Source organism: Triticum dicoccoides, chromosome 6A (assembly GCF_002162155.2).
Source record: "Triticum dicoccoides isolate Atlit2015 ecotype Zavitan chromosome 6A, WEW_v2.0, whole genome shotgun sequence".
In the NCBI taxonomy this organism is placed as follows: domain Eukaryota; kingdom Viridiplantae; phylum Streptophyta; class Magnoliopsida; order Poales; family Poaceae; genus Triticum; species Triticum dicoccoides.
Window position 1 is genome coordinate 582,145,719 of NC_041390.1, and position 72,089 is coordinate 582,217,807.

Here is a 72,089-nt window from a genome sequence, read left to right on the forward strand (position 1 = left end):
TTCTATGCCATGTCTGATGGTGCTGGTTGTGTCTGTTTTTATTACTGTTGAACTAAGTCCGGTCTGGGATGTGGCACTCTGGGGTACTGAATTGAGCTTTATTTTGGAGAGTGTGGCATTATGTGCCACACTTTTATTACTTCTCTACACAATGGTTATCCATGAATCGTGTCACAATGCGTAGTTGGAAAGTTTTATGCTGGAATGTTCGTGGTCTGAATTCAGATGCTAGGCAGCGTTCTGTCAGGGAGAAAGTGATAGAGAGTCAGTGCTCAGTGCTTTGTTTGCAGGAAACTAAGTTATCCTCTTGCTCGCGCTCTATCATGAAAAGCATTTGTCCTCAAGGGTTTGATCAATTTGTGGAGTCTCCCTCTAGCGGAGCATCTGGGGGCCTATTAACAGCGTGGCGATCTGATATGTTCCGTGGCACCCTTCTCACAGTTAAACCATACGCTATTGTTATGCATTTTACCTCGGTCCATAATAATGAACAATGGTTTCTGGTTAATGTGTATGGTCCATGCCAGGGTGAGTTGCGAGATGAGTTTGTATCCTGGATTTACAATTTGGACATTGATCTGAATGAGATGTGGATGTTAATGGGGGACTTCAACTTCATCCATTCCATTGATAATAGAAATCTCCCTGGGGGTGATATTAATGATATGTTCATTTTCAATGAAATAATTGGCCATTTGGGATTGTTAGAACTTCCTCTAAAAGGACGTAAATTCACATAGTCTAACATGCAAGACAGGCCACTTCTGGAACAGTTGGACTGGGTTTTTACTTCTGCAAGTTGGATTAACATATATCCCATGACCCAACTGACCCCTTTGGCAAAGACTGCGTCTGATCATGTTCCGTGTCTGGTGGCCATCAGTACAGCAATTCCCAAAGCACATATCTTCAGGTTTGAAAACTTTTGGATTCATCAGGCTGGCTTTATGGAATGTGTGCAGGAGGTGTGGGCTCGCCCCAGTCGCAAGACCCATATTTCGGCAATAATTGTGGACAAACTGAAAGCTTTGAGGTTTGCTCTCAAGAAATGGCAGAAAGGTTTATCTCACATCAAGAGGTTGATTGAGAAGTGTAACTGGGTAATTCTTTGGTTGGACAATCTTGAAGATAAGAGATCTTTATCCAGGCCTGAGTTTAATTTCAGAAAAATAATTAAAATGCATCATGAACACCTGCTTCACATGCAATACTTGTACTGGAGGAAAAGATGTACAATTAGGTATATCAAAGTGGGAGAGGAAAACTCCAAATTCTTTCAGGCCATGGCAACTGAAAGATTTAGAAAAAACTCTGTGGCAAGCTTGTTGCTATCGGATGGAACAGTAACATCTAACCATGAGGAAATGGCCAGAGAATTCCTGACAACCTTCAAAAGCAGAATGGGGACAGTTAAGTCAATTTCTTTGGATGCAACCATATTGTCTCTAATACCCAGGGTCCAGGGTTTGGAGGTGCTCACAAAACCTTTTGAATTAAAAGAAATTGAGCAGGTTATCAAGGACTTGCCTATTGATAAGGCCCCTGGACCTGATGGCTTTAACGGGCTCTTTTTAAAAAAGTGTTGGCATATAATTTCTGCTGATTTTATACAGCTGGTTACGGAGTTTCATGCTGGAACAGTGCAATTAGAAAATTTGAATGATGCATTCATTACCCTGGTCCCAAAGAAACAGACACCTGAGAGTGTGGGAGATTTTAGACCAATCTCTCTAACCTCTGTTGGCCTAAAGTTCCTTACAAAGCTTGCTGCTAACAGATTCCAACTAGAGATCATCAAATGTGTGCATAAAAACCAATATGGTTTCATCAAATCAAGAACAATCCAGGACTGTCTTGCTTGGACTTTTGAGTATATCCATTAGTGCAATCAGTCTAAAAGGCCCATCCTTTTGCTTAAATTGGACTTTGAAAAGGCTTTTGACTCTATCCAGCATGAGGCAATCATAAAGATCTTAATTGCAAAAGGTTTTGATGAAAGGTGGATTGTTTGGATTAAGCAGTTGTTGTCTTCTGGCACTTCTTCTATACTTCTGAATGGCGTCCCTGGTAATCATTTCAAATGCAAATGTGGAGTCAAGCAAGGAGACCCAATATCTCCCTTACTATTTGTTATTGCGGCTGATCTTTTACAGACTTTAGTGAACAATCTTCTCCAACAAGGTTTAATAAGCAGGCCCCTGCTTACCCATGATCCAGATTTCCCAGTGGTCCAATATGCAGATGACACACTGCTATTCCTAAATGCTGATATTAGTCAATTGAGGGCTCCGAAATCAGTTTTGCATTCCTTCTCACAGGCAACTGGACTGCAGATCAATTTCCATAAATCCTCCATGTATCCTATCAATGTAGATGAGCAGGATGCTTCTGACCTGGCTGCCTTTTTTGATTGCAAATTAGGCACTATGCCTTTTACATATCTGGGACTGCCAGTGGGGACCACTAGGCCTAAAATAGTTGACCTCCTTCCTCTTGTGGATTGTATGGAGAGAAGATTGACAGCAAGTTCATGGTTCTTGCCTCAAGGGAGCAGACTGCAATTAGTCAATTCTGTCATCTCTTCCTTGCCTATCTTTTTCCTTTGTAGTTTGTCCATTCCTCAGGGTATTTTAAAGAAATTGGAAAGAATCCAAAGGCAGTGTTTATGGAGGAAATATGGTCAGGAAAAGGGTCTCTCACTGGCGGCTTGGCAACTTGTTTGTAGACCTAAGTCAAAGGGGGGGCTTGGGATTATAAACCTTGGACTGCAGAATGATGCTCTCTTATTGAAACACCTCAACAAATTTTATAATAAGATGAATGTGCCCTGGGTGCAATTAGTTTGGGATTCTTACTACTTTGAAAGGATTCCACATGATACTGTTCTCTGTGGCTCCTTTTGGTGGAAAGATGTATGTAAGTTGATGGATAATTTCAGAGCCGTTACGTCGATTGATGTTCATAGTGGAGATACAGTGCAGTTCTGGTCAGACTACTGGCAAATTGGGAACAGTTCGGTTCCTCTACAAGAGCGATTTCCTAGGCTATTTTCTTTTTGTCTCCACAAAAACCTCTCAGTCAAGGAAGTTTTTCAAGCTAGTTCTTTTCAGGAGCTTTTCTACTTGCCTATGACTGAACAAGCCTTCCAAGAACTGCAGCAGCTCTCCTCATTAATGGGGTCTTTCCATTTGGATAATCAATCTCATGACCACTGGGGATGGAGGCATGGCAAGAAATCAGAGTATACAGCAAAAAAGTTTTATGATTTTGTCTATCAGCCAATAGTATCAAACCCCATCCTGGGATGGATATGGAAAAGTTGCTGCACCATGTCGATCAAGATGTTTGCTTGGCTTGTCATCATGGACAGGATTAACACCAAGGACATGATTCAAAGGAGACATTGGAGAATTAATGAAGGGCCAGAATGTGTTCTTTGTCTGACTGGAGCTCTGGAGGACAGAAATCACCTGTTCTTCCAGTGCAATTTTAGTGCTCGAATCTGGAACTACCTACAAATTGAATGGAAAAATGCTGACGATATGGTGGAAATTGCTCATCATGCAAGGAAGGATTTCAACAAACCTTTTTTGGGGGAGGTGGTTTTCTTGGCCTGGTGGAATATTTGGAAGATCGGGAATGATAGAACTTTCAGGAACATTCAACCCTCTTTCAGGGCATGGAGGAATAGCTTCATTCATGATATCACTCTGCTCTCCCACCGAATAAAACGGAAATTTAGAGACGCCCTTCTTAAGTGGATTGATTTTCTTCCTCCTTGAGGGGAGTTCCTGTTTGTCCCTTCTTTGTATTTTTTAGGTATAGTGCTCCCCTACCCTGTTTAGTTTTTCTTCCTCTTTCTTTCTTTCTTTCTTCTTTTATTTCTTTCCTCATCTTGAGGAAACCCTGTATGTGTTTGCTTTCTTTTTAATAAAATGCTGTGGGGTGTAAGCCCTGCAGTCTTCATGGTCAAAAAAAACGTCTACAAAAAGAAGGTTGTGTAGTAGACATCAAGCTCTTTTCTGGCGCCGTCGCCGGGGAGGTTAGTGCTTGAAGGTATATCTTTAGATCTTGCAATCGAGTCTTTTAGTTTCTTGTTTTATCACTAGTTTAGTTTATAAAAGAAAATTACAAAAAAATGGAATTGAGTTTGCCTCATACGCTTCATCTTTTTAATATCTTTCGTGAGTATGATGGAAAGGAAAATTGTGCCAAAGTGTTAGAATAAGAATGCATTAAAATGTTTGGCACTAAATCTTTGAATGATGAGCATGATTGCAATGTTGTTAGTACGAATTCCTTGAATATCCATGATGCTAATGATATGCAAATCCACAAGATTGGGGAAGCTATGTTTGATGAAGATGATATTTTTTGTCCCCCAAGTTTTGATGAGAAAATTTATTATGATGAAAGCATGCCTCCTATTTATGATGATTATATTGATGAAAGTGGAATTGGAGAGGTCATGACTTTATTTTGTGATGAATCCACTATTTCGGAAGAGGTTCCAATTGATTATGAGAACAAAGTTGCTATCGATGATGATTATTGTGATGACTTGTATGCTATAAAGAATAATGATATCCATGAAACTTGTCATCATGATTTTAGTTTTCAATTGGATTATGCCTCACATGATAATTATTTTGTTGAGTTTACTCCCACTATTCCGAGCGAGAAGAATTTTGCTTATGTGGAGAGTAATAAAATTTCTATGCTTGTAGATCATGAAAAGAATGCTTTATGTGATGGTTATATTGTTGAATTCATTCATGATGCTACTGAAAATTATTATGAGGTAGGAATATATGCTTGTATGAATTGCAATAATATCAAGTTTCCTCTCTATGTGTTAAAAATCTTGAAGATTTGCTTGTTTTACCTTCCTATGCAAGTTGATTATTGTTCCCACAAGTTGTTTGCTCACAAAATCCCTATGCATAGGAAGTGGGTTAGACTTAAATGTGCTAGTCATATTCTTCATGATGCTCTCTTTATGTTTCAATTCTTATCCTTTATGTGAGACATTGAAATCATCATGCCTAGCTAGGGGCGTTAAACGATAGCGCTTGTTGGGAGGCAACCCAATTTTATTTTTGTTCCTTGCTTTTTGTTCCTGTTTAGTAATAAATAATTTATCTAGCCTATGTTATGATTGATTTTCTATGTTTTAATTAGTGGTTGTGCCAAGTAAAACCGTTGGGAAGACTTGGGGAAAGTCTTGTTGATCTTGCTGTAAAAAACAGAAACTTTAGCACTCACGAGAATTTCTGCCATTTTTACTGAAGAGTACTATTTAGTTAATTCTTTTTGCAGATGATTAATATATAAATTCCTCACGTCCAGATATTAATTTGATAATTTTATGAGTTCTAGAAGTATACATTTGATCCAGATTACTACAGACTGTTCTGTTTTTGACAGATTCTGTTTTCGATGTGTTGTTTGCTTATTTTGATGAATCTATGAGTAGTATTGGAGGGTATGAACCATAGATAAGTTGTCATACAGTAGATATTACACCAATATGAATTTATAATGAGTTCACAAGAGTACCTAAGTGGTGATTTATTTTCTTATACTAACGGAGCTTACGAGTTTTCTGTTAAGTTTTGTGTTGTGAAGTTTTCAAGTTTTGAGTAAAGATTCGATGGACTATGGAATAAGGAGTGGCAAGAGCCTAAGCTTGGGGATGCTCAAGGCACCCCAAGGTAATATTCAAGGACAACCAAGAGCCTAAGCTTGGGGATGCCCCGGAAGGCATCCCCTCTTTCGTCTTCATTCATCGGTAACTTTACTTGGAGCTATATTTTTATTCACCACACGATATGTGTTTTGCTTGGAGCATCAATTTATTTTATTTTGTTTTGCTTGCTGTTTGAATAAAATACCAAGATCTGAAATTATTAAATGTTAGAGAGTCTTCACATAGTTGCATAATTATTCTACTACTCATTCATCTTCACTTATATCTTTCGGAGTAGTTGGTCATTTGCTCTAGTGCTTCACTTATATCTTTTTAGAGCACGGTGGCGGTTTTATTTTGAAGAAATAGATGAACTCTCATGCTTAACTTATATTATTTTGAGAGTCTTTTAGAACAGCATGGTAATTTGCTTTGGTTATGAATTTAGTCCTAATATGATGGGCATCCAAGAGGGGTATAATAAAAACTTTCATATAGAGTGCATTGAATACTAAGAGAACTTTGATACTTCATAATTGTTTTGAGATATGGAGATGGTGATATTAGAGTCATGCTAGTTGAGTAATTGTGAATTTGAGAAATACTTGTGTTGAACTTTGCAAGTCTCGTAGCATGCACGTATGGTGACCGTTGTGTAACAAATTTGAAACATGACGTGTTATTTGATTGTCTTCCTTATGAGTGGCGGTCGGGGACGAGCGATGGTCTTTTCCTACCAATCTATCCCCCTAGGATTATGCGCGTAATACTTGGTTTTTGATGACTTGTAGATTTTTGCAATAAGTATGTGAGTTCTTTATGACTAATGTTGAGTCCATGGATTATACACACTCTTACCCTTCCATCATTAAGAGCCTCTTTGGTACCGTGCATTGCCCTTTCTCACATTGAGAGTTGGTGCAAACTTCGCCGGTGCATCCAAACCCCGTGATATGATACGCTCTTTCACACATAAACCTCCTTATATCTTCCTCAAAACAGCCACCATACCTACCTATTATGGCATTTCCATAGCCATTCTAAGATATATTGCCATGCAACTTTCCACCGTTCCGTTTATCATGACACGTTCATCATTGTCATATTTCTTTGCATGATCATGTAGTTGACATAGTATTTGTGGCAAAGCCACCGTTCATAATTTTTCATACATGTCACTCTTGATTCATCGCAATCCCGGTACACCGCCGGAGGCATTCATATAGAGTCATGTCTTGTTCTAGTATCGAGTTGTAATCTTTGAGTTGTAAATAAATAGAAGTGTGATGATCATCATTAATAGAGCATTGTCCCCCCCAAAAAAAGAGAAGAGAAAGGCCAAATAAAAAAAGGGGACGCCCCCCCCCCAAAAAAAGAGAAAATAAAAAGGGGCAATGCTACTATCCTTTTTCCACACTTGTGCTTCAAAGTAGCACCATGATCTTTATGATAGAGAATCTCTTGTTTTGTCACTTCCATTTACTAGTGGGAATTTTTCATTATAGAACTTGGCTTGTATATTCCAACAATGGGCCTCCTCAAGTGCCCTAGGTCTTCGTGAGCAACCAAGTTGGATGCACACCCAATTAGTTTCTTTTGTTGAGCTTTCATACATTTATAGCTCTAGTGCATCCGTTGCATGGCAATCCCTACACCTTGCATTGACATCAATTGATGGGCATCTCCCTAGCCCATTGATTAGCCGCGTCGATGTGAGACTTTCTCCTTTTTGTCTTCTCCACATAACCCCCTCATTATATTCTATTCCACCCATAGTGCTATATCCATGGCTCACGCTCATGTATTGCGTGAAGGTTGAAAAAGTTTGAGATTACTAAAGTATGAGACAATTGCTTGGCTTGTCATCGGGGTTGTGCATGATGAGAGCATTCTTGTGTGACGAAAATAGAGCATGACTAGACTATATGATTTTGTAGGGATAGCTTTCTTTGGCTATGTTATTTTGAGCAGACATGATTACTTTGTTAGTATGCTTGAAGTATTATTATTTTTATGTCAATATTAAACTTTTGTCTTGAATCTTATGGATCTTAATATTCTTGCCACAATAAATAGAATTACATGGATAAAAATGTTAGGTAGCATTCCACATCAAAAATTCTGTTTTTATCATTTACCTACTCAAGGACTAGTAGGAATTAAGCTTGGGGATGCTGATACCTCTCCAACGTATCTATAATTTTTGATTGTTCCATGCTGTTATATTATCTGTTTTGGATGTTTATGGGCTTTATTATGCACTTTTATATTATTTTTGGGACTAACCTATTAACCCAGAGCCCAGTGCCAGTTTTTGTTTTTTCCTTGGTTTAGAGTATCGCAGAAAAGGAAAATCAAACGGAGTCCAATTGAGCTGAAACTTCACGGAACTTATTTTTGGACTAGGAGAAGCCCATGGAGTATCGGAGTTGGATCAGGAGAGTCCCGGGCTTCCCACGAGGGTGGTGGCGCGCACACCCCCCTGGGCGCGCCCCCTGCCTCGTGGACAGCTCGGAGGTCCACCGACGTACTTCTTCCTCCCATATATACCCATATACCCTAAAAACTTCGGGGAACAGAATAGATCAGGAGTTCCGCCACCAGAAGCCTCTGTAGCCACTGAAAACCAATCTAGACCCGTTTCGGCACCCTGCCGGAGGGGGCAAACCTCTTCAGTGGCCATCTTCATCATCCCTGTGCTTTCCATGACGAGGAGGGAGTAGTTCTCCCTCAGGGCTGAGGGTATGTACCAGTAGCTATGTGTTTGATCTCTCTCTCTCTCTTGTGTTCTTGAGGTGGTACGATCTTGATGTATCGTGAGCTTTGCTATTATAGTTGGATCTTATGATGTTCCTCCCCCTCTACTCTCTTGTAATGGATTGAGTTTTCCCTTTGAAGTTATCTTATCAGATTGAGTCTTTAAGGATTTGAGAACACTTGATCTATGTCTTGCGTGGGATACCCGTGGTGACAATGGGGTATTCTATTGATCCACTTGATGTATGTTTTGGTGGTCAACTTGCGGGTTCCGTGACCTTGGGAATCTATGCATCGGGGTTGGCACACGTTTTCGTCTTGACTCTCCGGTAGAAACTTTGGGGCACTCTTTGAGGTTCTATGTGTTGGTTGAATAGATGAATCTGAGATTGTGTGATGCATATCGTATAATCATACACACGGATACTTGGGGTGACATTGGAGTATCTATGTGACATTAGGGTTTTGGTTGATTTGTGTCTTAAGGTGTTATTCTAGTATGAACTCTAGGGCTATTTGTGACACTTATAGGAATAGCCCAACGGATTGATTGGAAAGAATAACTTTGAGGTGGTTTCGTACCCTACCATAATCTCTTCGTTTGTTCTCCTCTATTAGTGGCTTTGGAGTGACTCTTTGTTGCATGTTGAGGGATAGTTATGTGATCCAATTATGTTATTATTGTTGAGAGGACTTGCACTAGTGAAAGTATGAACCCTAGGCCTTGTTTCAACGCATTGCAATACCGTTTACGCTCACTTTTATCATTAGTTACCTTGCTATTTTTATATTTTCAGATTACAAAAACTATTATCTACTATCCATATTGCACTTGTATCACCATCTCTTCGCCGAACTAGTGCACCTATACAATTTACCATTGTATTGGGTGTGTTGGGGACACAAGAGACTCTTTGTTATTTGGTTGCAGGGTTGTTTGAGAGAGACCATCTTCATCCTACGCCTCCTACAGATTGATAAACCTTAGGTCATCCACTTGAGGGAAATTTGCTACTATCCTACAAACCTCTGCACTTGGAGGCCCAACAACGTCTACAAGAAGAAGGTTGTGTAGTAGACATCAGGTACACATATTAACTCTCTTCTTTCTTCTTTTCTAGCCCTCCGGATCGAGCCAAACTTCGATAACAAGACGAGGCCCGAGTAAAAAGTTATGCCAGGATGAAAGGATCACGATCACAGCAATCGCGAATGATTGCCAACCATTGAACCCAACCGGACCAAGGAAGCATTTTCTGCTCAGTACAGGGTTCTTGTTAGGGACATGATCCCGATCACCATCCACCAATGGCATAAGCCTAAGAATGAAGACCCTGAAGTGTGTTATGTCAACGATAGGCAGAAAGATGATCTTTGGACCGCGCTGAAGGCAAATTTCACCCTACTGAAGAGGAGGATTCGGAGAAGCTAGTTATAGTGACATTGGTCAAGGCTCGTGCTCTTAAGGAGATGGAAGATCTATTCAGGAGGTGGAAGAATGAGTTGAAATCTAAGTTTGTTGACAAAGACAAGACTCCAGAATTCACCGGCCGATTTGAGAAGATAAGAGATCACTAGCCCGCATTTGTGGCTCACAAGACATCGGAGAAGAGTAAGAAGATGTTAGCGACAAACAAGATAAATGCTGCAAAGAAGGAGCTTCATCATCGCACGGGGTCAGGTGGCTACCTCAAAGCCTGGCCGTTGTGGGACAAGGCTGAGAATGACCTGCTTGATAAAGGGGTCGAACAAGAGACATTGCACTGGCCAGACCGTTCAAGGACTTGTTTCTTCGGGGTTGGGGGAACCTTGGACCCTAAAACAGGGAAGTGCATTTGGACAAACCAGCAACTGGAAATACCCATCAAGAAGCTTCAGGAGTATATCGCCACAGCGCAGCAAGGGATGTTCATTCCCGACAGAGAGAACGACGAGCTCACACAGGCCCTCGGGAATCCTGAGCACCCTGGACGAACATGAGGCATGCCAGGCTCCGTTTCATGGAAGGTTGGGTTTCCCGGTGCAAGCGGTTACAAAACCCGAGAGAGGAGGAGGAAAGTGGAGCAGAGCGAACTACATAAGCTGAATGCAAGGGTATGAAAGCTAGAGGAACAAGCAGCTGACAGCCAGCGACCTGTCGGAGATACCCCAGAAGCTACCCCGCCATCTCAGCAGAGAAGCAGCGTTGCTTCCACCGATCTCCTTCAGCAGCCTGACTTCACGGCTGCTGCTAGCTACCCCATGGATGCTATCATGGAGACTCAAGATTGCCACCTTATGACGCAATGGCAAAACTTCAAAGTCAAGGCAGCCGTCGGCTCTATTGCACCTCCTGAACCCGGCGCAACTTTTCACTGCCTTCCGATTCCATAAGGATATGTTTTTGTGATGGTGGATGAAATAATGGAGGGATTTGAGGAGCTCAAGCTTGACGACCCTACCGGTGAAGGGGAGACTCAGCTGGGTCTTGCTCTGAGGACTCCATGTCTATGGTGGAGGACCTTATCAACCTTCCTAACTTGACGCCTCCGCCTCCTCCTCCTCCTACGACGAGTCAGGGCACTCCACCTCCTCCTCGGCCTCCTCCTCCGGTGAGTGATCAGGGCACTCCGCCTCCTTCTCTGGTTGCTCCAACGCGTGGCGGCACCGCGTCCTTCTCCTCCTCCTCCGACGTGTCTGAGCAGCCCGCCTCCTCCTCCGCCTCGTCAGCAACAGTGGAAGACAGCCGCCGCCGCTCCGGCTGCTCCGGCATGTTGTAGCACTCCGCCTCCTTCTCTGCCTCGTAAGCAATGAAGGAAGACAGCCGCCGCTGTTTCGGCTGCTCCGGCATCTAGCAGTATAGCCAGAGGCGGGAGGCAATATAGATTCGATATATCTGTCAAGCCTGTAGAGAAGTTACCATACGAGATGACCGAGAAGGAAAACACAGAGATCTGTCAAGCCCAAGTGAGGGACTTCTTTGAAACGCAAGGCATCCACCTCCGGAGGAGAAGATAGATCCCGTGAAAGTTCAGCGCACTGTCGGATGATGAGCGCGTTATTGAAAGGTCATATATCAAAGCAAAGCGGTCGGGAAGTACTTGCAGTGATTGAAGGTTAGCAGAACGAAGAAGTGGGAAAAAAATTCCCCAGTTCGGCAAACAAGCGAACCAATCGTGCCCCCCGCTCAAGGTGTCTAGCAATATCGTCGCTAATCATCCGAGGATGCTGCCCGGTACCAATCTTGGAGATTACCTGCCCAACGATGCACATTGTGATACAATGGAGGTGGACAATTTCAAATACCAGTACGGGAAGCCTCTCATCAAACCTGGTCATCCTCCTCTAACAACGATGATGCGAATATTCCATGAGTGGTACATGAATACATGCAGCGAGTCTGGGAAGGATACTTTGATGCTGAGAGTTAAAGAGGAGCGCGACCTCGTTGGAATTGATCTATTGTCTGTTCCATTTGAGGAGTTCTTCCAGTTTTTCAATCAAAAGGCCCTCTATGAAATAATCGTCACTTGCTACTGTCTGTAAGTACTACTTATGTAATTAAGTCTCTATATATAGCTCAGCTCTTTCATTCTATGTATATATAATTATCCTCACTATATTATGCAGATTGAAGATCGTCGAATGCAGAAAGGCAGAAATCTATGATATTGGGTTCATTAACACAAATCTCATAGATGAATGGATGGTTAAATATGATGCTAAACAAACCGAGGCCAACTTGCTACCATCGTTGGTTCAAAATCAAAACAAAGATGAAATACTCTTTCCTTACAACTTCAAGTCAGTGTTACTCTCTTGTGCATATTCGGTTTCCATTATTACTCGAGGTTATAGTAATGTAATTGATGGGTTATGCATGTGTGCGCAACTTCCACTATATTCTCCTAGAGATTAAGCTTGAGCAGGGACTAGTAACCATCTTAGACTCGAGACGAAAAAATCCCGAGGAGTATGCGGACATGACTAAAATGCTCGAGAAGTAAGTTCAATCGATCATTATCGCACCATATCCGCAACTTTGTTCATTTCCTGATATCAAGTAATTGTTTTCTTTGTCTCATAGTGTTTGGAAAGTATTCACCGCACAAGCTTCGGGAATGCCGGGGGAGCTGCGATTTACACACCCGAAAGTAAGTACTACTGTCCCGTGCATTTCCCATTGATTCTAGCTACTTTCATCAATATCATTTAGAATCCTTCATTATCAGTTTGATTGACCTCTATTTCTCGTAAAGTGCTAGTGGCAGGAACCCGGGAATAATTATTGTGGATACTATGTTTGCGAGTTCATCTACAATGCGACTTGCAAAAATAAGCGGGGCTACTCTAAAAGACAATTTGAAGTGCGTAAGCAATAATATTCACAATTTCATTTTATTACACCATCATTTGTATTGACTTTCATTCATATATATGTATTGACCCCCTTCTTCAAATTAGACGTGGGAGATGCGGAATGAACTCCTACCACAAGATCGCATACGAGCAATTCAAGAGGAATTGGCGGGATTCTTTCTTGACCACGTCATTAATAAAGCCGGAGAATACCATGTGGAGCTTGAGTTCAGATGTTAGGGGATAGTAAGAGATCTTATATTGTATATATGTAGCCAATAGCATCAGATAGATATACGAAAACTTGTTGTTCGACCAATCTCTCGGAGAAGGAGAGGTCGATCACTTCTCTCTGTATATGTTCATGACGATCTTCTGTACTTAATGGTTTCCTTCATTTGCTTACTAACTAGCGTGTCGAGTCCTCTCTATACGTATAGTACGTAGCATCGACCAAGCACGAAGATAAGAGAGGACACTTCTCTCTATTAGCTAGCTAACAGAACATATGAAACCCCTAAATTAACCCTACAAAACCCCCAAAACCCCCAAACCCCATCCCCCTTCCGAAAAAACAAAACCCCAGCCCCTGAACAGCTAACGCGTGGATGCCTTTTGGTCTCGGTTGGTGATACCAACCGGGACAAAAGTCCCTCTGTTGGGGAACGTAGTAATTTCAAAAAAATTCCTACGCACACGCAAGATCGTGGTGATGCATCGCAACGAGAGGGGAGAGTATCGTCTACGTACCCTCGTAGACCATAAGCGTAAGCGTTATGACAACGTGGTTGATGTAGTCGTGCGTCTTCATGATCGATCGATCTAGTACCGAAGATACGGCACCTCCGCGATCTACACACGTTCAGCTCAGTGACGTCCCGTGAACTCACGATCTAGTAGAGCTTCGAGGGAGAGTTTCATCAGCACGACGGCGTGATGACGGTGATGATGTTGCTACCGGAATAGGGCTTCACCTAAGCACCGCTACGATATTACCGAGGTCGATTATAGTGGAGGGTACCAGTTTTCCGTTTCAACAATTTTTTAAAATCACAAAATTCCAAAGGGAAAATAGAGTTTTTGGGCGTTTTAGACGTTTTTTGGACGTTTTTAGCGTTTAGTGCTAGGGTTTAGATTTCAGCGTTTAGGGTTAGGTTTTATGGTCTAAACCCTTAGTTTTTACTGTTTAGCATAGAGTTTCCGACGTTTTAAGTCCCGGGTTTAGGGTTTAGGACAATTTTTGAAATGACAAATTGTAAAAGGAAAAAAAGATATGCTCTAATTTATGTTTTTTTGAATTTTGGTTAAATCTTGTCAAACCGGTCAAACAACTGATTCAAGAAATATAGAGTGTTACTAAATAATTACGCAATAATATTAGTGTTACTAAACAAGTATCTCAGTTTTTTTTGAATTTTGTTCAAATCTGGTCAAACTGTGGTCAAACTATGGTGAAACTACTTATTCAAGAAATATTAGTGTTACTACATAATTATTCAAGAATATTAGTGTTACTAAATAATTATTTCAATTTTTTGAATTTTGGTCAAATCTGGTCAAACTATGGTCAAACTTATTCAAGAAATATTAGCGTTACTAAATAATTACTGTTTTTTTAGAATAATAGTTTCAAACTCAAGTAGACTAAGGCATAGCCTAGTGGTGGGAAGGGGCTGATGCCTTCCCACCCACCCAGGTTCAAGGCATGGTACTTGCAATTTGGGTTTGTTGCACCAATTATACTGTAGGGGGTTTCCTTAGAGTCTTTCTATCAAAAAAATAGTTTCAAACTCAAACGGTGAAATGTGTGACTTCATGCTCAAGCTAAACTCCTGAGGGTTAATAGGATTGACATCTTACTATTGTCAGGAAAACAACAAGTGCAGACTCGGAAACGAAGGAGAATAGAACCTGAAAGTTAAGCGTGCTCGGGCTGGAGTAGTGAGAGGGATGGGTGACCGGCCGGGAAGTTAGATGATTTGGAATGAGTGATCCACACTTGAGCAGTTAAGAGAGGTGATTAGAGACTAAATCATCAAATAATTTAGAAAAATTAAAAATCAAAAAAAAATCCAAAATTTTCAAAAAATATAAAAAAAACCTTTAGTACCGGTTGGTCCCCCATACCAGGGCGCGAGCTCACGCCATGTGGTGGCACTTTAGCGCCGGTTCGTGCCGAACCGGTACTAAAGGGGGGGGCCTTTAGTGCCCACACCCTAGTGCCGGTTCCATAACTGGCACTAAAGGCCCTTACGAACCGGTGCTATTGCCCGGTTCTGCACTAGTGTAAAGGTATTGGGCTTTAGTACCGACCCTATAGTCCCGGTTCCCGAACTAGGAAAAATGGGCCTTATGAACCGGGACAAATGGGCCTTTTTCTACTAGTGCATATTAGACCTGCCCAATAAATATTTCAGAAATTCATAACAAATCCTAGAGGCTAACTTGAACCATTCACGCATGTCAAGAGGTGTGGAATGAGTGATCCACACTTGAGCAGTTAAGAGAGGTGATTAGAGACTAAATCATCAAATAATTCAGAAAAATTAAAAATTAAAAAAAAATCAATTTTTTTTCCAAAATTGTCAAAAAATATAAAAAAAAACTTTAGTACCGGTTGGTCCCCCATACCAGGGCGCGAGCTCACGCCATGTGGTGGCACTTTAGCGTCGGTTCGTGCCGAACCGGTACTAAAGGGGGGGGCCTTTAGTGCCCACACCCTAGTGCCGGTTCCATAACTGGCACTAAAGGCCCTTACGAACCGGTGCTATTGCCCGGTTCTGCACTAGTGTAAAGGTATTGGGCTTTAGTACCGACCCTATAGTCCCGGTTCCCGAACTAGGAAAAATGGGCCTTATGAACCGGGACAAATGGGCCTTTTTCTACTAGTGCATATTAGACCTGCCCAATAAATATTTCAGAAATTCATAATAAATCCTAGAGGCTAACTTGAACCATTCACGCATGTCAAGAGGTGGGACTAAAGTTTAGACCCACATTCCTAGTTGAGAAAGAGTTACACCTCCTCATAAGGTGAGCTCCTTCTGCACTTGTATGAGCATGATAAAAAGAGAGGTTCTCACGCGCTCCTCCTCTGCCGCCCGCCTCGCCTCATCACGACACACTGCGTCGCGCCACGGGCTGCGGGAACGTCTAGAGCATGCATGAAGCAGAAGTGTTTTGCTGTTGTACTTAGTGGAGATTGGTTGCGAGGTTTGTTCGGCTTTGGCTGCTACGTCTCCGTCTCCTGTCTCTTTGTTTCATTTCCCATCGCAGCCTATTTGCCTCCTCTTTTTGTGCTTATAAAATAGAGGTATCTCCTCTCCATAGACACATAGAAACAGAGCACCACTTGCCTCCTGCTACCAAGTTCCAGAGCATTGCGCTACTAGGTTCTTCCCCATCCCGGCTTACGGCTGCACCGCCGATAGGGACGGTAGGCCTCCCGGACCACGCGACATCGAGTCATGTATGGGTGAAGGGAAATAAGGTGTTTGGGGAGCGCTCTGTGCGACTACTGGCTTCTCCACCCCAGATGTCGCTACAGACGTCGAAGACACTTTCCCCAATGACGACTTCTTTTAGGACATCGGCAACCTCTTCAGTAACAAGGGAGAAAGGATCACGAATGGCGCCGGCCTTGCTCCTGTCTAGGACGTGTTCACTTCTCCTCTATTTAATATGTTTTTTTCCTGATTTTAGTTCAATTTCTTGTTATAGCAATTGGACTAGATATGCCATGTTCAAATTCACTACTACATATGTTATTTTCTCACTCTCTGATAGACTACATGTCTAGTTTAATCTTTACTATTATGGTCATGTTTTATCTACTATTTTTATGGGTTAAATCATATGTTAAACTGCTCATATTTCGAACACGCCCCATGTACATGTATGGGTGTAACAAACACATCCTATGTGGTCAGTCTTCCTTCATCAAAATGTTCCATGGCAATCCAATGAGATTGATGCCTCTAATACCTATGTTTATCAGAAATTATAAGTTTATTCAATTATTGGCATCAGTATACATCATTGCATTGCATGAGCTGAGAAACTTTGTGGCTCTCATTTTAATATGGAACCGAACTGTCTACAGCAGCACTGAAGATGATGCTGGTTGGTTTCGCATTCCAATTGATAAGGTGGGCGAAAGCCTCTTTCTAAGCAGTCACTCTGGCACGACTCATGAGTACAACCCGCTAAATCTCTACATGAGCGTCGTTGAAGTACAATGCAATACATCACATAATAAAAAAATAGTAATACAATCCATAAAACAAAAATATTTGTTAATAGATTAATTAATTTCAATATTTGGAAACATCATGTAAAATATAAATAATGTTGCTTACTTGCTTGCCAGGACGGCAACGTTGAGAACATGAAGACAACGACCAATAAAGTAACAACTATGTTGTACATGATCATCCTTGTGTTTCTCTTGATGAGTTCCATGAGGAAAAATGTGACTTATGTTCGATCTTTGTTTTTCATTTCCAAGCTCCTTTACAGGTGTTTATATAGACGCACAATAAAATCTTAGATATCAGTTGGTTAATTTCATGCATTTATGTACCTCCCCTTATTAGTATCAGCATATTTTGCTAGTTTTACATAAATACCAAAGATTTTATTTCACAAAAAATATATGTTTCATCATTATGGCATTTAATGTTGAAGATAGCATATTGAGCCAAAATAAAATCTTTAGGTATCGGCACTGCATTTATGTCTCCATTATAAAATAGTACCCATACCGATCTTGTTGGCTATTTTGTATCATCCACACTTATGTAACTATATCTTACATTTATTTTACATTATTGTTTGTGTGGTATATAGTTTTAGTATATACAAAGGCTTGCACAATCAAATCTTATGCATTGATGAATCTTGCATATAACTGATCTCAAAAATAAATATTGCTGGAGTACTCCATACTCATGAATATTAGTTATCAATATTGCACTTTTTCTGCTAAATTAATGTTGATGTATCTTATTGAATCTTAATAAATATCATTTAATCATTTGTATATGTTATGATTATTGATATTTTTTGCGGCATTTATTGACCTCTATTATATGGTGGCATGCAAAATTATTGATATTGCTTCTTTTCGCTTCATTTGTATTATACATTGCTATAAATTTTGCATTTATATTCAATCAACAATTAATAAATGCTTGGACAAACGTAAGCTTGTACTTACTGACGAGTATGTAGCCCGTTAGTAGCAACACCATTGTAGTAAACATTTCAGAGTTTTTCTCGTTATGCTTATAACCGGCTATAATAATTGATCTTTGATGTTTCATGCTTCAGGGCATTTATACAAATGTCTCCCATTTTATTGAACAAATGGAAGGGCACAACAACCAAGATCTTTCTTGTGGGTCTTGCATAATTGTAAACTGATTACATGGTTTCATGCTTATGCACATCTTATTATTCCTTAGTTAACGTAGGATTTGCAGTACTTTATGCTTGAGTTGATGTATGTCATCTGAAGCAGAATGGAGCCTGAACCAAATTGTATGACTCATTTTCACTAGGTGCACATACTGCTGCTCTTCTATATGGAATGTGATACTGGGGTATTAATACTTAGTGTTGCTATCTCAGATATTGCTAAAAAAAGTCTCCGGTTTTGTAACTTGGTACACTCGAGTGGTGCAATACTTTTCAATTATTTGCACCTTTCATTTAAAAACATTGTAACCCGTTGACGCTGAAAAGTGGCAAGATGATAAAGAGTACCTTGAACTATGTCAAGATTAATTCAGACTTATTATTGAAGTCACTATGGGATGGATCTCTTCCAGAAGATCAAAATGGATATGAAGATGGTCTAAAACAGAGCCCCGATGCAAAAGTTGTGACAAGTTCAAAGATTGGATATAGTATCGAGCCTACTATCTCGGTAGGCGAACCGGGACTAAAGGAATTAGGCTTTAGTACCGACCCTATAGTCCCGGTTCCCGAACCGGGACAAATGGGCGTTATGAACCGGGACAAACGGGCCTTTTTCTACTAGTGCATACTGGACCTACCCAATAAATATTTTAGAAATTCATAATAATCCTAGAGGCTAGCTTGGACCATTCACGCATGTCAAGAGGTGGGACTAAAATTTAGTCCCACATTGCTAGTTGAGAGAGAGTTACACCTCCACATAAGGTGAGCTCTTTCCCCACTTGTATGAGCATGATAAAAAGAGAGATTCTCACACGCTCCTCCCCTGCCGCCCGCCTTGCCTCATCACGACACACTGCGTCGCGCCACGGGCTGTGGGAATGCCTAGAGCATGCATGAAGCTGAGGTGTTTTGCTGATGTAGTTAGTGGAGATTGGTTACAAGGTTTGTTCGGCATTGGCTGCTACGTCTCCGTTTCCTGTCTCTTTGTTTCATTTCCTGTCACAGCCTATTTGCCTCCTCTTTCTGTGCTTATAAAATAGAGGTATCTCCTCTCCATAGACACACAGAAACAGAGCACCACTTGCCTCCTACTACCATGTTCCAGAGCACTACGCTACCAGGTTCTTCCCCATCCCGGCTTATGGCGTGCATCGCCGATAGGGACAGTAGGCCTCCGGAACCACACAACATTGAGTCATGCACGGGTGAAGGGAAATAAGGTGTTTGGGGAGCGCTCTGTGCGACTACTGGCTTCTCCACCCCAGATGTCGCTACAGATGTCGAAGACACTTTCCCCAATGATGACTTCTTTTAGGACATCGGCAACCTCTTCGGTAACAAGGGCGACAACATCACGAATGGCGCCGCCCCTGCTCCTGTCTAGGACATGTTCACTTCTCCTCTATTTAATATGTTTTTATCCTAATTTTAGTTCAATTTCATGTTCTAGCAATTGGACTACATATGCCATGTTCAAATTCACTACTACATATGTTATTTTCTCACTCTCTGATAGACTACATGTCTAGTTTAATCTTTACTATTATGGTCATGTTTTATCTACTATTTTTATGGATTAAATCACATGGTAAACTGCTCATATTTCCAACACGCCCCATGTACATGTATGGGTGTAACAAACACATCCTATGAGGCCAGTCTTCCTCCATCAAAATGTTCCATGGCAATCCAATGAGATTGATGCCTCTAATACCTATGTTTATCAGAAAATATAAGTTTATTCAATTATTGGCAGCAGTATACAGCATTGCATTGCATAAGCTAAGAAACTTTGTGGCTCTCATTTTAATATGGAACCGAACTGTCTACAGCAGCACTGAAGATGGTGCTGGTTGGTTTCGCATTCCAATTGATAAGGTGGGCGAAAGCCTCTTTCTAAGCAGTCACTCTGGCAAGACTCATGAGTGCAACCCGCTAAATCTCTGCATGAGCGTCGTTGAACTACAATGCAATACATCACATAATAAAAAAATTAGTAATACAGTCTATAAAACAAAAATATTTGCTCATAGATTAATTAATTTCAACATTTGGAAACAGCATGTAAAATATAAATAATGTTGCTTACTTGCTTGGCAGGACGGCAACATTGAGAACATGAACACAATGACCAATAAGGCAACAACTATGTTGTACATGACAATCCTTGTGTTTCTCTTGATGAGTGCCATGAGGAAAAATGTGACTTATGTTCGATCTTTGTTTTTCATTTCCATGCTCCTTTACAGGTGTTTATATAGACGCACAATAAAATCTTAGATATCAATTGGTTGATTTCATGCATTTATGTACCTTCCCTAATTAGTATCAGCGTATCTTGCTAGTTTTATATAAATACCAAAGATTTTATTTTGGAAATATATATATATTTCATCATTATAGCATTTAAAGTTGAAGATAACATATTGAGCCAAAATAAAATCTTTAGGTATCGGCACTACATTTATGTCTCCATTATAAAATAGTACCCATACCGATCTTGTTGGCTATTTTGTATCATCCACACTTATGTAAGTATATCTTACATTTATTTTACATTATTTTTTGTGTGGTATATTGTTTTAGTATATACAGAGGCTTGCACAATCAAATCTTATGCATTGATGAACCTTGCATATACAAGATCTCAAAAATATATATTGCTAGAGTACTCCATACTCATGAATATTAGGTATCAATATTGCACTTTTTCTGCTAAATTAATGTTGATGTATCTTACTAAATCTTTATAAATGTCATGCAATCGTTTGTATATGTTATAATTATTGATATTGTTTTTTGCGGCATTTATTGACCTCTATTATATGGTGGCATGTATAATTATTGATATTGCTTATTTTCACTTCATTTGTATTATACATTGTTATAAATTTTGCACTTATATTCTATCAACAATAAATAAATGCTTGGACAAACGTAAGCTTGTACTTACTGATGAATATGCAGCCCGTCAGTAGCAACACCATTGTAGTAAACATTTCAGAGTTTTTCCCGTTATGCTTATAACCGGCTATAATAATTGATCTTTGATGTTTCATGCTTCAGGGCATTTATACAAATGTCTCCCATTTTATTGAACAAATGGAAGGGCACAACAACCAAGATCTTTCTTGTGGGTCTTGCATAATTGTAAACTGATTACATGGTTTCATGCTTATGCACATCTTATTATTCATTAGTTAACGTAGGATTTGCAGTACTTTATGCTTGAGTTGATGTATGTCATCTGAAGCAGAATGGAGCCTGAACCAAATTGTATGACTCATTTTCACTAGGTGCACATACTGCTGCTCTTCTATATGGAATGTGATACTGGGGTATTAATACTTAGTGTTGCTATCTCAGATATTGCTAAAAAAAGTCTCCGGTTTTGTAACTTGGTACGCTCGAGTGGTGCAATACTTTTCAATTATTTGCACCTTTCATTTAAAAACATTGTAACCCGTTGACGCTGAAAAGTGGCAAGATGATAAAGAGTACCTTGAACTATGTCAAGATTAATTCAGACTTATTATTGAAGTCACTATGGGATGGATCTCTTCCAGAAGATCAAAATGGATATGAAGATGGTCTAAAACAGAGCCCCGATGCAAAAGTTGTGACAAGTTCAAAGATTGGATATAGTATCGACCCTACTATCTCGGTAGGCGAACCGGGACTAAAGGAATTAGGCTTTAGTACCGACCCTATAGTCCCGGTTCCCGAACCGGGACAAATGGGCGTTATGAACCGGGACAAACGGGCCTTTTTCTACTAGTGCATACTGGACCTACCCAATAAATATTTCAGAAATTCATAATAATCCTAGAGGCTAGCTTGGACCATTCACGCATGTCAAGAGGTGGGACTAAAATTTAGTCCCACATTGCTAGTTGAGAGAGAGTTACACCTCCACATAAGGTGAGCTCTTTCCCCACTTGTATGAGCATGATAAAAAGAGAGATTCTCACACGCTCCTCCCCTGCCGCCCGCCTTGCCTCATCACGACACACTGCGTCGCGCCACGGGCTGTGGGAATGCCTAGAGCATGCATGAAGCTGAGGTGTTTTGCTGATGTAGTTAGTGGAGATTGGTTACAAGGTTTGTTCGGCATTGGCTGCTACGTCTCCGTTTCCTGTCTCTTTGTTTCATTTCCTGTCACAGCCTATTTTCCTCCTCTTTCTGTGCTTATAAAATAGAGGTATCTCCTCTCCATAGACACACAGAAACAGAGCACCACTTGCCTCCTACTACCATGTTCCAGAGCACTACGCTACCAGGTTCTTCCCCATCCCGGCTTATGGCGTGCATCGCCGATAGGGACAGTAGGCCTCCGGAACCACACGACATTGAGTCATGCACGGGTGAAGGGAAATAAGGTGTTTGGGGAGCGCTCTGTGCGACTACTGGCTTCTCCACCCCAGATGTCGCTACAGATGTCGAAGACACTTTCCCCAATGATGACTTCTTTTAGGACATCGGCAACCTCTTCGGTAACAAGGGCGACAACATCACGAATGGCGCCGCCCCTGCTCCTGTCTAGGACATGTTCACTTCTCCTCTATTTAATATGTTTTTATCCTAATTTTAGTTCAATTTCATGTTCTAGCAATTGGACTACATATGCCATGTTCAAATTCACTACTACATATGTTATTTTCTCACTCTCTGATAGACTACATGTCTAGTTTAATCTTTACTATTATGGTCATGTTTTATCTACTATTTTTATGGATTAAATCACATGGTAAACTGCTCATATTTCCAACACGCCCCATGTACATGTATGGGTGTAACAAACACATCCTATGAGGCCAGTCTTCCTTCATCAAAATGTTCCATGGCAATCCAATGAGATTGATGCCTCTAATACCTATGTTTATCAGAAAATATAAGTTTATTCAATTATTGGCACCAGTATACAGCATTGCATTGCATAAGCTAAGAAACTTTGTGGCTCTCATTTTAATATGGAACCGAACTGTCTACAGCAGCACTGAAGATGATGCTGGTTGGTTTCGCATTCCAATTGATAAGGTGGGCGAAAGCCTCTTTCTAAGCAGTCCCTCTGGCAAGACTCATGAGTGCAACCCGCTAAATCTCTGCATGAGCGTCGTTGAACTACAATGCAATACATCACATAATAAAAAAAATTAGTAATACAGTCTATAAAACAAAAATATTTGCTCATAGATTAATTAATTTCAACATTTGGAAACAGCATGTAAAATATAAATAATGTTGCTTACTTGCTTGGCAGGACGGCAACGTTGAGAACATGAACACAATGACCAATAAGGCAACAACTATGTTGTACATGACAATCCTTGTGTTTCTCTTGATGAGTGCCATGAGGGAAAATGTGACTTATGTTCGATCTTTGTTTTTCATTTCCATGCTCCTTTACAGGTGTTTATATAGACGCACAATAAAATCTTAGATATCAATTGGTTGATTTCATGCATTTATGTACCTTCCCTAATTAGTATCAGCGTATCTTGCTAGTTTTATATAAATACCAAAGATTTTATTTTGGAAAAATATATATATTTCATCATTATAGCATTTAATGTTGAAGATAACATATTGAGCCAAAATAAAATCTTTAGGTATCGGCACTACATTTATGTCTCCATTATAAAATAGTACCCATACCGATCTTGTTGGCTATTTTGTCTCATCCACACTTATGTAAGTATATCTTACATTTATTTTACATTATTTTTTGTGTGGTATATTGTTTTACTCCCTCCGTTCCTCTATGTAATGCGCATAAATTTTTTGGCATTATTCTGAAATGTAGTGCGCATTAGCTACTTTGGGCTCTTTTGGACGAAACTAACCCCGCAGCGGCACAGGCACACACGCAACGTTAGCGTGTATCCCCTTCCTCCAGGACAAACGGATTGGACCGGTGGCAGCGGGAATCGACCCGCGGCGGTAGACGCGGAGGGGGAGCAGCAGGAAGCCGGTGTCTCCGCGTCCTCTGCCGGGTCTGGCATCTTCGCGTCCGCTGCTGGCGGCCGGCCTCTCCGGCATCGCCGCGTCCGCATCCGGCGTCTCTGGCATCTCCGTGTCAACTGCCGGCATCTTCGCGTCCACGGCCGGCCTCCGGCGTCGTTGCGTCGGCTATTGGCATCCCCGTGTCCGTCGCATCCCTGGCAGACATCTCCGCTGCCAGCCACATCAAGTGGACTAGTACTCCCAAGTCGATCCCGTCCGCTGCAGGCCACCACGGCCCCTTCTTCTATCCCCAGATCTAGAGGGCACGGCCACCTCCTAGGCGGCAGAGGAGGAGGGGGGGGCAGCAGGAGCTTGAGGTGTGGACCGTGTCGACACCGTCCTTCCGGTCGTGCGCGGAGGAAGGGACAAGGGCAGTGGCCGCCAGGACTTCTTCGTGATTTATGACGGCCACGGCGAGCCGGTGGAGAGATGGCGAGGTTGTCGAGGTCACCGCCGCAGCCGCGGATCCCGCCGCCGCTAAGTCGCAGCCGCGGATCCCGCCGTAGTATCTCGTGCGGTTTGCTATCCCTGCGGTGGCGCGTGATGGTCCTGTGGTGGCCTACTGGTTTGGCTTTCCACTGATCAGAAAGTACGCCCACATGCACACGGGCTGGAGGCAAGACAAGCGGGGGTAACAGCGTCCAAAATTAAGCGCCAGGTCACTGATTGGTATATGTGCCTGAAACCATGCGCACTATATAGTGGAACGGAGGGAGTAGTATATACAGAGGCTTGCACAATCAAATCTTATGCATTGATGAACCTTGCATATACAAGATCTCAAAAATATATATTGCTGGAGTACTCCATACTCATGAATATTAGGTATCAATATTGCACTTTTTCTGCTAAATTAATGTTGATGTATCTTACTGAATCTTTATAAATATCATGCAATCGTTTGTATAAGTTATAATTATTGATATTGTTTTTTGCGGCATTTATTGACCTCTATTATATGGTGGCATGTATAATTATTGATATTGCTTATTTTCACTTTATTTGTATTATACATTGTTATAAATTTTGCACTTATATTCTATCAACAATAAATAAATGCTTGGACAAACGTAAGCTTGTACTTACTGATGAATATGCAGCCCGTCAGTAGCAACACCATTGTAGTAAACATTTCAGAGTTTTTCCCGTTATGCTTATAACCGGCTATAATAATTGATCTTTAATGTTTCATGCTTCAGGGTATTATAGAAATGTCTCCCATTTTATTGAACAAATGGAAGGGCACAACAACCAAGATCTTTCTTGTGGGTCTTGCATAATTGTAAACCGATTACATGGTTTCATGCTTATGCACATCTTATTATTCCTTAGTTAAAGTAGGATTTGTAGTACTTTATGCTTGAGTTGATGTATGTCATCTGAAGTAGAATGGAGCCTGAACCAAGTTGTATGACTTATGTTCACTAGGTGCACATACTGCTGCTCTTCTATATGGAATGTGATACTGGGGTATTAATACTTAGTGTTGCTATCTCAGATATTGCTAAAAAAATCTCCAGTTTTGTAACTTTGTACGCTTGTGTGGTGCAATACTTTTCAACTATTTGCATCTTTAATTTAAAAACATTGTAACCCGTTGACACTGAAAAGTGGCACGATCATAAAGAGTACCTTGAACTATGTCAAGATTAATTCAGACTTATTATTGAAGTCACTATGGGATGGATCTCTTCCAGAAGATCAAAATGGATATGAAGATGGTCTAAAACAGAGCCCCGATGCAAAAGTTGTGACAAGTTCAAAGATTGGATATAGTATCGACCGTATAGTCTCGGTAGCCGAACCGGGACTAAAGGTATTGGGCTTTAGTACCGACCCTATAGTCCCGGTTCCCGAACCGGGAGAAGTGGGCCTTATGAACCGGGACAAATGGGACTTTTCTACTAGTGCATATTGGACCTGCCCAATAAATATTTCAGAAATACATAATAATCCTAGAGGCTAGCTTGGACCATTCACGCATGTCAAGAGGTGGGACTAAAATTTAGTCCCACATTGCTAGTTGAGAGAGAGTTACACCTCCACATAAGGTGAGCTCTTTCCCCACTTGTATGAGCATGATAAAAAGAGAGGTTCTCACACGCTCCTCCTTTGCCGCCCTTCTCGCCTCGCCTCGCCTCATCACGACACACTGTGTCGCGCCACGGGCTGCGGGAATGCCTAGAGCATGCATGAAGCTGAAGCGTTTTGCTGATGTAGTTAGTGGAGATTGGTTACGAGTTTTGTTCGGCTTTGGCTGCTACGTCTCTGTCTCCCGTCTCTTTGTTTCATTTCCCGTCGCAGCCTACTGGCCTCCTCTTTCTGTGCTTATAAAATAGAGGTCTCACCTCTCCATAGACACACAGAAACAGAGCACCACTTGCCTCCTACTACCAAGTTCCAGAGCACTACGCTACCAGGTTCTTCCCCATCCCGGCTTATGGTGTGCACCGCCGATAGGGACAGTAGGCCTCCGGAACCACGCGACATTGAGTCATGCACGGGTGAAGGGAAATAAGGTGTTTGGGGAGCGCTCTATGCGACTACTGGCTTCTCCACCCAGAGGTCGCTACAGACGTCGAAGACACTTCCCCCAATGATGACTTCTTTTAGGACATCGGCAACCTCTTCGGTAACAAGGGCGACAGCATCATGAATGGCGCCGCCCCTGCTCCTGTCTAGGACGTGTTCACTTCTTCTCTATTTAATATGTTTTTCCTAATTTTAGTTCAATTTCATGTTCTAGCAATTGGACTAGATATGCCATGTTCAAATTCACTACTACATATGTTATTTTCTCACTCTCTGATAGACTACATGTCGAGTTTAATCTTTACTATTATGGTCAAGTTTTATCTACTATTTTTATGGATTAAATCATATGGTAAACTGCTCATATTCCCAACAGGCCCCATCTACATGTATGGGTGTAACAAACACATCATATGTGGTCATTCTTCCTTCATCAAAATGTTCCATGGCAATCCAATAAGATTGATGCCTCTAATACCAATGTTTATTAGAAAATATAAGTTTATTCAATTATTGGCATCAGTATACAACATTGCATTGCATAAGCTAAGAAACTTTGTGGCTCTCATTTTAATATGGAACCGAACTGTCTACAACAGCACTGAAGATGATGCTGGTTGGTTTCGCATTCCAATTGATAAGGTGGGCGAAAGCCTCTTTCTAAGCAGTCACTCTGGCAAGACTCATGAGTGCAACCCGCTAAATCTCTGCATGAGCGGCGTTGAACTACAATGCAATACATCACATAAAAAAATTAGTAATACAGTCCATGAAAAAAAAATTTGCTCATAGATTAATTAATTTCAACATTTGGAAACAGCATGTAAAATATAAATAATGTTGCTTACTTGCTTGGCAGGACGGCAACGTTGAGAACATGAACACAATGACCAATAAAGCAACAGCTATGTTGTACATGACCATCCTTGTGTTTCTCTTGATGAGTGCCATGAGGAAAAATGTGACTTATGTTCAATCTTTGTTTTTCATTTCCAAGCTCCTTTACAGGTGTTTATATAGATGCACAATAAAATCTTAGATATCAATTTGTTGATTTCATGCATTTATGTACCTCCCCTAATTAGTATCAGCGTATCTTGCTAGTTTTCTATAAATACCAAAGATTTTATTTTGGAAAAAAATTATATATTCCATCATTATGGCATTTAATGTTGAAGATAACATATTGAGCCAAAATAAAATCTTTAGGTATCGGCACTACATTTATGTCTCCATTATAAAATAGTACCCATACCGATCTTGTTGGCTATTTTGTATCATCCACACTTATGTATGTATATCTTACATTTATTTTATATTATTTTTTGTGTGGTATATTGTTTTAGTATATACAGAGGCTTGCACAATCAAATCTTATGCATTGATGAATCTTGCATATACATGATCTCAAAAATAAGTATTGCTGGAGTACTCCATAGTCATGAATATTAGGTATCATTAACTTTTTCTGCTAAATTAATGTTGACGTATCTTACTGAATCTTCATAAATATCATGCAACCGTTTGTATATGTTATAATTATTGATATTGTTTTTTGCTGCATTTATTGACCTCTATTATATGGTGGCATGTATAATTATTGATATTGCTTCTTTTCGCTTCATTTGTATTATACATTGTTATAAATTTTGCATTTATATTCTATCAATAATAAATAAATGCTTGGACAAACGTAAGCTTGTACTTACTAACGAGTATGCAGCCCGTCAGTAGCAACATCATTGTAGTAAACATTTCAGAGTTTTTTCCCGTTATGCTTATAACCGGCTATAATAATTGATCTTTAATGTTTCATGCTTCAGGGTATTTATACAAATGTCTCCCATTTTATTGAACAAATGGAAGGGCACAACAACCAAGATCTTTCTTGTGGGTCTTGCATAATTGTAAACTGATTACATGGTTTCATGCTTATGCACATCTTACTATTCCTTAGTTAAAGTAGGATTTGCAGTACTTTATGCTTGAGTTGATGTATGTCATCTGAAGTAGAATGGAGCCTGAACCAAGTTGTATGACTCATTTTCACTAGGTTCACATACTGATGCTCTTCTGTATGGAATGTGATACTGGGGTATTAATACTTAGTGTTGCTATCTCAGATATAGTTAAAAAAATTCTCCGGTTTTGTAACTTGGTACGGTTGAGTGGTGCAATACTTTTCAACTATTTTCACCTTTTATTTGAAAACATTGTAAGCTGTTGACGCTGAAAAGTGGCACGATCATAAAGAGTAGCTTGAGTTATGTCAAGATTAATTCAGACTTATTGTTGAAGTCACTATGGGATGGATCTCTTCGAGAAGATCAAAATGGATATGAAGATGGTCTAAAACAGAGCCCAGATGCAAAAGTTGTGACAAGTTCAAAGATTGGATATAGTATCGACCCTATAGTCTCGGTAGCCGAACCGGGACTAAAGGTATTGGGCTTTAGGACCAACCCTATAGTCCCGGTTCATGAACCGGGACAAATGGGCCTTATGAACTGGGACGAATGGGCCTTTTTCTACTAGTGCATATTGGACCTAGCCAATAAATATTTCAGAAATTCATAATAAATCCTAGAGGCTAGCTTGGACCATTCACGCATGTCAAGAGCTGGGACTAAAGTTTAGTCCCACATTACTAGTTGAGAGAGAGTTAAACCTCCTCATAAGGTGAGCTCTTTCCCCACTTGTATGAGCATGATAAAAAAGAAAGGTTCTCACGCGCTCCTCCTCTGCCGCCTGCCTCGCCTCACCTTGCCTCATCACGACACACTGCGTCACGCCACGGGCTGCGGGAATGCCTAGAGCATGCATGAAGCTGAAGCGTTTTGCTGCTGTAGTTAGTGGAGATTGGTTACGAGGTTTGTTGGGCTTTGGCTGCCACGTCTCCGTCTCCCGTCTCATTGTTTTATTTCCCTTCGCAGCCTGTTTTCCTCCTCTTTCTGTGCTTATAAAATAGAGGTCTCTCCTCTCCATAGACACACAGAAACAGAGCACCACTTGCCTCCTACTACCAAGTTCCAGAGCACTGCGCTACCAGGTTCTTCCCCATCCCGGCTTACGACGTGCAGTGCCGATTGGGACAGTAGGCCTCCGGAACCACGCGACATTGAGGCATGTACGGGTGAAGGGAAATAAGGTGTTTGGGGAACGCTCTGTGCGACTACTGGCTTCTCCACCCCAGATGTCGCTACAGACGTCGAAGACACTTTCCCCAATGATGAATTCTTTTAGGACATCGGCAACCTCTTCGGTAATAAGGGCGACAGCATCACCAATGCCGCCGCCCCTGCTCCTATCTAGGACGTGTTCACTTCTCCTTTGTTTAATATGTTTTTTTTCCTGATTTTAGTTCAATTTCTTGGTCTAGTAATTGGACTAGATATGCCATGTTCAAATTCACTACTACATATGTTATTTTCTCAGTCTCCGATAGACTACATGTCTAGTTTAATCTTTACTATTATGGTCATGTTTTATCTACTATTTTTATGGATTAAATCATATGGTAAACTGCTCATATTTCCAACATGCCCCATGTACATGTATTGGTGTAACAAACACATCCTATGTGGTCAGTCTTCCTTCATCAAAATGTTCCATGGCAATCCAATGAGATTGATGCCTCTAATACCTATGTTTATAAGAAAATATAAGTTTATTCAATTATTGGCATCAGTATACAGAATTGCATTGCATAAGCTGAGAAACTTTGTGGCTCTCATTTTGATATGGAACCGAATTGTCTACAGCAGCACTGAAGATGATGCTGGTTGGTTTCGCATTCCAATTGATAAGGTGGGTGAAAGCCTCTTTCTAAGCAGTCACTCTGGCACGACTCATGAGTGCAACCCGCTAAATCTCTGCATGAGCGTCGTTGAACTACAATGCAATACATCACATAATAAAAAAAATTAGTAATACAGTCCATAAAACAAAAAAAATTGCTCATAGATTAATTAATTTCAACATTTGGAAACAGCATGTAAAATATAAATAATGTTGCTTACTTGCTTGGCAGGACGGCAACGTTGAGAACATGAACACAATGACCAATAAAGCAACAGCTATGTTGTACACGACCATCATTGTGTTTCTCTTGATGAGTGCCATGAGGAAAAATCTGACTTATGTTCGATCTTTGTTTTTCATTTCCAAGCACCTTTACAGGTGTTTATATAGACGCACAATAAAATCTTAGATATCAATTGGTTGATTTCATGCATTTATGTACCTCCCCTAATTATTATAAGTGTATCTTGCTAGTTTTACATAAATACCAAAGATTTTATTTTAAAAAAAAATTATATATTTCAATATTATGGCATTTAATGTTGAAGATAACATATTGAGCCAAAATAAAATCTTTAGGTATCGGCACTACATTTATGTCTCCATTATAAAATAGTACCCATACCGATCTTGTTGGCTATTTTGTATCATCCACACTTATGTAAGTATATCTTACATTTATTTTACATAATTTTTGTGTGGTATATTGTTTTAGTATATACAGAGGCTTGCACAATCAAATCTTATGCATTGATGAATCTTGCATATACGAGATCTCAAAAATAAATATTGCTGTTGTACTCCATACTCAAGAATATTAGGTATCATTATTGCACTTTTTCTGCTAAATTAATGTCGATGTATCTTACTGAGTCTTAATAAATATCATGCAATCGTTTGTATATGTTATAATTATTGATATTATTTTTTGCGGCATTTATTGACCTCTATTATATGGTGGCATACATAATTATTGATATTGCTTCTTTTCGCTTCATTTGTATTATAGATTGTTATAAATTTTGCATTTATATCCTATCAACAATAAATAAATGCTTGGACAAACGTAAGCTTGTACATACTGACGACTATGCAGCCCGTATGTAGCAACACCATTGTAGTAAACATTTCAGAGTTTTTCCCGTTATGCTTATAATCGGCTATAATAATTGATCCTTGATGTTTCATGCTTCAGGGTATTTATAAAAATGTCTCCTGTTTTATTGAACAAATGGAAGGGCACAACAACCAAGATCTTTCTTGTGGGTCTTGCATAATTGTAGACTGATTACATGGTTTCATGCTTATGCACATCTTATTATTCCTAAGTTAAAGTAGGATTTGCAGTACTTTATGCTTGAGTTGATGTATGTCATCTGAAGTAGAATGGAGCCTGAACCAAGTTGTATGACTCATTTTCACTAGGTGCACATACTGCTGATCTTCTATATGGAATGTGATACTGGGGTATTAATACTTAGTGTTGCTATCTCAGATATTGCTAAAAAAATCTCCGGTTTTGTAACTTGGTACGCTTTAGTGGTGCAATACTTTTCAACTATTTGCACCTTTTATTTAAAAGCATTGTAACCCGTTGACGCTGAAAAGTGGCACGATCATAAAGAGTAGCTTGAACTATGTCAAGATTAATTCAAAATTATTGTTGAATTCACTATGGGATGGATCTCTTCGAGAAGATCAAAATGGATATGAAGATGGTCTAAAACAGAGCCCGAGTGCAAAAGTTGTGACAAGTTCAAAGATTGGATATAGTATCGACCGTATGGTCTCAGTAGCAGTACCGGGACTAAAGGTATTGGGCTTTAGCACCGACCCTATAGTCCCGGTTCCCGGACCGGGACAAATGGGCCTCATGAACTGGGACAAATGGGCCTTTTTCTACTAGTGCATATTGGTCCTGCCCAATAAATATTTCAGAAATTCATAATAAATCCTAGAGGCTAGCTTGGACCATTCACGCATGTCAATAGGTGGGACTAAAGTTTAGTCCCACATTGCTAGTTGAGAGAGAGTTACACCTCCTCATAAGGTGAGCTCTTTCTCCACTTGTATGAGCATGATAAAAAGAGAGGTTCTCACGCGCTCCTCCTCTGCCGCCTGCCTCGCCTCACCTTGCCTCATCACGACACACTGCGTCACGCCACGGGCTGCGGGAATGCCTAGAGCATGCATGAAGCTGAAGCGTTTTGCTGTTGTAGTTAGTGGAGATTGGTTACGAGGTTTGTTGGGCTTTGGCTGCTACGTCTCCATCTCCCGTCTCTTTGTTTCATTTCCCGTCGCAGCCTATTTGCCTCCTCTTTCTGTGCTTATAAAATAGAGGTCTCTCCTCTCCATAGACACATAGAAACAGAGCATCACTTGCCTCCTACTACCAAGTTCCATAGCACTGCGCTACCAGGTTCTTCCTCATCCCAGCTTACGGCGTGCACCGCTGATAGGGACAGTAGGCCTCCGGAACCATGCGACATTGGGTTATCTACGGGTGAAGGGAAATAAGGTGTTTGGGGAGCGCTCTGTGCGACTACTGACTCTCCACCCCAGATGTCGCTACAGACGTCGAGGACACTTTCCCCAATGATGACTTCTTTTAGCACATCGGCAACCTCTTCGGTAACAAGGGCGACAGCATCGTGAATGGTGCCGCCCCTGCTCCTGTCTAGGACGTGTTTACTTCTCCGCTATTTAATATGTGTTTTCCTGATTTTAGTTCAATTTCCTGTTCTAGTAATTGGACTAGATATGCCTTGTTCAAATTCACTACTACATATGTTATTTTCTCACTCTCTATTAGACTACATGTCTAGTTTAATCTTTACTATTATGGTCATGTTTTATCTACTATTTTTATGGATTAAATCATATGGTAGACTGCTCATATTTCCAACACGCCCCATGTACATGTATGGGTGTAACAAACACATCCTATGTGGTCAGTCTTCCTTCATCAAAATGTTCCATGGCAATCCAATGAGATTGATGCCTCTAATACCTATGTTTATAAGTTTATTCAATTATTGGCATCAGTATACAGCATTGCATTGCATAAGCTGAGAAACTTTGTGGCTCTCATTTTAATATGGAACTGAACTGTCTACAGCAGCACTGAAGATGATGCTGGTTGGTTTCACATTCCAATTGATAAGGTGGACGAAAGCCTCTTTCTAAGCAGTCACTCTGGCACGACTCATGAGTGCAACCCGCTAAATCTCTGCATGAGCGTCGTTGAACTACAATGCAATCCATCACATAATAAAAAAAATTAGTAATACAGTCCATAAAACAAAAATATTTGCTCATAGATTAATTAATTTCAACATTTGGAAACAGCATGTAAAATATAAATAATGTTGCTTACTTGCTTGGCAGGACGGCAACTTTGAGAACATGAACACAATGACCAATAAGGCAACAGCTATGTTGTACATGACCATCCTTGTGTTTCTCTTGATGAGTGCCATGAGGAAAAATATGACTTATGTCCAATCTTTGTTTTTCATTTCCAAGCTCCTTTACAGGTGTTTATATAGACGCACAATAAAATCTTAGATATCAATTGGTTGATTTTATGCATTTATGTACCTCCCCTAATTAGTATCAGCGTATCTTGCTAGTTTTACATAAATACCTAAGATTTTATTTTGCAAAAAAATATATATTTCATCATTATGGCATTTAATGTCGAAGATAACATATTGAGCCAAAATAAAATCTTGAGGTATCGGCACTGCATTTATGTCTCCATTATAAAATAGTACCCGTACCGATCTTGTTGGCTATTTTGTATCATCCACACTTATGTAAGTATATATTACATTTGTTTTACATTATTTTTTGTGTGATATATTGTTTTAGTTTATACATAGGCTTGCACAATCAAATCTTATGCATTGATGAATCTTGCATATACATGATCTGAAAAATAAATATTGCTGGAGTACTCCATACTCATGAATATTAGGTATCAATATTGCGCTTTTTCTGCTAAATTAATGTTGATGTATCTTCATGAATCTTAATAAATATCATGCAATCGTTTGTATATGTTATAATTATTGATATTGTTTTTTGCGGCATTTATTGACCTCTATTATATGGTGGCATGCATAATTATTGATATTGCTTCTTTTCGCTTGATTTGTATTATACATTGTTATAAATTTTGCATTTATACTCTATCAACAATAAATAAATGCTTGGACAAACGTAAGCTTGCACGAGTATGCAACCCGTCAGTAGTATATGGTGGTTCTTAAAACCATCATGTTGGGGAATGGGTAGGCTACACTAGTAGTATGAAATGATTGTCAATTGCATATTTGACCTTTTTCATAGGATAATTGAGTACTTCGGATTCAGAAATATTGGTTCTTAATGTCTTTATTTGTCTTGACAGATTTGGCGGATCAGTGGAAGGTAGTAGGTATATTTTCTTTCTTGGATTCATAATTTTGTTTGCTTGACTGAATCAATCAAATGAAGTTTTAAATTATGGTTTTTTAAACGCGGTCCCCTAGGGCCCAATTCATTAATAAGACCAAGGACAGTTGTCCAGTTAATTAACGAAAAATCAAACAAAAACTGTCACATCATGCCTGCAAAAGCAAGGCATATAGGGCGACCTGGCAACCCACACAAGAACGCACACACGCCGTCGAGGAAAAAAGCGCCGTCGACGTTGCAGCCCAGTGTCATCGTTATCACGCCTCCGCGAGGGCGACTCCGACTCCACCACCGATGTAGCTCTCACCACAAACAAGCGAAGAGGCCTGCGTCGGCCGATGCCAAACAGTGAACTGCACGTGCCGACGACCAAGCACCTCAGACTTTGTCGACGAGCATTGTAGGAGAAAAGCATTGGGCTTGCGCCGAGCTAGCCCCAGAATTGACCACCCATCTCGTGTCATCGTCACCGCAAGGGCGCCTCCTCAGCAACTCTGACTTCAGAAAAACAAAGTGAGGCACGATGAACCCTCGAACACGGTAGAAGAGACCGACTACCAAGACTCATCTGCAAACCAACTCCACCCGAAGCCGCCATCGTTGCCACACAAGAAGCCACGCAGAACTACCACATCGCCGGACGGACACCTGTCGACCGCAATCTCGCGAGCGTCCAGCCCATGGAGCACGCGAACGGGATCCAAAGCCTTCAAGACGACGCCCCAAAGAGGGAAGTGACGATGCTGACGCCGTTGCCCGACCCCGACCGGGCCAGGTTTTCACCTGAAGAACCGGCTCCGAGCAGGGGGTGGACTCCATGGCGATGCCTCCAAAGAGTTGAAATGACGTTCACGAACACTGAAGCCGTCGGCCGACAAAAGCCTGACAAGCTTTTGCCTGGAGCACTGCCCAACACCACATCCTTATGCAAAGCACCTCCGCTGGCCCACATGCCCCAGGCATCGTGGCAGCGCCACCACCACGCCGAAGCTATCCACCTCATCGCCGGCACGCCGGCACGCCGACGAGCCAGAACTGGCGCCCATCCACAAGCACTGCATGAAGGAGGCAGCGCCCCCCGCATCGTTGATCCGCAACGAGGCCACACAGGAAGGAGGGACCGCCACCCCACTCCATGTCGCTGGATTGAGGTGTCACATCCAAATGAGACTGATTTTTTAGATCCCGGGTGCCTAGGCACCCTCTTATCTGTGCCGTTGGCCGCGAATCCGGTGCGTCGAGATTTGTGTCACGTACTGTAGCGACAGCATGGTTAACAGTGCTAGAGACTCGTTTGAATCTTGACATGTAAGGTTCCTGGGCCTAGCCTAGCAATGTTTTGAGGTAGGCTGGTTCCACCCAGCTGGACCAGAGAGATAGATTTTACAAATGACATGTCGGGGTGATGTAGCAGAGAGAGAAAAAATATGTGCCGGTCCGACGATTCAGTCGAACGTCAGGTTGTGCCTCTTCCCATCTCTCCGTTGCCCAGCACGCCATTCCCCATTTCCATGCCTCCCCTTCCATCTTGTTGATGCTCAATCCCTCAGGCGCGACGATGACGATGAAGACATCGCCTCCCCTTCTAGGTGCAGGGCGACTCCGGGTTGAATATTCACCATACTCCACTCGCTGCTCAAGGAGGAAGAAGTAAGACTGGAAGAAGAATGAGGAGCAAGGAGGAAGCAGTAAGGCTGGAGGAAGAAGGAGGAGCAAGGATAAACCAGTGGCTGGAGGAAGGAGGAGCAAGGAACAAGAAGGACGACAGAGGAAGAAGAAAGAATGATTGAGGGTTGAGGCAGAAAAGGAGAGATGGAGTAATAGATAATTATGGCTCTGAGCAAGAATAAAGAATTGTGACCTGCATGCACCGCCCTGCAAGCTGTCATTTCAACATTCATATCCAAGCCTACCTAGCCTGCTATGCATGCAGCAGCCCATAACCAACCCTGTCCATCACTAGTATCGAAAAGGTGCTTAATTAAACGCCGCATCGCTAATGGCTTGCTATCGCTGCGTCCCTGCGCAAATCTTGAAACGTCTTGACGCACCAGATAAGAGGGTGCCGGGGCTCCCGGGTGCCATCACACCTTTTCCTATCCAAATCCCGCTGCATCCCCGGCATCGGCCGCCGGTGCCACGTGGCCGGGCCGGAGAGACACCGCACAGGCCGCCAGGATGAGGTCACCGGGAGGCCGCCAACAGACTCGTGCAGCGCTGGTAGAAGGGCCGAGCCTCCCACAGCCAAGGCCGCCCGCCGCAGCTGCCCAAGTGCACATCACCTCCGAGCTAGAAGCGCCAGATCCATGGCACTTGGGCACCACTGCGCCTGCACACCAACCACCCGCGCCAACCGAGCATCGGCGCCCCACCACAGCCTTCCACCGCCGGAGTGAGAGCCCGGGGACTGCCTTCCCGGCGCCAATCTCGCGTCACAAACCACGTCGTCTAGGGTCAACCGCCGCGCGCTATGGGTCGAGGGAGTCCCGCTGCCGTCGGCTGCCGCAAAGGCTTTGCCTGGTGGCGTCACCCGACGGCGGCGAGGGGGGCGGGGGATGAGCGGGGGGTTGCGGCGGCGTCGTGGTAGGTTTCGCCCGAGCCGCCCCCTGGAGAGCGACTGTCGTTAAATTCTCATTTCTGAATAGTACGCTATCTGACGGTGCATTGCCTGCAACTTTGGAACCTGATGTTACCCAAAATACTAAACAAAAGTTTAAATTGCCATTTCCTGATACACATGGTGAGGTTTATTTACACATTCCCCTGTCAAAAGGCTAGCACCTTCTGCTCTTGCATAGAATTAAACTCTGCAAGCGATGGAACTATTAATTATTGAGGATTTAGTGTGGCAGAGGGGGGGGGGGGCCTAAACATTAATTAGCAATCATGCATTTGATCGAGCCAAGTGTGCATGATAGTAAGACAGAATGCCAAGCAATTGGAAGATTACGTGATCAAAATTAGAGCCTACCTGACGAAACATGTGACCTTTTGTACATACAGAAGGCAAACAATATGCATTGCAATAGGAACAATAGGGTGCCATCTTCCTATTTATGACAATGTATGTGCATCGCCTATATTATGAAGTTGTATACAGAAGAACAAATGTTGTCTTTTACCGGTCCCACGGTCTATAAAGATGGTTTGCCCCATAAATTAGCTTGAAATTTTGGAAGAAAAGAATGATACTTAGACTTCTGGATGGTTCCAACCTAACACTAATAGAATAGCTTTATGGCAGAGTGTCCCTGTTACATCTATGTTCTCTAACTAAAAATAAAAAACAATCAGGGAGTATGACATTAATGGTGAGTAAGAAAATTGATTTACGTGTTAATGAAACTTGGACAAGGGAGGCCTGCTAGACTATAATATTCTAAAAATAACTTGCTAATGTTAGTTATAAGTTGTATCATGTGTAAGTTGCAATGCATATTGTGATATATGGGTGCTCTTTTTTATGTTATAGGGCTCCGGGTTACTCTAGATGGTTTATTCCCTTTTTATTCTGTTTATGCATAATTAAGAACAGACTGATGGACCAATGATGATAGTGAAAAATGTCATTTTAATTTTGAAGTCATGGCGCTCATTGTTATTGTGAGAAGAGATGTTAACTTCGCACAGTTACACTAAAAAGGTCAAATTTAAAAAGAGAAGAAGAAGATTATCGATATATCATATATGCACTGAAAAACCGGAATGATTCATACCATCCAACAGTCAATACTAGGCTTTGTATTATCAATGATGTTAGTACTTGGATGCGCTTCACTGACCAGTCTGTAATAAGGTGCCAATAAAAAATTAGTTTTTTTTCATTTTCCACAATATATTTCCATTTTAATCCTCATATTTTATCTTTGTTGTGAACTCATGATTATCTATGATGGTAGTCTGCAATGTAATATTTCCATCGGTCTTACACTTTAGACCTTCTGAATTGTACTATCGTAAATCTAAAGTTTCTTTTCCAAGGTTTAGTTGGTTCATCATGCTTATGCATTCGTAAGCTCACTCACTCGCTGCTCTCCAATTCTTGCATTTTTTGAAGCATCAGGTTTAGCAGGAGAAAATATATTATGTATTCGATGAGTGAGCACAAGCACAACTACTATATCTCTAACGTGTTTTTTGTTTCAATTTTGTGTTCTGGGGATGATCGGAATTGAAAATTTAGCATGCACATCCTCAACGCCCTTGTGCAGTGAAGACGCCAAGAGGGACCATAAAGCATAACCTCTAGAAGTTCTAGAAGCACCTCAAAATTTGATATTGCTAATACAATTAAAACATAAGTATAACTAGTGTCGCCATCCTTGCATCTCTGATTGCCTACATTCAGGAGGCCTTCACCTCTTCTAAGGATGATGGTGCCCCCACATGTACGTGTTTGTTGATTTTAGTTATGATCTGCATGATTCTCATATATCCAGGCTTTCATTTCCTTGTTGAAGCAATGAAATGACTATATGGAATACGACCGATATGCAAAAGTTGCTTACAACTTCTAGATCAGCCTTTTAGCTCTAATCATGCTCTACAATAAGATAGGTCAAATATATAAGCTTCTTTTGTTGTTACCGTAACCCACGTTTATTAAACACATCTTCTTGAGCTAACTCATATTGTATCATCTTGCAGGACCTCTTATATTGAATTGCCTTAATGTTTTGTGTCCGCACTCCCATAGCACTATGGATGGACTATGATGTGGAGGCCTCCTCTGATATCTTAAATTCAATTGAATGCCACCATTCAAAGTTATAGCAACACCATTGTAGTAAACATTTCAGAATTTTTCCCGTTATGCTTATAACCGGCTATAATAATTGATCTTTTATGTTTCATGCTTCAGGGTATTTATACAAATGTCTCCCATTTTATTGAATAAATGGAAGGGCACAACAACCAAGATCTTTCTTGTGGGTCTTGCATAATTGTAAAGTGATTACATGGTTTCATGCTTATGCACATCTTATTATTCCTTAGTTAACGTAGGATTTGCAGTACTTTATGCTAGAGTTGATGTATGTCATCTGAACTAGAATGGAGCCTGAACCAAGTCGTATGACTCATTCTTACCAGGTGCACATACTACTACTCTTCTATATGGAATGTGATATTGGGCTATTAATACTTAGTGTTGCTATCACAAGAATGTATTGAAACCCAATTAAGATTGCTTCAAATGGAAAAGGTTTCAATATGAAAGGTGTGTGTCTCGTCGAAACAGATGATTTTGATATAAAAATTGTCTCAATCCGACATCGTATGCAAAAGTTAGAGCCATTTGAATATGGCTCTATCACGAGGCAAAACTGGCTTGCCCCATGAGACATGGTATATGATGGGTAGCGCAAGTGACAGTCCGTTTTGCGTGAGCGATACGGCCCTGAAGGTGGCCTTGGATCATAAAACGTTCAACATGAAAGTTGTTCGCCTCATCAAAATGAGTAAATATGCTTTTGGGCGCATTTTCATCAGAGGTCGTTTACATCCACAAAAAAGACCGTCAAGGTGCAACCAGTTTAAACCGAGCAGTTTTGGAAAGTTCGGACAAAACCAATCCGAATTTGACTAGGGTTTTGGGCATGAATCCAAGCCTTTTCCTTGCACGGGAAGTCCAGCCGCCTCTTAGATAGCTAAGGGGCGATGGCTGATTCAACAACACACAATCGAACAAATACATCTATTATTTTTTTTGTTCATCTATCTCCTATCCTTGTTCTTCTTCTTCCTCGTTCTTCGTTCGTTCTTCTTGTTGCAGGGCGGCGAACCCCGAGGCCCTAGGGGTGGTCAGGACGATCTAGGGCAGCTCATAGCCGCCGCGCGCCCTGACGGGGTCCCTCCCGGGCATGTGGGGTTTCGGGTCCTCAAAAGCAACCACCGGATTGCTTGCGTACCGCGCTTCCGGACGGGTCTCCTTCGACGTGAGGTGTGGTGCATCACCCTCGACATTGGAGGGACACAGTGACGTGTTCGGTGCGAACACACTTTTTGGTGACTCTGTTGGGGATGAAGCTTTGAAAGGTCTCCGGTCTGTTCTTGCTATGAAGGGATCATCATCTAGGGTTTGCAATCTACAAAGGTAATATGAATACCCAATTCCCTACTGTAGATGCAGATAATTCATATGGTGTTACTAGCTAGATTGTTCAATGAGTATACTCTATCGGCTAACCCTAGTTTTTTCAATCATGCATCTAATTACGTGCAAAGGCCGATTTAATTAGGTGATTGTTTTCTTCAGGCAAATTTATGGGTGGATTATGTGATTTTAGGTGGATTTAGTTAGGTGATTGTGATCTTAAGGAGATAGTCAAAGATGTTTGGTGGATTATGATAAGTCAAAGATGTTTGGTGGATTATGATATTTTAGGTCTAGTATATGCATGGCTACTATTATATTGGTGGATAAACATATCTTCAATTAATTTTGGAATAATTTGGATTTAGTTAAGTGATTGTGATGTTAAAGCAAATTTAAATATCAATTATGAGTTTTGGGTGGATTATGAGATTTTATGCGTCTACTATGTATTGGTGAATAAGTATATCTTTAATTAATGGAACAATTTGGATTTAGTTGGGTAATTTTGATCTTGAAGCAAATATTATGATGTATTATGAGTTTTGTGAAGATTCACTTAGATGATTATGGTCTTGAGGAGATAGTAAAAAATGTCCAATGAATTATGATATTTAGATCTAGCACCTGAGTATAATGATTGTTATATTGGTGGATAACCTAGTTTTCAATTGTTGGAACACTTGTGATTTAGTTAGATGATGGTGACTGGAAGCAAATTTGTTTGTGGATTATGATATTATTGGTGGGTTGAGTTAGGTGATTGATGTTGAGGAGATACTCGAATATGTTCAGTGGATTATGAGATTTTAGGTCTACTATGAGCATGGGTACTATTATATTGATGGATAAACAGGTATTCAATTAATCTTGCGATAATTTGGATTTAGTTAGGTGATTATGATCTTGAACAAAAATTCACGATCTATAATAAGACTCTAGGTGGATTTAGTTAGGTGATTGTGATCTTGAGGAGATAGTAAAACATGTTCATTGCATTATGAGATTTTAGGTCTAATATGAGCGTGGCTATTACTATATTGACGGATAAACAGATCTTCAATCAATCTTGCAACAATATGGATTTAGTTAGGTGATTAAGATCTTGAACCAAAATTCATGGTGGATTATAAAATTTTAGGTGGATTTAGTTAGGTGTTTGTGATCTTGAGGAAATAGTCAAAAAAATTGGTGGATTATGAGATTTTAGTTCTAGTATGAGGAGGGCTACTGTTATATTGGTGGACAAATATATCTTCAATCAATCTTGCGATCATTTGGATTTAGTTAGGTGAATATGATATTGTACCAAAATTCATGGTGGACTATGAAATTTTAGATGGATTTAGTTAGGTGATTGTGATCTTGAGGGGATAGTAAAAAATGTTCGGTTGAGTATGAGATTTTAGGTCTGGTATGAGCATGGCTATCATTATATTGGTGGATAAATATATCTTCAATTAATTTTGAAACAATTTGGATTTAGTTAGGTTATTTGTGATCTTAAAGCAAATTTAACGATGAACGATGAGTTTTTATTTGATTTAGTTAGGTGATTGTGATCTTGAGGAGATTATCAAAGATGTTAGATGGATTATGAGATTTTAGGTCCAGTAAGTGAGCATTATGATTACTCTAATGATGGAAAATTAGATGTTTAGAGATCGGCGGGTGGACAGCAGGAAACAACCGGACTTGTGGAAGATGTCTTCCAAGAGACACCGGCGACGATGTACATAGCACCCGAAGGCCATCCCCACAATAACCACCATCGCCCAACACCATGCCACCCCAAGCCTCATGAGATCGGCAAGGCAACCAACACTACAAGCACTCAGGCAGAAATTCCAAGGAAGGGACGATGTCGCGCCGCCGCTCCCAGGTCCAGCGAAGTGGACCTAGGGGACGGTCAAGGCCTCCAGGGAGGAGACGGCGCCCACAAATGTCTCCATTGTTCGCAGCCACTGCTGCAGCTATAGCCATGCAAGGATTTTCTTGGAGCATCTTGCCACCAACCATGCCGCCGCAAAGCAGATCACGTCTTCAATCAGAAAGCACATGTCCAGGCCAAGCTTTGTTCTAAGTCAAAGGATGTCTTCGATCAGAAAGCCAGTAACAAGTATTGGATTGATGTGCAACTAAGATGGGGAGAGTACGATTCACACGACATAGAACGTTACATAAGAACAAAATTTATGGACTACACGATGGATAATATGTCCATCTACCCTTCTCCGACTGGTATGATTATGAGTATCCATTGACTACCAATTTATTGCCTTGTTTGAGTCTTCTGTGCTTAATGTTTATTAGTATTTCTTTCAGTGGTGATGATTGGACTGATCTACCTTCTAATTTGCACTCTACTTTTGGTAACTGCTTCGTCAGGTGAAAGCCCCTCCTCTAGCAAGCAATGAACAAGATCATGAAGGTAATAACCATGCCAGCTGTAACAAATCTAGCTCTATGCCAATATATCTGTTTTAGTAAACAATGTCTTATTTAATAAATGACATGCTTCTTTGTTTTCTCTTTTGATAGTCAAATCCTGCTATGTATGTGCTGAGGGAGAGAATAAGAAAAAGTCTATCTTAACCCACCGAGCCATATCTGTCTTAACAAAATTTTCCCTTTATTTTTCGTTTAGCTCTAGTTTTCTTGCAATTATGGCATAACTGTGCAGCATCACAACTTTGAAGACTTGAATGAAAATGGATTTTAATCTGCAGGTCACCCACATAAGTGTGTATGGGAAGGAGAAAAGCGTCTAGGGCAACTGACCAAGTGGAAAATAGCGGAGGAGGTTGCTGCACTAGTTTGATCACTTCCATTTGAAGAGCAACCAAAGCAAATTATTGTGACAAGGAAGTGTATGTTAGAAGTCCATCTGCCGTTCCAAGCTTGCTAGAAGATTGACCAGTTTGGTCTCAAAGCTACGGAACCGCAGATGGTTCTTTGTAACATATACGATGACATGTTGAAAAGTATCTCATCCTACATTGCACTCTCTCATCTTGTGCTTATACTAAGAGCATTGATGACCCACAAGTATGGGGGATCTATCGTAGTCCTTTAGATAAGTAAGAGTGTTGAACCCAACGAGGAGCAGAAGGAAATGATAAGCGGTTTTCAGCAAGGTATTCTCTGCAAGCACTGAAATTATAGGTAACAGATAGTTTTGTGATAAGGTAATTGGTAACGAGCAACAAGTAAATAAAGTAAATAAGGTGCAGCAAGGTGTCCCAATCCTTTTTGTAGAAAAGGACAAGCCTGGACAAACTCTTATATAGAGAAAAGCACTCCCGAGGACACATGAGAATTATCGTCAAGCTAGGTTTCATCGCAATCATATGATTCGTGTTCGGTACTTTGATAATCTGGTATGTGGGTGGACCGGTGCTTGGGTGCTGTCCTTACTTGGACAAGCCTCCCACTTATGATTAACCTCTATTGCAAGCATCCGCAACTACAACAAAAGTATTAAGGTAAACCTAACCATAGCATGAAACATATGGATCCAAATCAGCCCCTTACGAAGCAACGCATAAACTAGGGTTTAAGCTTCTGTCACTCTAGCAACCCATCATCTACTTATTACTTCCCAATGCCTTCCTCTAGGCCCAAATAATGGTGAAGTGTCATGTAGTCGACGTTCACATAACACCACTAGAGGAGAGGCAACATACATCTCATCAAAATATCGAACGAATACCAAATTCACATGACTACTAATAGAAAGACTTCTCCCATGTCCTCGGGAACAAACGTAACTGCTCACAAAGCATATTCATGTTCATAATCAGAGGGGTATTAATGTGCATATAGGATCTGAACATATGATCTTCCACCAAGTAAACCAACTAGCATCAACTACAAGGAGTAATCAACACTACTAGCAACCCACAGGTACCAATCCCAGACTTAGAGACAAGAATTGGATACAAGAGATGAACTAGGGTTTGAGAGGAGATGGTGTTGGTGAAGATGTTGATGGAGATTGACCCCCTCCCGATGAGAGGATCGTTGGTGATGACAATGGCGATGATTTCCCCCTCCCGGAGGGAAGTTTCCCCGGCAGAACAGCTCCGCCGGAGCCCTAGATTGGTTCCATCAAGGTTCTGCCTTGTGGCGGCGGAGTCTCATCCTGAAAGCTTGCTTATGATTTTTTTTTATCAACGAAAGACTCCATATAGCAGAAGATGGGCATCGGAGGCCCACCAGGGAGCCCATGAGGCAGGGGCGCGCCCCCCATCCTTGTGGCTGGTGAGTGCCCCCCTCTGGTACTTCTTGCGCTCAGTATTTTTTATATATTCTGAAAATAACTCCCGTGAAGTTTCAGGGCTTTTGGAGCTGTGCAGAATAGGTCTTTAATATTTGCTCCTCTTCCAGCCCAGAATCCCAACAGCCGGCATTCTCCCCCTTTATGTAAACCTTGTAAAATAAGAGGGAATAGGCATAAGTATTGTGACATAATGTGTAATAACAGCCCATAATGCAATAAATGTCGATATAAAAGCATGATGCAAAATGGACGTATCAAGCATTACATGTCAATAATGAGAAGGCCAATATGTTGCTGAAGCCCGACAAGGCAATGGTTACGGAACCGCATCATATCTGGACATCAATCTTTGACTAATGAGTAGTGTTTGAAGGTGGAATGTGCGCTCAGGGATCTCATTCTTTCAGATTATGCAAAGAAAAACAATGATAATACTTCTGCTCCACCGTCACAGCACAGGCAAAAAATAGCCGAGATTGAGAAACATGTAAAACTTTTTATAACAATCTTTCTGTCTAGTTTCTATGCATAGTAATCGCTTTAGTTTTCCTCATTCTTGGATTTACTTGAATTTGCAGTCCTGACAGCTAGGCACCAGTTAATTTGATGAAAGAAAACGAGAGTATAAACTCATGGCATTGTATCTATTGTAAAATTTCACATCCAACCCACAAAGTTAGTCTTGCGCCAGTGACTGATTCAATGTAGTGATGCATGGTTGCGGCTCCTGAGAAATACGGACAGACCATTAGTTTATTGCAAGTATTTCTTTAGTTCAGTTTATTACCAGATGTAGTTATTTGAAAAAATGCAATATTCTTGAGTCGTTCACAATTTGCATTCATGGGTGCAGTTTATTTCATGGCAAAGAAGATTGCTTATATGAACTTATATCAGAGAATTGCACCTACGTAGAATCTATGGACACGTGATGCATGTTTCCTGTATGGGCAGGATAATCACCAAGTGGAGATGAGATGCATATCCATTCCGCCACAGCATTGTGACTTCGCCGGCGAATCTCCCAGATCATGAGTTCCCTACTGACTTGGAGCCGTTGGGACCCAGACGAATGAAGCTCCTCAGCTATCACCTCAGGTTTGTCTCCTACCATTTGTATCTTCAAATCCAATCTTGTGATTCTTACCGAGAATCAAAATTAAATAGCTGAATTTTAGTGTACAATTATGTAATGCCTGATCAAGAAGATTTATGTCTTTCCATGAGCGGCTAACTGTCTCTCCTGGGCCATTTGAATTCTGAATGTGAATATTAAAATGCATGTTATACATAATTCAATCTTTCCAACTCACGCTACATTGTACATACAAATTTATGGCCGTTGGTTCTTTTGTTTCTTGTGCATTTTACAGGTGATTTTTTTTGCTTGGTATAGTTCCAGTGATGAACCCGCAAAAGAAGTTTCAATGCTGAATTGTTGGTTCTGTTGTTTTTGGCACATTCTGGTAGTATAGTCCTTTTTGCCTGTGAGCCAGTATCGCCACTAAAATGTATTTTGTAGTTTCTGTCTTGCACATTCTATTACGGAGTGCTTTTTTGGGGGTATGATCCAGAGTCTCATATATTGAACTGTCACACTTACGTCCCTCGCGTCGCTCTCACGGGCGGCAGCAGGGGAACCCTAGCCTCCACCCCGCGCCCGCCTCCTACACCATCCCCTCCCCTCGCCGCCGCCAGAAGGCACTGCCGGGTGAAGCCCGATGCGCGTCAGCGGCGGAGGGGCCCTTTTGCTCCTCCCGATGTGCGTCTGTAGCGCGAGATGCGGCGGTGCGGCGGAGTCTTGGTGCTGATGCGGCGAGGGCGCGTCGTGCGGTGATAACCCACAAGTATAGGGGATCGCATCAGTTTTCAAGGGTAGAGTATTCAACCCAAATTTATAGATTCGACACGAGCAAAAGAATATTTGAAGGTATTAGCAGCTGAGTTGTCAATTCAACCACACCTGGGGATTAATTATCTGCAACAAAATGATTAGTAGCAAAGTAGGTTGATAGTTTTGATAGTAGTAGCAGCAGCAACGGTAACAGAAACAGTGATAGGAGTGATTTGTAGCAAGTGTAACAGTGATGATAGCAGTAGTAACTTAGTAGAAACAATAAGGATAAATTCGTAGGCATTGGATCGGTGACTTGTTGGATGATATTCATCATGAGACAGTTATAACCTAGGGCGATACGGCACTAGCTCCAGTTCATCGATATAATGTAGGCATGCATTCCGTAAATAGTCATACGTGCGCCCCCCTCTCCAGTTCATCGACCAGGTGGAGAGAGGACCCACCCAGGTGCCCCTCTCCGGTGGGTCTTGGCTCCATAAATTCTTATTTTTTGTATAAAAATCCTCAAAAAGTTTCGTTCCATTCTGAGAACTTTTATTTCTGCACAAAAACAACACCATGATAGTTCTGTTGAAAACAACGTTAGTCCGGGGTTAGTTTCATTCAAATCATGCAAATTAAATTCCAAAACAAGAGGAAAGAATGAGAAAAGGTAGATACGTTGGAGACGTATCAACTCCCCCAAGACTAAACCTTTGCTTGTCCTCAAGCAATTCAGTTGATAAACTGAAAGTGAGAAAGAAAAACTTTTACGAACTCTTTTGCTCTTGTTTGCATAACTAAGCTTGAATAGCACCCAGGTTTTTAGCCAGCATTATGACTAACCATGTCGACAATAACTCTTAAAGATTATAATGATTCATATCGATGACATAATCAGCTAGCGAGCAATAATAAGATATTTCAAACAGCAACACATTGTCAAATCAATCATGATATAATATGACAACAATGGTATCTCACTAGCCCTTTCTGAGACCGCAAATCATAAATGCAGAGCACTTCCGCAAATCATGATATAAACATTGTAATTCATGGTAGAAAAGATCCAGTCATGATGCACCCAACATTAGCTATACACAATGCATAAATCATGAACGTTGTGCTCTACTCAGTTTCTAGAGCTTGTTTGTTAGAAGGTGATGACACAACATAAAAGTAAATAGATAGTACCTTCGCAGAGGGAAGCACTGATTTGCAGAGGTGCCAGAGCTCAATTTTTAAAACAAAGATAAATGATATTTTGAGACATGCACCCTTCTTATTCACTTGACGACCATCAATTATCAACATCTTCCATGCTAAGCATGCTAGTGGCAGTCCCCAAGTGGAAAGTAAAGGTTTTGACTCCATTGGGAGTTTTTGTTTGATTATGTAAGAGATGAACTCTTTTTTTGTATTTTGCAGTTTCGGACTGGGCATCCCTATTACCGCCCATTTCCTCGTGCGATGGCGAGTGAATAAACACTTGACTTGAGGATAAAATGCTTAGCACGGAAGATATCAACCACCTCATGTCGTTCCATGAACGATCCAGGCACACAAAATGTATATTTTTTAGATGTTTTTAGAGGTGGCACATGCAAATTTACTTAGGACAGCAGGGTAATACCATATATAGGTAGGTATGGTGGACTCATCTGGAATAACTTTGGTTTCAAGGTTTTTGATGTACAAGCAGAATCCCCACTTAGTATAGGCGAAGGCTAGCAATTTTAAGATTGGGAAGCAGCCAGCTAGAGAGCAACAACGATCATGACCAGGCATTATGCATAAGTAACATTGGACACTAGCATGAGTAGGATATGAACACCATGAACATAAACATTATAGAGGCTATGTTGGTTTTGATTCAACTACATGCATGAACATGTACCAAGTCAAGCCACTCGAACATTCAGAGGAGGATACCATATCATCATACTACATCACAATCATTTTAACGCTATGTTGATATCCAAGATAAATCATTATTAACTCTCAGCTACTTATGCATGGCATGAGAAACTCTAATCTCTAATTGTCATTGCAAACATGTTTAATCATAACGAGTTGAATCATGGGTGCTAGGTTAAACATATTTACATAGACAAGACAAGTCGAGTTCATACCAGTTTATCTTTGCCATGGCCAGCTCATCGAATATCGTCATTATTTCCTTTCACTTGCACGACCTAATGATATGAAAATAATAATAGTGCAAGAGTGCAATGGACTAAGCTGGAATCTGCAAACATTTTATTCAACAAGAGAAGACAAGGTAAAATGGGCTCTTATTAGTTCAACAATTATTCATATGATAGACACTCAACATTTTCATCGTGGTCTTCTCCTCGGTATAACTCGAATAAAAGAAAAGAAATTCAGAGAAACACACCGAAATATTTTTGGAGTTTTTGGTTTTTCTTTAGCAAGCAAACAAAAACGAGAAAAACAATTTACACGGGAAAGTTCCCAACTGTTGGGGAACGTAGTAATTTCAAAAAAATTCCTACGCACACGCAAGATCATGGTGATGCATAGCAACGAGAGGGGAGAGTGTTGTCTACGTACCCTTGTAGACCATAAGCGGAAGCATTATTACAACGCGGTTGATGTAGTCGTACGTCTTCACGATCGACCGATCCTAGTACCGAAAGTATGGCACCTCCACGATCTGCACATGTTCGGCTCGGTGACGTCCCACGAACTCACGATCCAGCAGAGTGTCGAGGGAGAGCTTCGTCAGCACGACGGCGTGATGACGGTGATGATGAAGCTACCGGCGCAGGGCTTCGCCTAAGCACTGCAACGATATTACCGAGGTGGATTATGGTGGAGGGGGGCACCACACACGGCTAAGAGATCAACAATCAACTTGTGTGTCTATGGGGTGCCCCCTCCCCCGTATATAAAGGAGTGGAGGAGGGGGAAAGGGCCAGCCTCCTAAGCGCGCCCAAGGGGGGAGTCCTACTCCCGGTGGGAGTAGGATTCCCCGTTCCCTAGTTGGAGTAGGAGAGGGAAGGAACGGGGAGAGGGAGAGAAGGAAAGGGGGGCGGCCCCCCTCCCAATTCAGATTGGGCTTGGGGGGCACCTTGGCCGCCTCCTCCTCCTTTCCACTATGGCCCATTAAGGCCCATTGACTCCCCGGGGGGGTCCGGTAACCCCCGGTACTCTGGTATATGCCCGAACTCTCTCGAAACCTTTCCGATGTCCAAACACAGTCATCCAATATATCGATCTTTATGTCTCGACCATTTCGAGACTCCTCGTCATGTTCGTTATCACATCCGGGAGTCCGGACTACCTTCGGTACATCAAAACACATAAACACATAATACCGATCGTCACTGAACGTTAAGCGTGCGGACCCTACGGGTTCGAGAACTATGTAGACATGACCGAGACACGTCTCTGGTCAATAACCAATAGTGGAACTTGGATCTTCATATTGGCTCCCACATATTCTACGAAGATCTTTAGCGGTCAAACCACATAACAACATATGTTGTTCCCTTTGTCATCGGTATGTTACTTGCCCGAGATTCGATCGTTGGTATCTCAATACCTAGTTCAATCTCGTTACCAGGAAGTCTCTTTACTCGTTCCGTAATGCATCATCCCATAACTAACTCATTAGTTACATTTCTTGCAAGGCTTATAGTGATGTGCTTTACTGAGAGGGCCCAGAGATACCTCTTCGATACTCAGAGTGACAAATCCTAATCTCGATCTGTGCCAACTCAACAAACACCATCGCAGACACCTGTAGAGCATCTTTATAGTCACCCAGTTACGTTGTGACATTTGATAGCACACTAAGTGTTCCTCCGGTATTCGGGAGTTGCATGATCTCATAGTCATAGGAACATGTATAAGTTATGGAAAAAGCAACAACAACAAATTAAACGATCATCGTGCTAAGCTAACAGATGGGTCAAGTAAATCACATCATTCTCTAATGATGTGATCCTGTTAATCAAGTGACAACTCATGTCTAAGGTAGGAAACATAACCATCATTGATTCAACGAGCTAGTCAAGTAGAGGCATACTTGTGACACTCTGTTTGTTTATGTATTCACACATGTACTAAGTTTCCAGTTAATACAATTCTAGCATGAATAATAAACATTTATCATGATATAAGGATATCTAAATAACAACTTTAGTATTGCCTCTAGGGCATATTTCCTTCAGTCTTCCACTTGCACTAGAGTCAATAATATAGATTACATTGTAATGATTCTAACACCCATGGAGTCTTGGTGTTGATCATGTTTTGCTCGTGAGAGAGGCTTAGTCAATGGGTCTGCAATATTCAGATCTGTATGTATCTTGCAAATCTCTATGTCTCCCTCCTTGACTTGATCGCGGATGGAATTGAAGTGTCTCTTGATGTGCTTGGTTCTCTTGTGAAATCTGGATTCCTTTGCCAAGGCAATTGCACCAGTATTGTCACAAACGATTTTCATTGGACCCGATGCACTAGGTATGACACCTAGATCGGATATGAACTCCTTCATCCAGACTCCTTCATTTGTTGCTTCCGAAGCATCTATGTACTCCGCTTCACACGTAGATCCCGCCACAATGCTCTGCTTGGAACTGCACCAACTGACAGCTCCACCATTTGATAAAAATACGGATCCGGTTTGTGACTTAGAGTCATCTGGATCAGTGTCAAAGCTTGCATCGACGTAACCGTTTACGATGAGCTCTTTGTCACCTCCATAAACGAGAAACATATCCTTAGTCCTTTTTAGGTATTTCAGGATGTTCTTGACCACTGTCTAGTGATCCACTCCTGGATTACTTTGGTACCTCCCTGCTAAACTAATAGCAAGGCACACATCAGGTCTGCTACACAACATTGCATACATGATAGAACCTATGGCTGAAGCATAGGGAATCACTTTCATTTTCTCTCTATCTTCTGCAGTGGTCGGGCATTGAGTCTGACTCAACTTCACACCTTGTAACACAGGAAAGAACCCTTTCTTTGCTTGATCCATTTTGAAAGGTATGTGCTTTGTGAAAGTCCAATTAAGCGTCTTGATCTATCTCTATAGATCTTGATGCCCAATATATAAGCAGCATCACCAAGGTCTTTCATTGAAAAATTCTTATTCAAGTATCCTTTTATGCTATTCAGAAATTCAGTATCATTTCCGATCAACAATATGTCATCTTCATATAATATCAGAAATGCTACAGAGCTCCATTGTAAATACAGGCTTCTCCAAAGGTCTGTATAGACCCATATGCTTTGATCCCACTGTCAAAACATATATTCCAACTCCGAGAGGCTTGCACCAGTCCATAAATGGATCGCTGGAGCTTGCACACTTTGTTAGCACCTTTTGGATCGACAAAACCTTCTGGTTGCATCATATACAACTCTTCTTTAAGATATCCATTAAGGAATGCAGTTTTGACATCCATTTGCCAAATTTCATAATCATAAAATGCGGCAATTGCTAACATGATTTGGACGGACTTAAGCATCGCTGCAGGTGAGAAGGTCTCATTGTAGTCAACTCCTTGAACTTGTCGAAAACCTTTTGCAACAAGTCAAGCTTTGTAGACAGTAACATTACCGTCAGCGTTAGTCTTCTTCTTGAAGATCCATTTATTCTCTATGGCCTGCCGATCATCGGGGAAGTCAATCAAAGTCCACACTTTGTTCTCATACATGGATCCCATCTCAGATTTCATGGCCTTAATCCATTTTGCGGAATCTGGGCTCATCATCGCTTCCTCATAGTTCGTAGGTTCGTCATGGTCAAGTAACATGACTTCCAGAACAGGATTACCATACCACTCTGGTGCGGATCTGACTCTGGTCGACCTACGAGGTTCGGTAGTAACTTGATCAGAAGTTTCACAATCATCATCATTAGCTTCCTCACTTACTGGTGTAGGAATCACTGGAACTGATTTCAGTAATGAACTACTTTCCAATAAGGGAGCAGGTACAATTACCTCATCAAGTTCTACTTTCCTCCTACTCACTTCTTTCGAGATAAACTCCTTCTCTAGAAAGGATCCATTCTTAGCAATGAATCTCTTGCCTTCGGATCTATGATAGAAGGTGTACCCAACAGTCTCCTTTGGGTATCATATGAAGACACATTTATCCTATTTGGGTTCGAGCTTATCAGGTTGAAGCTTCTTCACATAAGCATCGCAGCGCCAAACTTTAAGAAACGACAACTTGGGTTTCTTGCCAAACCACAGTTCATAAGGTGTCATCTCAATGGATTTAGATGGTGCCCTATTTAACGTGAATGCAGCCGTCTCTAAAGCATAACCCCAAATCAATAGCGGTAAATCAGTAAGAGACATCATAGATCGCACCATATCTAGTAAAGTACGATTACGACATTCGAACACACCATTACACTGTGGTGTTCCGGATGGCATGAGTTGCGAAACTATTCCGCATTGTTTCAAATGAATACCAAACTCGTAACTCAAATATTCTCCTCCACGATCAGATCGTAGAAACTTTATTTTGTTGTTACGATGACTTTCCACTTCACTCTGAAATTCTTTGAACTTTTCAAATGTTTCAGACTTGTGTTTCATTAAGTAGATATACCCATATCTACTCAAATCATCTGTGAAGGTGAGAAAATAACAATATTCGCCGCGAGCCTCAATGTTCATTGGACCACATACATCAGTATGTATGATTTCTAATTACTCTATTGCTCGCTCCACTGTTCCGGAGAACGGGGTTTTAGTCATCTTGCCCATGAGGCATGGTTCGCAAGTACCAAGTGATTCATAATCAAGTGATTCCAGAAGTCCATCAGAATGGAGTTTCTTCATGCGCTTTACACCAATATGACCCAAACGGCAGTGCCACAAATAAGTTGCACTACCATTATCAACTCTGCATCTTTTGGCTTCAATACTATGAACATGTGTATCACTACTATCAAGATTTAGGAAAAATAGACCACTCATCAAGGGTGCATGACCATAAAAGATATTAATCATATAAATAGAACAACCATTATTCTCTGATTTAAATGAATAACCGTCTCGCATCAAACAAGATCCAGATATAATGTTCATGCTCAACGTTGGCACCAAATAACAATTATTTACGTCTAAAACTAATCCCGAAGGTAGATGTAGAGGTAGCGTGCCGACGGTGATCACATCGACTTTGGAACCATTTCCCATGCGCATCGTCACCTCGTCCTTAGCCAATCTTCACTTAATCTGTAGCCCCTGTTTTGAGTTGCAAATGTTAGCAACTGAACCAGTATCAAATACCCAGACACTACTGCGAGTATTAGTAAGGTACACATCAATAACATGTATATCAAATATACCTTTCACTTTGACATCCTTCTTCTCCGCCAAATACTTGGGGCAGTTCCGCGTCCAGTGACCAGTCCCTTTGAAGTAGAAGCACTCAGTCTCAGGCTTAGGTCCAGACTTGGGTTTCTTCACTTGAGCAGCAACTGGCTTGCTGTTCTTTTTGAAGTTCCCCTTCTTCCCTTTACCCTTTTTCTTGAAATTGGTGGTCTTGTTGACCATCAACACTTGATGCTCCTTCTTGATTTCTAACTCCGCAGCCTTTAGCATTGCGAAGATCTCGGGAATAGTCTTATCCATCCCTTGCATATTATAGTTCATCACGAAGCTCTTGTAGCTTGGTGGTAGTAATTGAAGAACTCTGTCAATGACACTATCATCAGGAAGATTAACTCCTAGCTGAGTCAAGTGGTTGTGGTACCCAGACATTCTGAGTATATGTTCACTGACAGAACTTGTCGGGACCCCGATTCCAAGTCACATCGATCTAGCCGGTAACACCTCATATCACTTTGCGGCCTCACGCACGGTATTCCCACGGGTGTCTCCTTACCCTGGCCCGGGACCATTTGCGCCTTTTGGCTCACGTATATGATCGTGTCACTAGCATCCATATGACAGAGAACCCGGGCCGACATGGCTAGTCGTGAACCCAAAGCAGCACTAACCTATGGGGACCGGCATACATGATTCACATCGAGCATGTCGGTTAGCAGCGTGTGAACCCGGGCTGTAGCACTGGGCTAACAGGACTCCGGGGAACCCGGGCTGTAGCAGGCTAGGCAGGACTCCGGATGTCACCGCGTGACATTTCCCCGAAGGGACAGACACCGGAATAAAGTGAAACACATGCCGGCCAGTCAAGTGTCCTGAGCAGTAGTGCTGGGCTAGCAGGACTCCGGTGAACCGGGCTGATGCGGACTACTATGGCTCAAGGAAGCACTAGACTACATTTCCCCATAAGAGAGGCTGCCAAGGATAAACAACTAGATTGTCGGATCCCACACATTGCAATACACATCACACGTACGCATAACATGCAAGTATGTGTTGTACAAGATGGCATCACAACATAACGCAACTCATATAGATAAAGGCCCAGAAGAGCCACATAGTATTAAATACAAACAAGGGTCACATGACTCATCATTCAGAGCATACAAGCAACAGGCAGAAGCATTACATGTCTGGGTACAAACAACTACAAAAGAAGAGGCTAAGAGGCCTGACTATCTACAAGTCCCTCCCAAGGGCACAAGATCGTAGCTGAGGTGCAAGCTACTCATCGAAGTCCAAGCGGTACTACTAGTGAGACAGATGTCTCACCTGCAAAACATAAATAAAGCAAATGTGAGTACAGAGGTACTCAGCAAGACTTACATCAGATCCTATCATACATGCTTTTGTATCAAGAAGGTAATGTGGGGTTTAGTTGCAGCAAGCCAGCTTTGACTCAGTGGCTATCCTGTTCTACGACAACGAGAAGCTTCTTTGAGGTGAGGCAGCGCACACGAGTCCACTAATCACCACATCAATACACCACTATGGATTCATCCTCGTCTTCTTACGAGAAGGCCATCCATAGCACTCACACTTGTCTTGAGCATTTTAGAGTGTCCACTTTAAGTTGTCTATGTACCACGTAAGCATCCAAGAAGTCCATAACCGAGGACACGGCTATTCGAATAGATCATGATAACCCTGAAGGGGTGTACTTCTTCACACACGCTCTCACCACTTATCACCATGTACACGTCATGTACCTCGGCAACCTTCAAGCGGAAGCCTGGCGAGGGTATCGGCCACGACCTAACTAACCACACAAGACTCTAGTCCAGGTTTATCGCCTATTCGGGTTCCATCCGCAAGGAGATCCGGCCGGGGTGTCGCTCATGGCCCCAAACGATATGTGCAGGGTTCCCAAGCCCACCTCGCCGGATGGATCTATGCTTGGTACACCGTGCCACTTGCACCTAGTCTGTCCCAAGCCCACCTGGCCGAGTGCCACTTGGTAGACTACTAACACTACCTACAAACACCAAAAACTATTTGCGACTCCTGGACAGAGATCAAGTTGGCTAATAAGTCGAGAGGGGCACTTAAGCATTCCAATGTGTGGTAGTAGCTAGTCATTGGACAACATACACGGAACTCGGTGCTTAAGGACGGTTCCAGTGAGACAACCCACCATGTACTCCTACATGGCCTCTCACCGCTACCTTTACCAAATCGTGTTCACACGCTTAACTCTCAGCACCAGAACATATCGTACCACTCCAATTCATTCCCGATGAATTAGACCTGACACAACTCTAAGCAATAGCAGGCATGGCATGGCAAGAACACAACATGGCTCAATCAACTCCTACACATGCTAGTGGGTTTTAACTATTTACTGTGACAATGACAGGTCATGTAGAGGAATGGGTTCAACTACCGCAGCATAAAGTAGCAGTTGAATCGTTGTTGTCCTAATGCAATAAATGAGAGCAGGAGCGAGAGAGTAGGATTGTATCGGAATGAACAAGGGGGTTTGCTTGCCTGGCACTTCTGAAGATAGTATAGTTCTTCATCGGTGTCATCGAATTCATCGTCGGAAGCACGTCTATCGGGGGGAACAATCACCGGCAACACAGAAAGAATATAATCAATGCAATGCACAATATGATGCATGATCATGACATGGCAATATGCTGTGATTTGAGCTAATGCATCTAGCTATGATTCTAATGAAGTTGGTTTGAATACATGATTCAAATTCGAACTCCATATATGATTATTTAAATGCCCTTTATTTGTTTTATCCAAAACAGAGGACAAACATTGTTCAAACATGTATGAAAATGGTACAGATGGATTCCTTGGATTTTTCTGATAATTTTTCATATATAAATCTTTTCATTTGGAGTTATAGATAATTTCCTATGATTTTTAGAAGTTTTGGGCATTTTCTGGAATTTCCTGAATAAACTTAAATCAAGAAAATGATTTATAGCGTCAGCATTGTGCAAGCATGACATCAGCGAGTCAACTGACGCTGACCAAGTTAAACCTGACGACCGGGTCCCACATGTCATTGGCTCACTGTTAACTGGAAGTTAATTCCGTGTTGACTGGGATTTGACCCGCTGCGGGGCCCGCCTGTCAGTGTCTGTTAGAGAGGGATTAGTGGTGATTAGCGCCTAACTAAGCGACCACGTCAGCCGCCGGAGTTCGGCCGGCGACGACCTCAACTGCGGCAGAAACTCGCCGGAAAACAGCTACGGGGCTCGGTTTTGTGTGTGGTTTGCGTCTATGGATAGCTGAAGGTGCACCGCATCCAACTAGGCGAGCGACAGTGGCTGGGGTGGCCTATACTCGCCGGAGACGAGCCCGCGGCGGCGGCCGGAGTTCGGACCTCAGTGAAATGGCATTGTGGAGCGCGGCGAGCAAAGTGAAGCGTTGGGCAGCCTCCTGGGGTCACCAGGAGCTCGGTGCGGTGCACGGGCGCGACCCGTTCGAGCTCAGGCCACGGCGGCGACAAAACGGGCGGCGGCCAGAGCTCGGCTAGCACGTTCTAGGTGCTAGGGTGTCGGAACGATAACGAGAAAGGAGGGGAAAGAACCGCAGGCTCACAGAGAGGGGGATGGTGTAGACAGTAGGGTCGGGGAAGCGTTGGTTGCCGCGAATTCGATGGCGGCGATCCACGGCGGCCGAGGCCGAAGACGACGATGGTGGCGATGAAGCAGGGCCTCCGGCGTCGTGTAGCTCGGTGGAGAGGACGAGGAAGACACGGCGGTGCTTCTGGGCTCAGCGTTAGGGCGAGGGGAGCTCGGTGGACGCGGCGGCAGTGGACGGCGGCAACGGGGTCGCTCGGGAAGAGAGCAGAGAGGGGAGGGGCGAGAGCTGCGAGGAGGGGAGAAATGCAGAAGGTCGAGGGTAGTGCGTGGCAGCGCCAGGGACTGCCAAGGCGGAGCGGCAAGCAGGAGGTGGCCGTGCGCGCGGCGGCCACGCACCTCTCGTCCTTCTGGCGAGAGGTTGGTGGTGACTGGCACTGCGCTGTGGGCTGGGCCGCACAGTAGCAGGCCGGCCAGCTAGACAGGTAAGTGCAGGTAAGGTTTTATTTCATTTTTTGTTTTCTTTTCTATTTTTCTGACATTTGTTTTGATTTCGTAAAAATACTAAATCATTTTATTTACTTATGCCAATTTTTGCAGGGGCTAGTGGTATTATTCCTGAGCTCCTCAACTACTGGCATAATTTTTGGACAATATTTTATATATATAACAATATATATCCAAAGCAAATAATTACTGCATTAATTCCAAATGGCCAAAATAAATATTTATGAGTTCCTAAAAATATTGGTTTGATTTTTACCTCTGACCAATATTTTCAAAGAGCAACATGAACATTTTCTTGGACCTTTTTGGAGCAATTTTTATTTGGGTTATTTTCAGAAATGATTCGGAGGGTTTCACAGATCCCCATTTGAAATTTCAATGAAATTTAGACATGATGCAACATGAAAGCCAGCCTAGGTCATACCAGAACTAGGGATGTGACAACTCGCCCCCACTCGGAAGAATCTCGTCCCGAGATTCAGGAGTTGGCGGAAAGAAAGCGGGGTACTCAAGTCGAAGACGATCTTCACGCTCCCAAGTAGCTTCTCTTTCGGAATGATGAGACCACTGGACCTTGAGAAACTTGATGTTATGACGTCGAGTGACACGCTCTGCTTGATCCAGAATGTGGACGGGGTACTCTCGATAAGTGAGGTTATCTTGGAGAACAAGCGTTTCGTGGTCCACTCCGCGGATGGGATCCGAGAAGCAACGCCTGAGTTGGGAGACGTGGAAGACATCATGTACTCCAGAAAAATGTGGGGGTAGTTCCAACTGGTAGGCAACCTCTCCTCGTTTAGCGAGAATGCGAAAAGGACCAATGTAACGAGGAGCCAACTTGCCTTGATACCGAAACGATGGGTACCCTTCAAGGGAGTAACCCGAAGATAAGCCTTGTCGCCAACTTCATAAGCCACTTCCTTATGACGACGGTCATACTGGCTCTTTTGACGAGATTGGGCTGTTTTCAAATTCTCATGAATGATGCGAACTTGCTCTTCTGCCTCCTGGATCATATCTGGTCCAAAGAATTGTCTTTCACCGGTTTCTGACCAGTTCAAAGGTGTTCGACATCTTCGCCCATACAGAATCTCAAAAGGAGCTTTCTTGAGACTGGATTGGTAGCTATTGTTATAAGCAAACTCGGCGAAAGGAAGGCACTTCTCCCAATCCATACCGAATGAGATAACACAAGCTCTAAGCATGTCTTCGAGGATTTGGTTGACCCTTTCCACCTGACTACTTGATTGAGGGTGGAAAGCGGTACTGAAGGAAAGATGGGTGCCCATTGCAGTTTGGAAACTCTCACAGAAATGAGAAGTGAAAAGACTACCACGGTCTGAATTGATCTCTAGTGGGACACCATGAAGTGAAACTATTCGAGAAATATGTAAGTCAGCGAGCTGACTAGCAGTGATACTCTCTCGAACAGGTAGGAAGTGAGCCACTTTTGAAAGACGATCAATGACTACGAAGATAGAGTTACTCCCTTTCTTGGTCCTGGGAAAGCCGATGATGAAGTCCATACCAACTTTATCCCATTTCCATTCAGGAATAGCTAAAGGCTGAAGGGTGCCAGCAGGCCTTTGATGCTCTGCCTTAACGCGACGACAAATGTCACAGTTAGAAATGAACTAAGCAATTTCTCTCTTCATCCTAGTCCACCAGAACCTCTGGCGTAGGTCCTGATACATCTTAGTGCTACCGGGATGAATCATGAGAGGAGATTCATGCGCCTCCTTAAGAATCAGTTGTCGCAGATGTTGATTCTTGGGAACCACCAAGCGATTCTCAAAGAAAACAACACCTCGATCATACATAGAGAAACATCCACCAACTCCCTTCCTAATGTTTCTCTTGATGCAGATAACACCCCTATCAAACTTCTGATCAGTAATGATCTAATCCTCAAGGGTAGGTTTCGCCACCAAGGTAGAAAGGAATCCGTGAGGAGCAATGTGAAGGTTAAGCTTACATAATTCCTCATGGAGAAGTGGCTGGCCCTGTTGCAACATGAGATTGTTGCAATAGGACTTACAACTTAGCGCATCAGCCATGACATTCCCCTTGCCTGGGGTGTAGGTAATTCCTAAGTCGTAATCTGAGATCAACTCCAACGAACATCTTTGCCTAAGGTTCAAATCTGGTTGGGTGAAGATATACTTGAGACTCTGGTGGTCGGTGTATATCTCGCAACGTTTACCGAGAAGGTAATGTCACCAAATCTTAAGTGCATAGACTACGGCTGCAAGCTCTAGATCATGTGTAGGATAATTCTCCTCATGTGGATGCAACTGTCGAGATGCATAGGCAATCACATGACGATCTTGCATAAGAATGCAGCCTAGTCCCTGTCGTGAGGCATCACAATAGATAACAAAGTCCTTAGTGAACTCCGATGACACAAGTATGGGAGCAGAAGTCAGGCGTCTTTTCAGTTCCTGAAAGCTGTACTCGCACTGTGGGGACCACTCAAACTTTTTATCTTTCTTGAGAAGTTCTGTAAGAGGTTTGGCCACTTTGGAGAAGTTCTCAATGAAGCGGCGACAATAACTGGCTAGGCCAAGGAAACTCCTAACTTGCTTACCCGTTTCAGGTGGAGTCCAATCAAGAACGGCTTGAACTCTTTCGGGATTGACAGCAATGCCCTTACCAGAGATTACGTGGCTGAGATAGGTCACTTCTGGCAACCAAAATTCGCACTTGGAGAACTTGGCATAAAGGTGGTGCTCTCTGAGTTTTTCTAACACAAGTCTAAGATGTTCGGCATGCTCTTCCTCATTCTTTGAGTAAATAAGGATATCAAAGAGGTAAACCACGACGAACTTATCTAAGTACTCCATGAAGATCGAGTTCATCAAGCGGGAAAATGTAGTTGGAGCATTGGTTAGACCGAAGGACATGACGGTGTACTCGTACTGGCCATAACGAGTGACAAAAGCCGTCTTAGGAATGTCCCCATTTCTGATATTGATTTGGTGATAGCCTAACCTCAAATCCATCTTGGAAAAGACTGAGGATCCAGCGAGCTGATCATACAGATCATTGATCCTGGGGAGCGGATACTTGTTCTTTATCGTGACCAAATTAACGGGGCGATAATCTACAACCATCCGGTTCGTACCATCCTTCTTCTTGACAAAGAGGACGGGGCAAGCCCAAGGAGAAGAACTAGGACGGATGAAACCCTTTTGCAAGGACTCATCAAGTTGTTCCTTAAGCTCGGCTAGCTCTAAGGGTGCCATCTTGTAAGGTCTCCTAGAAATTGGGGCGGTTCCGGGGATAAGATCTATAACAAACTCTACATCTCTGTCAGGTGGAATACCTGGCAGTTCCTCTGGAAAGACATCCGTAAAGTCGCGAACTACCGGGATATCTTCAACGTTAGGAAGAGGGCTGGCATTTAGAGAATATAGTTGACGCTTTGCAATTTTGGTGGAGACAGTGACTATCCTGCCAGAGGGGTGTGTGAGCTGAACAGACCTGGTGTAACAGTCAATCTTGGCATAATGAGCTTTCATCCAGTCCATACCCAAGATTACGTTAATATCTGAAGACTTAAGGGATATCAAGGAAGCTAGGAATACAAGTCTTCAACATGTATTTCATTGCCATAACTTATCATAGAAGTTTGCCACTTGGATCCAGGAGTTTGAATGAGTAGTGGGGAGGGCATATCACAAAATGACATGTCGTGCAAGCGGGCATACCTTTCGGAAATGAAGGAGTGAGATGCTCCAGTATCGAATAGAACCGAAGCTGGATGACAGTTGACAAGGAGTGTGCCAAGAACGACATCTGGATCATCATGAGCGGCTTTAGCTGAGACGTGATGCACACGTCCAAGTTCAGTGGGAGCTGACTTGGCACTGAACATCTGGTGTGAAGGCTTACTACCACGGCCAACAGACTTCTCGGGCTGGGGTGGAGCAACACGGGTCTGAGTGCAAATACGGGCAATGTGGCATGGCTCTCCTCACTTGTAACAAATCTTGGAGGTATGACATGGACCCACATTAACAAGTGGTCTACCAATAGGCATGGGTGTAGCATGTAACTGAACTGGGTGAGGCGCCACATAAGATGGCCTCGGTGAATAACCGGGTGGAAGAGCGGAGTTCGGAACCCAAATCCGGCGCTTCTGCGAAGTAGAACCGGAAGAAGAACCCAAATCATGGGTGTGCTTACAAGACTCCTCGTAAGTGAGTTGAGCTGTCTCTGCATTAATGGCCTTGTTCACAAGAGCGTGGAATGTATCACAGTGATGCAGGTGGAGATCACAACGCAACTTGGGGTTGAGACCCTTCCGGAACCTAGCCTGCTTCTTGGCGTCTGTGGACACCTCTTCTGTAGCATAGCGGGCAAGGTTCTCAAATTCCCTAATGTAAGCATCAACAGCCATCTTACTCTTGGTGAAACTACAGAACTCTTCTCTCTTGCGGTCAATGAGAGCCTGAGGAATGTGATGCTCGCGAAAGGCCTCAGTGAAATCTCTCCAGGTGGTTATCTGGCCAGCTGGAAGCATAGCCTCATAGTTCTGCCACCAAAGACTAGCAGGACCTTCCAGGTGATATGTAGCATAGGTGACCTTGTCACTTTCAGCTATGTTCGCAGAACACAGCTTGTGAGTGATACTACGAAGCCAGTCATCTGCATCGAGTGGTTCGATGGAATGATGGAAGGTAGGTGGTTTCAGACCAATGAAATCATAGATGGTCACTGACTCTTTGCACTGGGGTGCGGTGTTCTCCTCGATACGTGCTAACAAGCGGTTGGTCTCACGCTTGTTCATCTCAACTTCTAACATGAACTTTGCCAACAAAGACTGATCGAGAGGAACCTCATCCCTACCATCTCCGTGGTTCCGGCTACGAGCAGCAGAACTTCGATTAACCGGCAACATCCTGAAGAACGAAACCAAGGAAAACAAGGATGGATTCAGCGTCATCATAAGGGTGTAGAATATAGTACAAGGAAAATACTATCTCTTGAACTCCTAGGACAATTCCGGCAGCATAACGGCAGTAAAATGCTCAAAATGAGACATCCTGCAAATGATGGGGTAGCACCATACTCAACATCATCACTTAAGGTTCCGAGATATTACTAAGCAGACTACACCGGAAGTACTCAAACTGGGATATGACTCAGATCAACCAATCCTAAGAGACTACGGAGTAGTAACACGTGATCCTGATAGACAGAAGAGGAAGCCTAGTTCCTTAACCCCATAGGAAAGATAGGATGACTCAGATCAGAAGGCCAAGAGGTGAAAGGAGTAAAAAGAGCCTTACGTTCCCTTCCACAATCAATTCCCTTAAATAACTAAAGAGCTTCTAGACTCAACTTCGGCTAGGTTGGCTTGGAAATCCTACAGGCAGTCAGGCTCTGATACCAAAGTTGTCGGGACCCCGATTCCAAGTCACATCGATCTAGCCGGTAACACCTCATATCACTTTGCGGCCTCACGCACGGTATTCCCACGGGTGTCGCCTTACCCTGGCCCGGGACCGTTTGCGCCTTTTGGCTCACGTATATGATTGTGTCGCTAGCATCCATATGACAGAAAACCCGGGCCGACATGGCTAGTCGTGAACCCAAAGCGGCACTAACCTGTGGGGACAGGCATACATGATTCACATCAAGCATGTCGGTCAGCAGCGTGTGAATCCAAGCTGTATCACTGGGCTAACAGGACTCCGGGGAACCCGGGCTGTAGCAGGCTAGGCAGGACTCCAGATGTCATCGCATGACATTTCCCCGAAGGGACAGACACCGGAACAAAGTGAAACACATGCCGGCCAGTCAAGTGTCCTAAGCAGTAATGCTGGGCTAGTAGGACTCCGGTGAACCGGGCTGTAGCGGACTACTATGGCTCAAGGAAGCACTGGACTACATTTCCCCATAAGAGAGGCTGCCAAGGATAAACAACTAGATTGTCGGATCCCACACATAGCAATACACATCACACGTACGCATAACATGCAAGTATGTGATGTACAACATGGCATCACAACATAACGCAACTCATATAGATCAAGGCCCAGAAGAGCCACATAGTATTAAATACAAACAGGGGTCACATGACGCATCATTCAGAGCATACAAGCAACAGGCGGAAGCATTACATGTTTGGGTACAGACAACTACAAAAGAAGAGGCTAAGAGGCCTGACTATCTACAAGTCCCTCCCAAGGGCACAAGATCGTAGCTGAGGTGCAAGCTACTCGTCGAAGTCCAAGCGGTACTACTACTGAGACAGATGTCTCACCTGCCAAACATAAATAAAGCAAATGTGAGTACAAAGGTACTCAGCAAGACTTACATCAGATCCTATCATACATGCTTTTGTATCAAGAAGGTAATGTGGGGTTTAGTTGCAGCAAGCCAGCTTTGACTCAGTGGCTATCCTGTTCTACGGCAACGAGAAACTTCTTTGAGGTGAGGCAGCGCACACGAGTCCACTAATCACCACATCAATACACCACTATGGATTCATCCTCGTCTTCTTACGAGAAGGCCATCCATAGAACTCACACTTGTCTTGAGCATTTTAGAGTGTCCACTTTAAGTTGTCTATGTACCACGTAAGCATCTAAGAAGTCCATAACCGAGGACACGCTTATTCGAATAGATCATGATAACCCTACAGGGGTGTACTTCTTCACACATGCTCTCACCATTCATCACCATGTACACGTCATGTACCTCGGCAACCTTCAAGTGGAAGCCTGGCGAGGGTGTCGGCCACGACCTGACTAACCACACAAGACTCTAGTCCAGGTTTATCGCCTATTTGGGTTCCATCCGCAAGGAGATCCGGCCGGGGTGTCGCTCACGGCCCCAAACGATATGTGCAGGGTTCCCAAGACCACCTCGTCGGATGGATCTATGCTTGGTACACCGTGCCACTTGTGCCTAGTCTGTCCCAAGCCCACCTGGTCGGGTGCCACTTGGTAGACTACTAACACTACCTACAAACACCAGAAACTATTTGCGACTCCTGGACAGAGATCAAGTTGGCTAATAAGTTGAGAGGGGCACTTAAGCATTCCAATGTGTGGTAGTAGCTAGTCATTGGACAACATACACGGAACTCGGTGCTTAAGGACGGTTCCAGTGAGACAACCCACCATGTACTCCTACATGGCCTCTCACCGCTACCTTTACCAAATCGTGTTGACATGCTTAACTCTCAGCACCAGAACATATCGTACCACTCCAATTCATTCCCGATGAATCAGACCTGATACAACTCTAAGCAATAGCAGGCATGGCATGGCAAGAACACAACATGGCTCAATCAACTCCTACACATGCTAGTGGGTTTTAACTATTTACTGTGACAATGACAGGTCATGTAGAGGAATGGGTTCAACTACCACAGCATAAAGTAGCAGTTGAATCATTGTTGTCCTAATGCAATAAATGAGAGCAGGAGCGAGAGAGTAGGATTGTATCAGAATGAACAAGGGGGTTTGCTTGCCTGGCACTTCTGAAGATAGTATAGTTCTTCATCGGTGTCATCGAATTCATCGTCGGAAGCACCTTTATCGGGGGGAACAATCACCGGCAACACAGAAAGAATATAATCAATGCAATGCACAATATGATGCATGATCATGACATGGCAATATGCTGTGATTTGAGCTAATGCATCTAGCTATGATTTTAATGAAGTTGGTTTGAATACATGATTCAAATTCGAACTCCATATATGATTATTTAAATGCCCTTTATTTGTTTTGTCCAAAACAGAGGACAAACATTGTTCAAACATGCATGAAAATGGTACAGATGGATTCCTTGGATTTTTCTGATAATTTTTCATATATAAATCTTTTCATTTGGAGTTATAGATAATTTCCTATGATTTTTAGAAGTTTTGGGCATTTTCTGGAATTTCCTGAATAAACTTAAATCAAGAAAATGATTTATAGCATCAGCATTGTGCAAGCATGACATCAGCGAGTCAACTGACGCTGACCAAGTCAAACCTGACGACCGGGTCCCACATGTCATTGGCTCACTGTTAACTGGAAGTTAATTCCGTGTTGACTGGGATTTGACCCGCTGCGGGGCCCGCCTGTCAGTGTCTGTTAGAGAGGGATTAGTGGTGATTAGCGCCTAACTAAGCGACCACGTCAGCCCGCCGGAGTTCGGCCGGCGGCGACCTCAACTGCGGCAGAAACTCGCCGGAAAACAGCTACGGGGCTCGGTTTTGTGCGTGGTTTGCGTCTACGGATAGCTGAAGGTGCGCCGCATCCAACTGGGCGAGCGACAGTGGCTGGGGTGGCCTATACTCGCCGGAGACGAGCCCACAGCGGCGGCCGGAGTTCGGACCTCAGCGAAATGGCATTGTGGAGCGCGGCGAGCAAAGTGAAGCGTTGGGCAGCCTCCTGGGGTCACCAGGAGCTCGGTGCAGTGCACGGGCGCGACCCGTTCGAGCTCAGGCCACGGCGGCGACAAAACAGGCGGCGGCCAGAGCTCGGCTAGCACGGTCTAGGTGCTAGGGTGTCGGAACGACAACAAGAAAGGAGGGGAAAGAACCGCGGGCTCACAGAGAGGGGGATGGTGCAGATAGTAGGGTCGGGGAAGCGTTGGTTGCCGCGAATTCGACGGCGGCGATCCACGGCGGCTGAGGCCGAAGACGACGATGGTGGCGATGAAGCAGGGCCTCCGGCATCGTGTACCTCGGTGGAGAGGACGAGGAAGACACGGCGGTGCTTCTGGGCTCAGCGTCAGGGCGAGGGGAGCTTGGTGGACGCGGCGGCAGTGGACGGCGGCGACGGGGTCACTCGGGAAGAGAGCAGAGAGGGGAGGGGCGAGAGCTGCGAGGAGGGGAGAAGTGCAGAAGGTCAAGGGGAGTGTGTGGCAGCGCCAGGGAGGGCCAAGGCGGAGCGGCAAGCAGGAGGTGGTCGTCGGTGGCCGTGCGCGCGGCGACCACGCGCCTCTCGTCCTTCTGGCGAGAGGTTGGTGGTGACTGGCACTGCGCTGTGGGCTGGGCCGCACAGTAGCAGGCTGGCCAGCTGGACAGGTAAGTGCAGGTAAGGTTTTATTTCATGTTTTGTTTTCTTTTCTATTTTTCTGACATTTGTTTTGATTTAGAAAAAATACTAAATCATTTTATTTACTTATGCCAATTTTTGCAGGGGCTAGTGGTATTATTCCCGAGCTCCTCAACTACTGGCATAATTTTTGGACAATATTTTATATATATAACAATATATATCCAAAGCAAATAATTACTGCATTAATTCCAAATGGCCAAAATAAATATTTATGAGTTCCTAAAAATATTGGTTTGATTTTTACCTCTGACCAATATTTTCAGAGAGCAATATGAACATTTTTTGGACCTTTTTGGAGCAATTTTTATCTGGGTTATTTTCAGAAATGATTCTGAGGGTTTCACAGATCCCCATTTCAAATTTCAATGAAATTTAGACATGATGCAACATGAAAGCTAGCCTAGGTCATACCAGAACTAGGGATGTGACAGAACTATTCTCCTCCATTTTGCAGCTGTAGAACTTATTGGAGACTCCATATCTCTCAATCTGGGCATTTGCTTGAAATGTGAACTTCAACTCTTGGAACATCTCATATGCTCCATGACATTCAAAACGTCGTTGAAGTCCTAGTACTAAGCCGTAAAGCATGGCACACTGAACTATCGAGTAGTCATCAGCTTTGCTCTGCCAGGTGTTCACAACATTTGGCGTTGCTCCTGCAACGGGTTTGTCACCTAGCAGTGCTTCCAGGACATAATTCTTTTGTGCAGCAATGATGATAATCCTCAAGTTACGGACCCAGTCCGTGTAGTCGCTACCATCATCTTTCAACTTAGCTTTCTCTAGGAACGCATTAAAATTCAACGAAACAACAGCACGGTCCATCTATCTACTACAACATAGACATGCAAAATACTATCAGGTACTAAATTCATGATAAATTAAAGTTCAATTAATCAAATTACTTAAGAACTCCCACTTAGATAGACATCTCTCTAATCATCTAAGTGATCATGTGATCCATATCAACTAAACCATGTCCGATCATCACGTGAAATGGAGTAGTTTTCAATGGTGAACATCACTATGTTGATCATATCTATTATATGATTCGCGCTCGACCTTTCGGTCTCAGTTTTTCGAGGCCATATCTGCATATGCTAGGCTCGTCAAGTTTAACCCGAGTATTCTGCGTGTGAAAACTGGCTTGCACCCGTTGTATGTGAACATAGAGCTTATCACACCCGATCATCATGTGGTGTCTCGGCACGAGCTGTGTGTAGCAACGGTGCATACTCAGGGAGAACACTTATACCTTGAAATTTAGTGAGAGATCATCTTATAATGCTACCGCCAAACTAAGCAAAATAAGATGCATAAAGGATAAACATCACATGCAATCAATATAAGTGATATGATATGGCCATCATCATCTTGTGCCTTTGATCTCCATCTCCAAAGCACTGTCATGATCACCATCGTCACCGGCTTAACACCTTGATCTCCATCGAAACATCGTTGTTGTCTCGCCAACTATTGCTTCTACGTCTATCGCTACCGCTTAGTGATAAAGTAAAGCAATTACATGGCGATTGCACTTCATACAATAAAGCGATAACCATATGGCTCCTGCCAGTTGCTGATAACTGTGTTACAAAACATGACCATCTCATGCAATAAAATTTAGCATCATGTCTTGACCATATCACATCACAACATGCCCTGCAAAAACAAGTTAGACGTCCTCTACTTTGTTGTTGCAAGTTTTACATGGCTGATACAGTCTGAATAAGAACCGTTCTTACCTATGCATCAAAAACCACAACGCGGTATAGTGATTGCTTTTTGATCTTCAAAAAGAACCCTATTCATTGAATCCGATTCAACTAAAGTTGGAGAAACTGACACCCACCAGCCACCTGTGTGCGAAGCACGTCGGTAGAACCAGTCTCGCGTAAGCGTACACGTAATGTCGGTCTGGGCCGCGTCATCCAACAATACCGCTAAATCAAGAATCAACTAGTGACGGCAAGCAATATGTATATACCCATGCCCACAACTCCTTTGTGTTCTACTCATGCATATAACATCTACGCATAGACCTGGCTCGGATGCCACTATTGGGGAATGTAGTAATTTCAAAAAAAAATCCTACGCACACGCAAGATCATGGTGATGCATAGCAACGAGAGGGGAGAGTGTTGTCTACGTATCCTCGTAGACCGTAAGCGGAAGCGTTATGACAACGCGGTAGATATAGTCGTACGTCTTCACGATCGACCGATCCTAGTGCGGAAAGTACGACGCCTTTGCGATCTGCACACATTTGGCTCGGTGATGTCCCACAAACTCACGATCCAGCAGAGTGTCGAGGGAGAGCTTCGTCAGCACGATGGCGTGATGACGGTGATGATGAAGCTACCAGCACAGGGCTTCGCCTAAGCACTGCAATCATATGACCGAGGTGGATTATGGTGGAGGGGGGAACCGCACATGGCTAAGAGATCAATGATCAACTTGTGTGTCTATGGGGTGCCCCCTCCCCCGTATATAAAGGAGTGGAGGAGAGGGAGAGGGCCGGCCTCCTAGGCGCGCCCAAGGGGGAGTCCTACTCCCGATGGGAGTAGGATTCCCCTTTCCCAAGTTGGAGTAGGAGAGGGAAGGAAGGGGGAGAGGGAGAGAAGGAAACGGGGGCCGGCCCCCCTCCCAATTCGGATTGGGCTTGGGGGGAACCCCCACCTTGGCCGCCTCCTCCTTTCCACTATGGCCCACTAAGGCCCATTGACTCCCTGAGGGGTTCCGGTAACCCCCATGTACTCCGGTATATGCTCGAACTCTCTCGAAACCTTTCCGATGTCCAAACATAGTCATCCAATATATCGATCTTTATGTCTCGACCATTTCGAGACTCCTCGTCATGTTCGTGATCACATCCGGGACTCAGAACTACATTCGGTACATCAAAACACATAAACTCATAATACCGATCGTCACCAAACGTTAAGCGTGCGGACCCTACGAGTTCGAGAACTATGTAGACATGAACGAGACACATCTCTGATCAATAACCAATAGCAGAACCTGGATGTTCATATTGGTTCCCATATATTCTACGAAGATCTTTATCGGTCAAACCACATAACAACATACATTGTTTCCTTTGTCATCGGTATGTTACTTGCCCGGGATTCGATCGTCGGTATCTCAATACCTAGTTCAATCTCGTTACCGGCAAGTCTCTTTACTCGTTATGTAATGCATCATCCCGTAACTAACTCATTAGTTACATTTCTTGCAAGGCTTATAGTGATGTGCATTACCGAGAGGGCCCAGAGATACCTTTCCGATACTCGGAGTGACAAATCCTAATCTCGATCTATGCCAACTCAACAAAGACCATCAGACACCTGTAGAGCATCTTTATAGTCGCCCAGTTATGTTGTGACGTTTGATGGCAGACTAAGTGTTCCTTCGGTATTCGGGAGTTGCATGATCTCATAGTCATAGGAACATGTATAAGTTATGGAAAAAGCAATAGCAACAAACTAAACGATCATCGTGCTAAGCTAACAGATGGGTCAAGTCAATCACATCATTCTCTAATGATGTGATCCCGTTAATCAAGTGACAACTCATGTCTATGGTTAGGAAACATAACAATCATTGATTCAACAAGCTAGTCAAGTAGAGGCATACTAGTGACACTCTGTTTGTATACGTATTCACACATGTACTAAGGATGTGTTTCGTTCCAGTCACGGGCCGGATTGTCATGGGTCGGACCCGTTCCTGGGCCTCATTCCAGCGTTCGGTAGGCCAACCGAAGCAGAACCAACTCGTCCCCGCTTAGTGAATATTCGCCTTAGATCCGGAATGCGCTGAGACCTCCAAATCGAGGAAACCACGCGGAATGGCTCGTCTCTCCCCCAACCCTATCGTTGCTTTCCTCCTTCCTCCCACGCACAGGTGCGCCATCGCCCCTCTTCCTCTCTCCCTCTCCTCTACGCCACCGTCCCTCTCCCTCTCTGCGCCACCGTCCCTCTCCCTCTCTGCGCCACTAGCCATCTCCCTCTCTGCTCTGCCACCCCACTCCGGCTCTCGCGCGCCGCCGACCCTCTCCCTCTTTGTGCCGCCGGCCCTCTCCCTCTTTGTGGCGCTGGTCCTCTCCCTCTCTGCGCTACTGCCCATCTCCCTCGCATTCGCGCGCCACTGGCCCATCCCCCTCGCTCTTGCGTTTTACATAGCTCTCCCTCGATCCATTTTCTCACCCCCCTCACTCGATCTGCAGGTTAGAAGGGGAAGAAAGCAGGGTCTAGGTGCTACACCGGCGTGGCGGCAGAGCGAAGCACATCCATCTCACTTGAAGGTACAAACTCCTCTTCCTCTCCCCTTGTATATGCTGATGTCCAGTATATTTTTT

The 72,089-nt window shown here is 42.8% G+C and overlaps 5 long non-coding RNA genes and 1 pseudogene across 5 annotated transcripts; 1 reads left to right on the forward strand and 5 right to left on the reverse strand.

Annotated features, from left to right (window-relative positions):
• Nucleotides 1-19,927: 19,927 nt before the first annotated feature.
• Nucleotides 19,928-20,437, reverse strand: LOC119314324. The gene is made up of 2 exons (XR_005152262.1): nucleotides 20,298-20,437; nucleotides 19,928-20,170 (listed from the first exon to the last, which is right to left on the reverse strand). It is a non-coding gene; the product is annotated as an uncharacterized LOC119314324 (long non-coding RNA).
• A 2,516-nt stretch (nucleotides 20,438-22,953) lies between these two features.
• Nucleotides 22,954-23,606, reverse strand: LOC119314325. Its single transcript, XR_005152263.1, has 2 exons — nucleotides 23,458-23,606; nucleotides 22,954-23,329 (listed from the first exon to the last, which is right to left on the reverse strand). It is a non-coding gene; the product is annotated as an uncharacterized LOC119314325 (long non-coding RNA).
• A 3,566-nt stretch (nucleotides 23,607-27,172) lies between these two features.
• LOC119314326 lies at nucleotides 27,173-27,738 on the reverse strand. Its single transcript, XR_005152264.1, has 2 exons — nucleotides 27,592-27,738; nucleotides 27,173-27,469 (listed from the first exon to the last, which is right to left on the reverse strand). It is a non-coding gene; the product is annotated as an uncharacterized LOC119314326 (long non-coding RNA).
• Nucleotides 27,739-30,391: 2,653 nt separating this feature from the next.
• LOC119314352 lies at nucleotides 30,392-30,912 on the reverse strand. Its single transcript, XR_005152276.1, has 2 exons — nucleotides 30,763-30,912; nucleotides 30,392-30,634 (listed from the first exon to the last, which is right to left on the reverse strand). It is a non-coding gene; the product is annotated as an uncharacterized LOC119314352 (long non-coding RNA).
• A 2,562-nt stretch (nucleotides 30,913-33,474) lies between these two features.
• On the reverse strand, nucleotides 33,475-34,053 carry LOC119314327. Its single transcript, XR_005152265.1, has 2 exons — nucleotides 33,921-34,053; nucleotides 33,475-33,792 (listed from the first exon to the last, which is right to left on the reverse strand). It is a non-coding gene; the product is annotated as an uncharacterized LOC119314327 (long non-coding RNA).
• An 8,907-nt stretch (nucleotides 34,054-42,960) lies between these two features.
• On the forward strand, nucleotides 42,961-45,972 carry LOC119316020 (annotated as a pseudogene).
• Nucleotides 45,973-72,089: the final 26,117 nt, after the last annotated feature.